This window comes from Danio rerio, chromosome 8 (assembly GCF_049306965.1).
Source record: "Danio rerio strain Tuebingen ecotype United States chromosome 8, GRCz12tu, whole genome shotgun sequence".
NCBI classification, from domain to species: domain Eukaryota; kingdom Metazoa; phylum Chordata; class Actinopteri; order Cypriniformes; family Danionidae; genus Danio; species Danio rerio.
Window position 1 is genome coordinate 26,729,934 of NC_133183.1, and position 72,089 is coordinate 26,802,022.

Genomic DNA, 72,089 nt, shown 5'->3' on the forward strand with positions numbered 1-72,089 from the left:
ACGCAAACTCCACACAGAAATGCCAACTGACCCAGCTGGGGGTCGAACCAGCGACCTTCTTGCTGTGAGGCGATTGTCAAAGTCAAAGTCAAAGTCAGCTTTATAGTCAATTCAACCACATGTACAGGACATATAGAGAATTGAAATTACGTTACTCTCAAAGCCTAGGTGCCTAAAATATAATGTTTATACAAAAAGTAGAGTTTTAAGAAAGACCCACTGCGCCACCGTGCTGCTCCAAATTATGAAACACTATAATGACATTGTAATAATACATCCTAATAGAAGCTACATACGTTCTACAAAATATTTACACCATTTATAGTTTTTTTTTTTTAATATTATAAATAAAGCCTACATACAAAAAATTATAAAGATGTATTTACTCTTGCACCAGGATGATTACATCAGGGGGCTTTATGAGTCAGTACATTATATCACCACAGTGAGCCAATTCTGTTAGATAATGTTTTGTAAAGAGGATTAGACAAAAATGACAGTATACAATTATTTTATTTTCAGAATAAATGTTTCCCTTTAAGTCAAGATACATTTAATTCTCATAAAGGTCTGTTTATGTTCATTGATAAAAATATGAGTTATGGCCATGACATTGCTAAAGATAAAAATGCCAATTTCAACTAAAATAATAACAATAAGTGGCAATCAAATTTCTTTCAGCTGATATTGCATAAAAACTTTTACGGCCAATCAGATTTCATCTTGCTTTAATAAGCTCCAGCCTTTAAAGCTGCAGAAACTTAGTTGTGTGATTATTAATAATATTAATAATAATAATATTAATAATAATAATAATAATAGACCTCTATTTTATGGTGTGAATGGGCCAGGGGTCTATTTGTCTGTCTTGTGGACATTAATACTTCATCCTGAATTCGAATTTACGTGTGTGTGCGTGTGTGTGATCAGCGAAGAGCCTGAAGAGAGCGGTGGGTTCTTTAGTCTTCAAAAGGTGACCTTTACAGTGCCTGAGTAAATCTGTTCTCACACATTCACACAGCCCTCACCCGCACTTACACTGTATCGTCTGTGTCCGGAGTAATAAAACATGCTTTTTGATGTTCTCTGAAGGGTCTATGATTTCAGTTTCTTCCTAGTGAAGAATAAGTATTGAAGCCTAGCTCATTTGATTGCAGGTTGTCTAATGTACTGTATAATCTTTTCATTTAACAGACTAGTGTTTTTTAACATTTATTTTAATTGTAACAAACAAAGCTACTGTTCATTCCAGGTTGGATAGGAGAGGAAAGGAACCAGGAGGACACAAAAAGTTGAGGTCCAGTGTTCTAGAATAGAGACTGTATTTATAGTCCCTCATTTATATTTGTTTGCTGTAACTTCTCTCTAATTACGCTGGGTGTCAAACTCTTGAATGATTTCAGAATCGTTTTACCTGACTTGAAGCCACAAGAGGGAGCTGAACATCCACATGGAATGAGCTCTGTTTCACTGTTGCTCCTATACTGATGCATGATGGGTATGAAATATTTTGCAGCTTAATCCATGAACATTGGCATTACACTTAATATTGTCTTTCTATTCAAGGTAATATGTGCCTTCCTTAATGCATGCTCATTTAAATTCATGAAGGTCTTTATATAAATGCATATGCATATTCTTTAGGGAATAATACATACAAAAATTAGTGCTTTTAACTTAAACGCCTTTGAGCCATCCAATATTCTTTCTTTTCTTCATTAGAAAATTAAATATCCATATTATGTGTATGGCAAATCGCCCATATTGCCCATGCACAAACCCAACACAGAAAATATAATATAGCCCTTATGTCTGTCTTTAACATAAATAAATCAATAAAAATGGTTATTTGTTAATTTAAAGTGCAAATAAATTAAATTGAAAGATAAAGTTTTTTAATTTTCTCATACAGACAATATGACCAAACAGCATTATAAGCAACATTGTGAGTCACATTGTTAAAATAACACCACAATTGTCAGACACAAGACAAATGACAGCAATTGCTTTTTATTTATATGTGTTATTTTGTTTGATGATCCTGGGTTAATTAAATGCTGTAACACATTTATCTCACTAGTGTTTTAAGAGTTGATGTCAATGTTTTTTGATGTTGTGAGGAGGTTCGTCGTCAGTACTGTTTTAATAATGTGATAATGACTCATTATAATGATAATGGAGATGTATATTTCTAGGGAATATTAGTTCTGCTTGCTAAAGTAAAACCTCCCAGCCATTTGCTGTCTTTATGCAAATGAGATTTCTGAAGCATACAGGCAATTATCTGTCCTACCTGCAGCATATGTCTTGTTCCTGACTGGTTAAACAGGAGACGTGGGGCTGAAATAACGTCAGCAACAAAGTTTGCTCAATCCAGATCACTGTAGGATAATTATTATTTTGCTCTTTTTCTACTCTTTATTTATGTATTTATTTACTGTGTGTGTGACAGGCCTAAAGTAAAAATTATACCTCAGCGCATATACAGTAAAGTCAGAATTATTAAAAGCTGTTTAGAAGTGTCTTGAAAAATATCTAGTCAAATATTATTTACTGTCATCATGGCAAAGATAAAATGAATCAGTTATTAGAAATGAGTTATTAAAACTATCGTGTTTAAAAATGTGTTGAAAAAAAATCTTCTCTCCGTTAAACAGAAATTGGGCAAAAAAATAAACAGGGGGCTAATAATTCTGACTGTAATTCTCAACTGTACATGCACAGTTAAAAACACAATACAAAATGTACAATATACAAACGCATGATACAAATGTAGAGCTTGTGAACACAGGCGCTCATCATAAGCACAGTAAAATCACTGATCCATATACAGTGCCTGTGCTTTGATTTTATGAGCTACAAACATGGGATTGCATTTAAAATTTAAATATACTTCATTTAAAATATACTTTTTATAGCTATATTTCTTTAACTGTCAACCAGAACTGATAATTGTGCATGTAAAGGCCAGTGTGCAATTACAATATCCTATCGATGTCAAGAATAAACATGACATCTGATGTTCAAATATGCAGCTCAACACAACATGCATGGCATCAAATATGTAAATAAATATAGTCATAAATAAAGCAATTTCAATATTAGCTGTTGTGCTCATGGGCATGTTACATAATTCAAGTATTCAGCATGCTTTTTTCAAGAATTTTACATAAAAATGAAGTATGGTTTGAAGTACCTGGGTTTAATTGCTTAGTATTTTCAAACAAAAGAAGTCACTGCCTAGCTTCTTTATGTTCAGGTTGACATTTTTTTATCATTTCAAGGCAACAAATAAAGATTGGAGAAACACACACACATAGAGAAAACATACAGCATGCATGCACACACACATCTGGGGCCTGTACTATGATACTGGCTGAACAAACTCAGGATAAGTTTTGAGTTCAGTCAAAGACACTGATCATCAGCTTTCTCTGTTTACAGGCTTTGATCCTAAGTTCAGAGTTTATGGAGCATGTGCACTTTAAAGCAGGACTTAATAAGCGAAAAGTCAATCATATGATTTGAACAAACGATACAGAGAGTCAGCGCAATTCAAAACCAAAGATTTAAAAAAAATGAAACTAAACACTTTTATACAGCAAGATGAAAAGAGCTGTCTATGAAAGAGAAGAGCTAAAAGAAAACAGGTTGCTAAGTTGGTTTGATTAAATAAAGAGACTCAAATGTCTGAGCTCATATGTAATCTTTTTCAAACCTTATCTACTGATTTAAAATAAATAAATTAATAAATAAATAAATAAAGCTTTAAATTGCAGCTGTATATACAGTTGATGTCAGAATTATCAGCCCGCCTGTTTATTTTTTTTCCCCAATTTCTGTTTAACGGAGAGATTTTTTTCAACACATTTCTAAACACGATAGTTTTAATAACTCATCTCTAATAACTGATTTCTTTTATCTTTGCCATGATGACAGTAAATAATATTTGTCTAGATATTTTTCAAGACACTTCTATACAGCTTAAAGTGAAATTTAAATACTTAATTAGGGTTATTAGGCAAGTTGTTGTACAACGAAATACGTTTTTATACTAGCCAAAATAAAACAAATAAGACTTTCTCCAAAAGAAAAATGTTATCAGACATACAGTGAAAAGTTTCTTGCTCTGTTAAACATCATTTGGGAAATATAAAAAAAGTATGTAAAAAAAGGTTTGGCGGTTTATTCCGCTGTGGCGACCCCAGATTAATAAAGGGACTAAGTCGAAAAGAAAATGAATGAATGAATGAATGAAAAAGGATATTAAACTAAAATTGCTTATGTGTAATGGATTGCATGTATAATAATTATAAAAATAATCTAAAATAATTATAATAAAGGTATCACTTTATTGTGATGGTCCCAATTGCACATTTTGTTGACTATAAATTACCAAATAAAAAACTTGTTGAAAAAGAAATCTTGTTAAAAACATATAAAATAAAAGAGAGAATATTTTATCTTTAAAAGTGTTTTACTATTTAGTGACCTTTAATTGTAAAAAAAAAGTGAAACCGTGTTGCTTTCCTTACAGTTGATTGGTGGGGTCTCGATTTGAAATCCCTAATCCAGAACGTAACCTGTCCCGGAGCAGGTTAGCTGTGCATGTAAGATACCATGGCAACAAAGAACGATTTAAAGTGCACCTATTATGCATTATAGGTCTTCTTTTGGTTTTAGGGGTCTCCAACAACAGGCGGATATGTCAAAAAAACACTTTCATTTCTCATAATATGCATTTATTTACAAATAATTATCCCAACGACTCCCATATGTTTTGTTTAGAGATTCATTTGTTTCCAAACCCCTCCTTAGTGTGATTAGTTGCAATTGGTCGACTGCGTTCAGCGTGAGAGAATCGCCCACCACGGCTTATCAACATTGTTGTAGTAATCAGAGTGCTGAGTGTATGTGTGAGCCCAAGGCAGAAGTGCATTAAAGCAATGCAGTTTAACACAAGCATATTGCTCTATTCTTTTGCCATAGCAATGATAAACAAATTTAAATCCGTAAACAAATATAATGCTGAGGTATTTTTACAAAAATAAACTTTAACAACTGACTCTTCACAACCTCATCTTTGGGAAGGGAAAGTAACACAAACTTTCCCTCACACTTCAGAGCACAGTGTCTTCGTGACATGATTTAACCAAGATCTGCTAGTGTTTGTCTTTCTCTTTTTCTTTCTAAAGTGTTTGTGGGCAGGGGTTTCAATTTTCCTGGGTCTGCGTGGACAACAAATGGGTGGGGCTTGAGTTCTGTATCGACGTCACGCTGCCTAAAGCCTTAGCTGGATATTTCACTTCACTTAGAGCTGTGTTAAACACTGCATGGGAGGTCATGTTGAAAACCCCATAATAGGGGCTCTTTAAGTTGAGCTACTTTCATGGTACTTAAAACCAAGATATGGTGCAAACTAAACTCAAACTTAGCTTACTATCCAGCTACTCTGGCTTAATGGTACAGACCCTTGACATCCCAAATCAATCCAAAACATAACAAAACAAATCCCCCCCAAAAACTAAAAAAAAAAAAAAAAACAAAGCAAAACAAAAACAAACAAACACACAAAGAAAATAAATAAAACAAAACCCAGGAGATTTCCAGGCAAATTCTTCTCTATTAAAAGGCCTCTCAGTGTGTAAAGAACTCCTACTCATTAAGCTGATGGACGACCACGTGGGGCTTTATGTTGCAGATTATGAGCGAACTGTGCTGAAGTGTTTTCTCTCTAATGGAAATTGCAGTCGTGATGTGCACTTACACCAGCAGAATTTCAACAGATATACTATTTTTGCATGTCTTGCTCTAGTTTCTGTGACATCAATATTACGATAATCTATGTAGACCTATCCAAAAATAAAAATAGCTCTTGAATCAGGCTTTATAGCTTGACATGTGACATTAATAATTTTTTGTGCTATTCATGCACATTTGAAGAATCCTTATCCGACTAATCGCACAATTGGTCAGTAGACACAATTTAAAAATTCAGCATCTCACTCATGTTGATGTTCCTTTCCTTATGATGATAATAATAATAGAGCTGCATTTCATACTATGTAGATATATTACATAAGGGGCACTCACTCACTCACTATCTGATCACTATCTGGCATCTCGCAGACTCCAGGTCCATCTGTTAGGTCCTCACACCTCCTTCTATTTCTGTAATGAGGGCTTAGCAGTGGCTTAACCCTCTCCATTCACTGCCCATATAGTGTCTTATATAACAGAGAGACATATTAAAAAATGACTAAAGCAGAGATGGCTGGCTGGCCATTAATGCGCGTTAGGATTATTATGTGCGCTTATTCTGGACACTTAGCTCCGCAAGGGCATGGGGAACTGGTTTGGGGCAGGATTTGATGGTGCGCATGTAGCCATTAATCAAATCGGTTATTATGACCATCCACTATTATTATCATCATCACAGTATAAATGTTATGATGGGATATTTCCATGATTATGTGTAAAGCAAAAACGGATGTGATGTATTTTTGTTTGAGGTTAAGATTTTATCCCATTTTAATAATCTCATCTGACCAAGATGGATTATTATATTAGCCAGCCCTAAAAATATTACTGAGCTGTTGGATTCATTTTTTTAAAAACAAGATTGAGCAAGAATAGTGAATTTCTATCTAGCTGTGCTCAAAATGATCCCAAAGCACAAAAAAATTAAGACTTTGGGAAACTTTGAATACAAATGAATGACCAATAATTCCCAACTGAACAGTAGTAAGAAATTCTGTATTTGATTCCATTAAATATTTAGTGTTTTTAATGTAACTCATAATGTAATATCATTTAATTAATATTTCTGTTAATTCCAGCTTCTTTATGGATAATATTCAGGCCAATTTTTACTTCATGAATGTACAAAAATCTCCATTCAAGTTCTATGAGGTGCTCTGTAAAGCATATTTAAGTTAGTAACAGTAAACAATGTAGGCGGAGCAAATGGTTGAGTATTTTTGGTAGAACAGAATTAGTACACTTTTCATATTATTTAATTCTTCAGCAAATAATAGTATATCATAACATTGAATAGTATCATAGGACTAAATACCAAAAATATATGAAACCAGTTCTATAATCCATACAGAAAGGCACCTTATTGAAGGTTTAATACAATGTGAGTTGGAGTCAGAAACCATGAAGAATAACAAGGCCATTTAGTTCAAAATCAAAATGACATGCTGTTCTGGATTCTGCCTTTATGGATTAAGTGTTGCTGAAGGATGCATTAAAAATCCTGGCAGCAGAAAGCTTGCAGTTTCTGTTAACACTGCTGAGGGAATGTCTAATTCCTGCAGCCTTCAAAGTACAAATGAAAGATATATTCAGTGTTTTATCTTTCACATATTCACGTTCTTATCTTGCTTGACAAATGATGAATCCTTTCATGTTATATCTGTGATTCAAAATGCACTCAGTGCTCATTTTATTATGCAATGTGTGGGTTTTCAGTGAGAATGATTGTTTTGAATATGAAGTCATTAGGCTTCAGCTCTGGGATTTGATGAGTAACAACTTCATCACTATACATTTCCTTATTTAATACAAAAGCGCAATGCACCAGTGGATTATATTGTGGGAAAATAATCACATACTTATATAAAATATTTTAAAAAGTAAATAAGACTTTTTAGTTTTTGTAATATGCTATGATATACTGCCATATTGTGCTGCTACTTATGTGATCTGCAACTGATGGTCAGAGCAGCCGAAACCATTGCTTGTGATTTTGCTCAGATTTTAAGATTATGGAATGCCATAAATCTACAGAGATTTCCCGGTATTTCTCTGTTGCAATCGGGTGATCACAATAAATATCCCTGAAAAAGCCAAATCAAAGCAAACACTACCGGATTACTATGGTTAAATACAGAACTACAACATACAAAAAAGAGAAAGATCGACTTAGAATGTCAATTACCTGTTTAATGATGATTTTATCAGCTACAGTTTGAAATTTATGCTGAGTTTTTCTCCCCTAAGGGCTTATTATGTAGTCTCTTTTGCCATCTTGTGGCACAACCATCTTTGCTCTACTCAGTATGACAGGCTGATGGTTACTGACGTGCTGAAAATAGGCACTATCCTTAAAAATAAACTGCATAGTTGCAATCTAAATCTAAAACCACATTCTCAACTAAAAAAGCCTCAAAAGTACATTATGTTGTCCGAGAGCTGCTATATTTGTCAAACTGTAGTGAGTTTATTGATCTGTTGTCAGTCTATGTGGGTCAAGTAATACACAAGGGTAAAGAGGCTGTACAAGTGATGTTATTGCACAATGTCACATGGCTATTAGCCAATCAGACTCAAGAATCAGACAGAATTGTTGTGTATATGTATATGAATGTTGAAACCAAAAGTTTACATACACAGTATAAAAAGGCATATAACCATTAAAAAAGTCAGATGTTAATGTGACTAAACTTTTTCTCTTTTAGGCAAGTTAGGATTATCAAATTTGTTTCTGTTATGCTTAATAGCAGAATAATAAGAGATATTTTTTTGAGAAATTGTTATAACTTTTCTTAGAAGTCAAGTTTACATAGCCTACAATAAGATTATTATGTCTCTGAAAAAGCTCAGATGATTGTGTCAAGGTTTTGACAACATTTGTGTTATTTGGAGGCACAACTGTAGAATAGTATTTAAGGAAAACCTCAAACACACTGCTTCTTTGTGTGACAACATTGGAAAATCAACAGGCCAGAATAAAAAAAAGTCAGATTACAATTTGCTAAACTACACTGGGAAAAAGAATAATTTTTGGAGACTTGTCCTGTGGTCTGATGAAACTAAGATTGAACTGTTTGGCCAAAATGACCAGTGTTACATTTGGAGGGCAAAGGGGACAGCTTACAAGCCTAGGAACACCATCCCAACTGTGAAGTATTCTAAAACTTCCAAACAGTCCATGACACTAAGCAAACTGCCAAATTAGTTACAATGTGCTTAAGGGACAACAGAGTGAATGTTTTGCAGTGACCATCACAAAGCCCTGACCCTAATCCTATAGAAAATTTGAGGGCAGAGTTGAAAAAGCTTGTGCGAGCAAGACAAACGACAAATCTGACTCAATTACACTATTTCTGTCAGGAGGCATGGGCCAATATTCTCCTACGTGAGAAGCTTGTAGAAGGATACACAAAACATTTGACCAAAGTTATACAGTTTAAAAGCAAAGCTAAAAAAATACCAAGGAAATGTATTTAAACTTTTGACTGACTAGAAATGAATAAAAATTATATATATATATATATATATATATATATATATATATATATATATATATATATATATATATATATATATATATATATATATATATATATATATATATATATATATATATATATATATATATATGTGTGTGTGTGTGTGTTGAGTTATACTTGTAGGAACAGCCAAAAACATATTATGAGTCAAAAATATAGATTTTTATTTCATGCCAAAAATCATTATAATATTATAATATAAAAAAAACATGTTTTTAGTTAGTAATGTGTGTTGTTAAGAACTCAATCTTGATTGATTTTCTCAATAATCAATTTTCTTAGAATTTAGATTTCTTTTGAAACCTTAGATTCCAGATTTTTAAATAGTTTCATTTCTAACATTTAAGTAAACATATTTTTTGCATTTAATAACATTTTTTGTGAATAAAATTATTTGCTTTGGCCACAGTTAAGCATACATTATCAGTGTACCTTCTATGTGCGTGGTAAAATTTAAATCAAACTGAAGTTTAATATGAAAACGGGACTGACAGTTTTAATTTACCAGAACTTCTAAGCTGCTTTGACACAATCTACATTGTAAAATCGCTATAGAAATAAAGATTAAATGAATTGCTGAGTTGACAGGTTGTGATACAGATGGTGTTGTTCATCCCATTATGCACTTCATATCCCTACCAATTTTAATTACTTTCCAATAAAATACCAACTTCATCAACATTAATCCACACACATAATTCTATTTAATAATTTTATAGGACTTCTAAAAAAAATGCCCTCTTTTAATAATAGTTTCTCTGATTACATTCTATAATGACACATATCTAACCGGAATCCAGCCTAAACCAAAAGCATCCCTACAGCTTCACCTTTGCCAACGGCGAATTCTGCATCTCCATTCTGTTTCTGATACGTAATGCTGCAGCAGGAGATTATGACGTAAGCGGCCCTTAACAGAAGGCTGTTTCTAGTGCTCAGATCAGCATCGGCCTGAAATGTGCCCTGTTGGTGTAACACAAACCCTGATTCACGACAGCTGTATCTCAGCCATGTTCCCTGTCATCTTCTCAGTGATTAAGGGCATTAGTTGTCAGTTACGCAGCGATTGGTTGCTTTTCTGCTCCTGCAGGGATTGAACATGCATCATTAATGATTCCATTCATGTAAACGTATAAGTCTGACTTCACTACGAGAGAAAAAGGATGAGGTTTGCATACACAATCAGTCTCTGACAGACTGGGCAAAAGGTACAGGTTGCTTGTCAGGTACCAGGCTTGAGGAAGTAGGGTTTGTCGAAGGCAGTTAAAAGGCACAGAAAGTAAGATAAGACACTACGGGCTATTAAATTCGAGTCCAGGTTAAGTAGTGAGTAGTGTTTTGAAGAAATAAGAAAGCATACAGAATTGAGCACCAAAACCTATAGTATCTATCCCTATATATTCAACACATGCTTAATACTGCTGCGGAAATACTTGACTCATCATTTTTGAGATATTCATTGTTTGTTGAAAGTTAATTGTTGACTCCAATAGGTTTTCCTTTAATATCTTGTAGATAATTTAAAATACTTCACTGACTGTTTATAGTTTAATAGAAGTCATCGCCATCATTCAAGCAAAGCATCTTGGGATGTATAGGAAGAAAAAGGCTTATATCTTTCTCTGCTACTCTCTCGGGCTTCGTAATGTTTACAAGTGAACCACGTGAGGACAGAAAAGCAAAAGCACATCTTTGGATTCAACTAGTGCTGACAAACACACAGCAGACTGGCAGCTCTACAAAATCTCACCCTTACCGCTGAGCTCTTGGCGAGAGATTTAGAAGCTTACATTTGCCATTGCGCAAGTTTGTTTAGAGGCTTTTCATTAGAAATCATTATTCTGATTTATTATCTACGGTGGCCAAGAGGATTCAAACAAGTAGCATTTTAAGAGACACATCCAAATAGAAACCTTTGACAAATTGAGAAAACAATTCAGTTCGACAACACATACACACACACACACACACACACACACACACACACACACACACACACACACACACACACACACACACACACACACACACACACACACACACACACACACACACACGCACGTAAATATAGAAACATGCTGTAAATAGTACAGACCACAACAGAAATGTGTTGTGGACCCCAAAAAGTGACTAAGCAAGCGTTTTCCCGTTTAAAGTCAGCTGTGTCATCAGAGATCTAGATGGTGAGTTTTTTGTTTATTTTAATGGTCTGGTCACATGGTTCCTTGTTGTGTGTATATCGATCACTGACTTTGGTAATGGCTGCTCCTTTCCAAACTTTTTAATACACCTTTTTTTGTGTTTAACAGAAGAAAGAACTCAAATGGGTTTGAAATAAGTGTAAGGGCAAGCATATTATGACACAATTTTCATTTTTGGGTGAACTATCCCTTTAATGACTAATGATGTTTATTTGGATTTGGACTTTATTCTGACTTTGCCCTATTGGACTTGAATCAGAAAGACACTGAACTACCAAATTACCTGATATCAATGACATAGAAAAAAATACTATATGCATTTTATATATGATATATATTTAAAAAAATAATGGCTGTACTGTAAGTAAAATAACTTTTATTAATGGTTGAATAGGGACTTTATACTGCACACACAACTATACTCTAGAATATTTTTTGAGCTGTATTATCCCAACCATGGGTCAAATAATCAACAAACAAAACAGTTGGGAAAAATTGTCATTAAAATCTAATGTAAAAAAATGATCCGACATTGGGTTTGGCTATATTTGATCCTACTGGGGCTGCACAATATATTTTGATTTGGCATCATATCGCAATGTGCACATCAGCAATGATCACATCACTTAATCTGCAATATCAGTTTAGTTTTAGTTTATTAATTCATTATAAAATATAGTTGACCAGGAACCACATTGTGAAGGTTAACCTTAATAAAGCGAAAGGTTTTCAGTTGATTGCTTCATTTTTAAGCATTTTTTGTAAGACTTCAATTGAATTTAAATCATTTGTCCATAAGAAACATAAGAACATTTGTAGATTTAACAAAGATTAATTATATAAATTTTTATACAATGAAGACTATGCATTAGTTATTTATTTTTATTTATTTATCCTTTATTTTACCATTGAGATATGCATCTCTACCAGGGGGTCCTGACCAAAATGGCTGCATAAAAAGTTTCAGATACAAAATTAGACAGACATAAAATATCACATATTAAAATTTACACAAAACATTCACATGAATCTTCCTGGTAAGACTTCAAACAAAAAATTACATTTGTTTTTTTACATTTAATTATTAAATTTCTGTCTCCAATACACAGAATCCAGAAAACCATAAAAAGTGGCCTGGTGGATTTCACTCATTAAATGTAAATCAATATACAGATAAATTAATATAAAATGTAAATCAATCAATATAAATATGATAAGGGCGACTTTCTGCATGTTCTCATCGTGTTCGCATAAGTTTCCGCAGGTTTTCCCCACAAGTCCAAGGACATACGCTATAGGTGAATTGGGTAACCTAAAATTGCCCATAGTGTATATGTGTGATTGAGTGTATATGGGTGTTTCCCAGTGATGGGTTGCAGTTGGAAGGGCATATATATATATATATATATATATATATATATATATATATATATGTGTGTGTGTGTGTGTGTGTGTGTGTGTGTGTGTGTGTGTGTGTGTGTGTGTATAAAAAACATTGCAATGACACTTTCCTCCAAATAACCCAGCATTTTTTTCTATGGCATAGTTAACTGTACTTTCCCTGTCTCTCTTCCTCTCCTCGATCCCAGCCGTGTCATAATTTCCCCAGATAAAATGCCCCGTGCAGCCATGTTGTAAATTCAAGCCTTGCTGCATGGCCCATTAGGCCGTTGATAAATATCCCCTCCGCCAGCGTCCTGAAGTCTGTGTGCGTGCAAATGAGCCTGTGAACACACTGTGAAGTCTTATCAACTCAGAGGCGGGATGCAGACTTCATGGACGTCTGAGTGACAGACACCGGTTGCAGTTTTTAGAAGACTCGTTAAAAGCATTTAAAAATACCCCTTTTGGCTGCCTTCTGTTCTTTCTGGAACTGAATGTGGTTTTCTGCACTGGTGAAGTCTGGTGTGATGCATGAAACTAGCATGTGTGTGTTAGTGAAGAGCATCCACACAAATGCACTCCGCTCAAGGTCACAGTGACGCCAGCAAGTTCTCAATAATTAAAGACTCTCTCTGGGACACTGATGCAGCCGCACAGCATGAAGAACAGCAGAGGAAATATGTTTATACTGATGCTATAATGCACACACACTATATATATTGCACAGTTTTAGTTTAGTATCGTTTGTAAATAATACAAATTTTGTTTTACATTAGTAGTTTTAATTATTATTTTTTATTAATTTATATACAGTTGAAGTCAGAATTATTAGGCCCCTTGAATTATCAGCCCCCGTTTATTTATTTACTTTACAGCTTTAAGTGACATTTAAAGGCCTTAATAGATTAATTAGGTTAACTAGGCAGGATAGGGTAATTAGTCAAATCTATAAATCAATGTTTTGTTCTGTAGACTATAGAAAAAAATGAGCTAAAAGGGGCTAATCATTGTGAGCTTAAAATGTTTATTAAAAAAATTTAAAACTGCTTTTAATCTAGCCGAAATTAAACTAATAAGACTTTCTCCAAAAGAAAAAAAATATTATTAGACATACTGTGAAAATAACCTTGCTCTGTTAAACATAGTTTGGGAAATATTTAAAAAAGCGGGAAAAAAATCAAAGAGGGGATAATTATTCTGACTTCAACTGTGTGTATTTATTTATTTTTATTTTTTGTAAAGCATGCCTTTTTATGTCTAGAGAATGTAAAGCTCTAAAATATGGTAAAATAAGCACTATATCATAATCATAAGTAGTGGAAGAGCATGACAATCAACAAAAATACATTTAAAATAAAGTGTATTTTAAAGAAATATTACAGGAAATGCTTTGTAATGTTAAGCTTTTTATCATTTTATGTTAATTTATGTTTATTTATTTAAATATAATTTGCCTTTTGGTTTTGGAATTTATCTTTGTTTATTTTTTTTTTCAACTTCAACTTTGTTAGTTGCCAAAGCAACATTTGGAACCTAAAACTTCTCTCTTTTTTTCCTCATTTATTGTTGTAGTTTATAATAGCAGCAAAAATGATTTGAGATTTAAGATGCAGAAACTCAAATGGCATTTAAATGGCCTATCCATATCAGATGCACTGCAACTGAGGGTAATTATGTTGCTATTTCCCCCATACATGCTTATTTTCTTCTATGTTGACAAGATCTAAGCACATATACTGCATTCAAAAACTGTGTTCGTAGCAATTAGGGCTTGTAGCTTGTAATGCCAGTTATTTACCCAGTGTCATTAGGGATTTGACTGTTATGAGCGAATAAGATGCTGGGGCTAATGATGTGTGCTGTTTTTGTGAAGTAAAAGTCTTTAGTTGTCCCTAAACATGAGCAAAAAATAGCTTTGCTGTTTCACCTTTTGTTCAAAATATTAACAAAAAACTTTGCTCTCATTAAGAACGAACAATTGCAAACACAGCACAGTTTTACAAAAAAAAAAATACCCTTATTAAAAATATAAGTGCTACAATTAATGGCACCTCTATGCATTCACATTAATTCTAAATATATTTGAAGAGTAATTTCATTGACATTTCACACAAACATATTTACACCTTGGGTGACGAGGAACAGCAAATTGTTTTAAACCACGAGTACCTGTTTCACAGGGAAACATAAAGGGCAATCTCATTTAGTCATTCGTCCCAGTGGCTAACTTCAAAGAACAGGATGTGATTTGTGGCAAAAGGTAACTGAGATTCATAAAAGTGCACATCCAACTTTTTCCTACACGCCATGATGCTTTAACTGAATTATAGAATTAAATTCTGTTAAACTGGACACAATCAGTCATTTGTTTTTCAAAACGAGGTATCATAATTCACAGTTCATTCACTGAATATTAAAATAAATTAGTAGAACTAACAAATTACTTTCAGCACAATCAGCAGACCATGAATAACCCCCAAAACTCTTGCGCAGCAAATTGAACAGACGTGTTAACTATTACTGCATTTTAGTTAATGAAAAAAAAAATGATCTGAAACAACAAAATACAACAAACTCAAAAGAGCTTTTGCCAAAGATGCACTGTAAAAAAGTGCTTAGTTACTTTACTTTAAAAATAGAATTTAGCAAACCCAATGTAACTTGGAACTATAAGGTTATCTTTTAAATTATGCACATAATTCATTTACTTTAATTTTAACGCAACAGATTAACTCACATTTTTAGTAACTGCTTTTTATTACAGCGTATAATTGTGATTGATGTCAAGTTAAAATACCAAACATAATGTTATTTTAAATATTTATTAAAACAAATAAAGCACATTCATTCATTCATTTTCCTTTGGCTTAGTCCATTTATTCATCAGGAGTCATCAACATGCAAGCAAATGTTTTACAAGCGGATGCCCTTCCAGCTGCAACCCAGTACTGGGAAACATCCATACACATTCATGCACACACATACACTACACTCAAAAAAAAAAACTCACTGGATAAACTTGATTTAATTGAGGGAGGGATTTTCATCCAAATAAAATTGTTTAGCACCAACAACAAAACAACCATTTACATAATTAAATGCAACTAAGGTGGTCCAACATGATTTTGTCAAATAAAAAAATAAATACATTTGTATTATTATTTAACTTAATAATATCATGTATGTCTATTATGTGTCATACATTTCAAAATCTCTCAGTATTATTTGAAGTTAAGTAACTAATAGAGACATTTTTAAGTATTTTATGAGTTACATATGCAGTTGACAGACTGATCTCACAACTAATTTTAGGACAGTTTTTGCTCACTGAGCAAAGCAACAAACTGCAGTTTTACTAATTTAGCTGCCAACATCCAAAGCATGGGTGTTTCTGCAAGGTGGTAACCTCAAAACTTAAAGCGTTACATGAAAATCTTCTAAATCTTCAAACTAAAGTGAAGATTAAACTCTAACTAGTCTTTCTGTTAACTTTAAACACCTAAGATTAGTTTTAGGTCAACATTTCACTCTCTTAATTCAATACTATGCAAAGCATGCTGGCAACTACAAATCCCCTAACCAGGTAGTTGGACCAATACAATTCCTTCATGTTGTCCCAACACAAAACGCTTAAGTTAACTTAATTATTTACAAATTTAAGTGGACTGAACATAAAACAAATAAATTGGCCAAAGAAATTATGAGAATTGTGTTGTTTTGTCTCATTTTAAATGGGTAGTTTGAACAAGCAGCAGTAATCTCTTTTTTTTTTGAGTGCACGGTCAATTTAGCTTATTCAATTCACCTGTACCACATGTCTTTGAACTGTAGGGAAAACCGGAGCACCCGGAGAAAACCCATGCAAACACGAAGAGAACATGCAAACTCCACACAGAAATGCCAACTGACCCAGCCGGGACTAGAACCAGCGATTTTCTTGCTGTGAGGTGATCCACTGAGCCACCGTGTCACCGCAAATAAAGCACAGAATATTTTAAATATTTCTCACTCAGTTTCACTATGTATGTCCATTATGTGTAGTCCAACTTCCATTCTTTTGAATGGATGTTTTCTAAACCAGAAGTGCGACCCTTAACATGAAACATAATGGAGAAAATAGTGGATAACAATATGCAAAGACATCGTAAATATTCATTTCCATCATCAATACAATAACTAAAAGTGTTATGAATCAGCCTGGAAGAGAATCTCGTCCAAATGCACTGTTAGGAGGAAGTGGACAAAAAAATCTACAAAAGTCATAACTGGAGAACCGCAAACCTTAGTTTAGCATTGGAGTCAGAAAGTCTCCAAAACTATAATCTGACACCAACAACTTCACAAAAACCGTCAATTGTTTTAAAGATTTCTGAGGGGGAAAAAGTCGATACTCTCATCCAGAATCTCATGCATCTTTAGTCTTTTAAATATTTTGAGCAAAAGGTTTATTTTATTTTTCATAGCTTTACTTATTCTATATACTTTATATTTAGCAGGGATGCTGATATTAATGGAGGGCTCTGTAGGTGACGGGTGCGGTGTGTGATTTCAGATGCCAAGCAGGCAGGCATCACTTTCACCATGATCTGACGTGCGTGTGTCACCGCGACTCATTCATGCCACCAGAATATAAGTACACACAAACACACACACAGAGCGAATGAGTCAGAATCATATGATCTGCAGTTGCCATAGCAACAGATCCCAGCAGTGGCCCTGGCGAGGTGAGTCACATGAGAAGGGTGAGGAGCTCTGTGTGCTCCATCAGAGAGAGCCAGAGCCTCGTGATTCACACACACACACACATACAAACTCGCTCACTGCAGGGTTGAGGATGCTCCAGTGTGCTCAGAGCTACAGGCTTCGGCACAGAGAGGGAATTGCTGGAGACTACAGGGCTATTTTTAGCTGTGTTTGTTCACGTCTGTATGCAGCATCCTGGTGTCTAAGACATCTGTGGAAGGAGAGATGCTCAAATCCTCACCGAGCGTTTACCTATGAGTACGTCTGAAGGCCACGTGGGGTATGACGAGGCCCACAGCGAATCTACGCCCATCTGTAGATTTCCACAGAGCAGGAATGTCGTGTTTATTAACCCTTTGATGTTCAATCCTCAAAGGCAGCCAATTAAATATGCATTTTCTTTAAGTTCTTATTGTACACATCTAAAAATAACCTCAGGCATTATTTCTACATTTATGTTGCTATCTTGCATATAAAACTACCATACATTTGGCAAAATGTTTGTTTATATTTTTTTAAACAATATAGCTGTAAACCAGTAAGCATTTTTTTTTTTGTATTTAAACAATGTCTGATAGACATCTAAAAATAGTTGTCTTGGCTAAAACAAGGCTATTTGACGACTAGTCTAGTTTTGGCCTATTCTTAGGTGTCTATTAGATTTTCACTGACAGCCGAAGTTTAGCCTTGTTTTAGAAGAGCTGTCTTTGTTTAGATGTCTATTAGACATCTATTAAACACAAAATTGCTTGCTGGAAACTTTGTTAATAGTACTTGGAAGCATGTCATAATCATCAAGGTACACACGAGTAATATGTATTTACATATAAATAATGTGCTTCCGTATATTGGTATTTTGTGGTCAATGTAATATCCAGGTCATTGTCAGTGATTTTAATTAATAAAATACTTTTCAAGAAATGCATCATATTTCAGAAAACTGTATTTAAAAATTTTAAAACAGAAAGATTTAGTTGTGCAAACATTTCAAAGATTTAATGCTTCACTTCTAAATAGTTGCAAATTTTCAGTAGTTTTGTAACTATAGAACGTTGAAAATACAAGTAGGGCATTCTGCTTAAATGAGTGCATGTTAAATTCAGCCACTTCTTTGCATTTATTTGTCAAATGTAAACTCTTATACTGAACTGATGTTATACTGGTATACTGATGTTTCTAAAACAATTTATATTATACAGTTGAAAAAATTATTAGCCCCTGTTTATTTTTTTCCCAATTTCTGTTTAACTGAGAAAAGATTTTTCCAACACATTTCTAAACATAATAGTTTTAATGACTCATTTCTAATAACTGATTTATTTAATCTTTGCCATGTTGACAGTAAATCATTATTTACTAGATATTTTTAAGACACTTCTATACAGCTTAAAGTGACATTTAAAGGCTTACCTAGGTAAATTAGGGTAACTAGGCAGGTTAGGGTAATTAGGCAAGATATTAAATAAGTATGGTTTGTTCTGTAGACTATCAAAAAATATATAGCTTAAAGGGGCTAATAAATAATGTTTTTTTTTCTAGCTGAAATAAAACAAATAAGACTTTCTCCAGAAGTAAAAATATTATCATACATACTGTAAAAATTTCCTGAACCTGTTAAACATCATTTGGGAAATATAAAAGAAAATAAAGACATACTCTGACTTCAACTGTATATAAAGTAGCAAGTTTTGATGATCAATTCCAAATATTTTCTAATAAAACACAAATTACCATTAGTGCAATATATATATATATATATATATATATATATATATATATATATATATATATATATATATATATATATATATACACACATACATATATATATATAAATAATTCCATTTTTTTATAATTGTAAAAAATACAATTCTATAAATTAATTTAAAGATTCTAATAATGTTTATCAGCAAAAACAAAATAACAAAACACAAATAATACCATGGCCTATTAAAAATAAATAGTTGGTCTGTGCAAGAAAATTTATATTAATTTCTACAATTTTACTTTTAATACACAACTTCAACAAACAATCCAGCGCACATTTATGAATATTTGGAGCATGACACTGCTGTCACATGAAATTAGAAGTATCCCATTAATTATGCTTCCAGCAACTAATAAGAGCAGTTTTTTTTATAATAATGACTTCTACAGATTTAACATTAGTATAGTGCATGTGGAAAAACACATCAATACTGGACATTTGGCACTATGAAAATCCAGGTGGTGTTTCTGAAAGTTCATCTGGCTCCCTTTAAAGTCTCTCTTTGGTGTCAGACACCCGGTTGCTTCTCTGGGCCACATCTGCTGATGTGAGTCGAACACACACTCACACATAAACAAACACACATCCGGCTTATGTGCTACCTGTTTGTTTTCCCAGGCTCAAAAGCGGTAGCCGCAGATGAACAGCTCTGTCTGGGCAATGATCTCCCACCCACAGGACTAAACATTCAGAGTCGAGAATTGAGCCATTACCCTTCAGGATTGTGCCTTTTTAAATAGTTTTTTGATCACAAGAATCGTTGGACTCAAAAAAATCTTAAAGAACTGATTTACTTTATTATTGGTAAAAACAAATAAATAAAGTATTTTACACTTTAAGGGATGCTTTCTAAATCTTTAGAGGCCTGCAGACGTGTGACTAATGGGATGCCTTTATAAAACATCTGCTGAAGACATTAATCAGCCATCTGCGATATCCATCTCAATTCACACAGCAAAATTGAAAAGAAACTCAATTGAGCCAGACCAGCCAGAACCAAGGACAATATAAATCCTCCAATGTCAAGAAGAAGAATGAGCTAGACACAATCAGACTCATCCGCATGTGAGAAGAAATAGCCTTTCTGATGGTGCACACTGACATTTCTGGAAGGAGAAAAAGCATCAATAGAGCTCTAGATTTTAACCAGTGTCATTTCTCACCACTTTGACGGGTTTATAATGGAGTTTATTGATCTGATGGGAAACAAGCTTATGTCGAACTAAATAAGACATAATCATACACCCCTGGACACTTCAGGACAGCTTTTCAAAGACAGGACGTTGAGAATTTACTTTGCAGTCGCCAAAAGGTATTTCATCAGAATTTGGACGGGATGGGATGCGCACATTACGCGCTTGCTGACGTACGAACGCGTTCGTGACTCATGCGCACACCTATAGTAATTCACTCTCTGCTGCCAATCGCGTAAAGGAGACATAAGTTGCGCTTTGAATTTTAACCGCTGGAGGACAAATCAAAGAGTGGGTTGGTTAGAAGCCTTATCGCGGACAACGCCCACGGATGTGTCAGCGTGACCCCAAAGTTACTATTTTGGGCTGACGGAGAACACACAATAGTGCCTGGTGGGCTTTGCGTCAGGCGGCGCGCTCACTCACTCTGCGCATTTCTGGACAGGTTCAGTCGTGAGCGCGGAAACGGCACATCAACTGTCTCAACCAGGAATCATTCTATGGGAGCCGTCAAACTGATTCTACGTGTTAATAACAGTCCTCGAGATCTGTATGAGCACATCTGTATTTGAATCCGATCAGTTAGGTGAGTGATTTTGGTTTCTCTTCTTCTAGCATCCGTGATGATGGAAGACGCGATACATTTTTCATCGATGATTGCGTTGTGCCAACTTGCTTGGTATTCCAGTCATGTTTAGAGCGTTTTGTCACGCTGCGCGAGGTTTGTGTCGATAATTCACACCAGCAATTACTAGTCAGTTGTTTGTCATTTACAAGGTTTGTCGTGTTATCAGACGCGCGTCAGTTTTAGCTCAGCGTGACACAAATATTTGACCTTGAGGATGCTGCTCGACGCGTGGTACCCTTTACATACCTGACAACATGAAGCCCCGCGGGGTCCACGTGTTTGTGTTTTTAAACTATCGTAAGCGTTTTGCTCGTGTCCATTTGTGTTGAAATATTAGTGAATGAGGGAGGGTACAGGTGAATGCTATCTCAATGTCCGTGACTGCAGCAGGCGCATCCTCAGGTGATGCTGGCTGGAGCCGTTACTCCAACTTGACGAACATCACGTGATTTAATTACGCTACTCGTTTTCATTTGTGTGCGGTAAAGAATTAGGTTTTAAAAGTAATTATATAAAGGTATTCATTTGGTATAGCATAACATAAGGCAATACAGTAGAAGTTTGCATCAAGACGTAGTTGATTTGTGGGTTCTGGATGTCTGAAGGCATTAATACTGACTCAAATGTTGACTTTTTACTCAATACATGAAATGGCTAATCCACGACGCTTCATTTTTATTGGACTGTATTTGCACAGTAAAGCGCTTTTTAATCAACAGCATTTTTATTATCGTTTACTCATTTAACAAATGGCTTTGGGATTGTCGACTTGGTTAAACACAGCAACAAAATGAATTTGAATATATTTCTAAAACTAACGATATTGTACCATAGCCCTTTTACTGTTCAACACCCCATCTGTTTGTGCCAATGTCTGTCTTGGCTTCCATGTCAACAGATTGCTTTGCTTCTCATGAAAAAATTCTACAGCCAAAAACAAAAAACAAAAAAAACAAATGCAATCTTAAGATGGATTTAATCAGTCAGAATTGTGTTGAAGCTTGACTCATAAAAACTTAAAAGTCAACAGAACACTCATAAGGAAAAGCTAATCTCTTCTGGCCTAACTTCTTATTTGCATTTTGATGTTTTTGTTCTGTAAAGCAACTTTTGACATTACACAAACATTTGAAAACTCTGTTATACTAAAAATACTAAAACACAGTATTCATATAATAAAGTATATATGTAAAATGAATACATAATTAACACAGTTTTATTTATTAAAGTCCTCAAAATTTACAGTGTCTGTTTTACTAGAGCACATTGTTATTATTTAAGTAAACAATTAATCTGTGTACTTTAATCCACTGAATAAAAATGTTTGTTTTGGTAATCTTCAATCAAAGTCTGACCATTTGCTTCCCCGTTTGGAGTGGTGATCCTTCTCTGCTGACATCAGTTTGACAGCTTCAGTCACAATATTCTTAACCCCGCCCCTCTTACTGTTAGTTTGCTATGAGGGAATGATGCGAAAAAAGTAAGCCCCATCCCTTATTCAGTATTCTGTTTCAGTTGGAAGTACATCAACATACTAAAATAAAGGTTTTAACAACTTCTGACCTTAAAATAGGATCCATTTCCTTCCCATTCTGAGGCTGACCAAAACGTGATGTAGGAGTGCGGTTTCCTCGTCTTACCAAAATGATTGTCAGCCGCATATTAATATGTCTCCGTAGTGTGTGAATGATTATATCAACAAGACAGGGCGTGCACAAAGCAACTAGGATTAAAAGATCTGTTCAGCTCTCTGTGATCATCAATCATTATCAAATGTGATCAAAAATTAGTTTTAAAAGTTTAAAATGTTTTTAAATCAGTGCATGTTTTTTAATGAAATACAGACATTTCACCGTCTTTACTTCATCACCACAGCACTGTGTCAGTACAATTATAAAAGAAAATGATTCGATGCCGGTTTATGGATGTTAAATCAGGTTTATTTAGTACATTAACATAGCAGATATTCATACAGCAGTGGATATTAATGTGTATCCTGTCATATTTACCGTGCCAAAACAGTGCAAAGTTAAACATGCACTTTGTAACGACATTGTGTGTGACTCTTTGTTGCAACCCCACAACATGTACATCAAAAAATCATTGGGAAAGTTCTTACTGTAGTAATTCTCACAAACGTTATGTGAGATCTGCTTCCTTCATGTCGGTCACTGTGCTGTTTATCTGACGCAGCCAAGGCGGATATTGAGGCACACTCTGACAGGCACATTGGAATGGTGGGTGGGGAGAATCAGCATTAAAGACACAGGCAACAAAAACAGCTACAATGTGTTCAGAGCAGAAAATTCCAATGTGATGGGTGTTTAGAGCTGAAACTTTACAGACACATTCTGGAGACACAAAAAAACGCATCTTAAATCCTGTTAAAGGGGTAAAATAGGTGCTCTTTAAATAAAACAGTAATATATACTATGAATAGTAGGTTGTTTTAAAGCAAATTTAAGAAAAAATGGACAAACTAAATCATCGGATTAAGTTTTTAATAAAAAAATGTTAACCCAGTTTTTGTTTTGGGTTGAATCAACCCAGTATTTTTAGAAAGCATACTATTCATTTTAAGTTTTACTAAAAATCAAATAATAAAATGCACTGAAGAACATCTAGTTAATTTCCCAAATGTCTTTTTTTTTGTGTCAACCACCCAGAGAGGCTTATATAATCTCTGACACCAGTTTGTTTTTCTTTATTTTGTTCTGGCAATGTGTGGGCAAATTTTTTCTTCACAGTATATGCTCACTTAAGCAATTATCGTAGTGAAAAAATTACAGTAATGTAAAAATAAACAATGACACACATACAGAGAGAGAGAGAGAGAGAGAGAGAGAGAGAGAGTGTGAGAGAGAGAGACAGAAAGAGTACTATTCATATTCTTCTTCAAATTAAAATATTCTAAAAGATGAGAGATTGTCTGTCCGCATAATTCCCATGATTATCTTTGCAACAGTCCAAAATCGAGTTCACATCATCACCATGTCATTTTAGCCATTTTCTGAATAGTAAATATGGTATGGAGAGACTGCTTGCTAAATTTGAACTGTGATTCTCATGATCCGTCTTGTGTATTTTAAAATTTGGAGTAGTGAACAGACGAGCTGCCACTCACTGTTCTCATATAGTGAGCATGCAGGTTCACAGGAAGCAGAGATGTGAGAATTTCATCAAGCACCATTGCCTAGCAACCCGGACAGATAAAATATGTGCATTTCACATTATAATGTGCCGTTGGCTCACCAGGATATTTATCTATATGGACTATTACTAATAAAGAAATGATCTGATCTGCATTATATATTATAATCATGGCTAAAATGGTGAAAATGTAACCACCAGCAGAGAGGCTCGTATTTGCTTGTGTTTGTTGAATTCCTCGGCATCAGCTGACTGAGCACGTTCACTGCATTATGAGTGATCAGCGCCCTTGTGCTTAATACACAGCAAATTGGGACTGACTGAGCACAGGGTGAGCAGCATTCTTCAGGTCTAGTTTGCTCCCTACTGAAATATAATCCTCTTCATAATAATGACGTTGAACTGACTGGCCTGCCGCCCGGACAAGCTGTTTGGGACTTCAACACTGCAAAATTTCACAGTGGGTGTAAAAGTTCAGACTCAGCTTGTGATGGTCCTTTGATGGTCTGTAATCACCAACAATGTCACAAACATTCAACACAAGTGCTAATTGTGGGTTTGTCTGATTTTAACCCTCATAAAGGATTAAGCTGCATCACAAGTCTGTTTAGACCGAATGAACCATTATTTATAAAATTGCCATGTTGGACAGAGAACTTGGAGCGCAGAATTACGGCTTTGATTGGGATTTAATTTGGGAAAAATATTTCAGTTTCATCTAAAAATCCTGCCCAACAATTGATAAATTTCAATGTAGTTCATAGATTTTATTATACACCTCTAAAACCTTTTAGAATAAAACTTATTTCTTCACCTGTTTGTGTAAAATTTTAGCTTTTTTCATGTTTTCCCAATCTACAATTTTTGGGTTAATGTCTTCACTATCTTGGTCGCAAATTCTGGAAATAACCATTGATCCTGAACCTTGCCTTTTTCTATTAAATGATGATTCTTCAAAAACCCTGACTTTGAAACAACGAAACAAACTAACTTTTTCTCAGGATTAACTGCTGCTAATAAAACAATAATCAGTTCCTGGTTCCCTCCTAATCTCTGGTCACTTTAGCAATGGTTATTGCTATTTTATAGACATTTTTCGACTAGACCAATTCACTGCCTTAATTACCAGAGCAAAGCTTTCAGCAATTCTTCATGAACAAATACATGATAATTTGATCTCCATTATTAAAACTTATGTTTTATGACGTATACGAGAAATAATTAAGATGTCTTTTAAGATATAGGTCAAAACAAACTATTTTATTTCCTGTTGGACTGTTTTACAATAATTTTATTAGACACTTTTTTCATTTATGTACTTCTCTGACATTATGTATACAGTTTTTTCCTTTTATACTTACAGAATTCTGTATGTAGATGTATATATTCATATATGTGCTTGTTTGTGTGTACATACAGTACATATCATTTTTAATTTTGTTTCATATTGTTATTAACCATGCTATACACATTGAAAAAGTCAATGTTGGGGAATTCTGCCATTACCATGTTTACTAAAAACACAAAGTCAAAACACAAAAAACACAATAAAGTAAAAAAATTGCAATATTTTGTCATAAAAACTATCTTTGATCTAGGTCACTGAAGGCAACCAAGACAAAACCTAAACTAAAATGAAATGTCTTTGTGCCATATTAAATGCATATTTGAATTAAAAATTATAACTACAGTGATTTAGGAGAGGCAAACGTTTCTTTATGTATGGTTGAATTTATGTTGTGTAATGTGAATGTTCTTTGTGGCAGTGCATGTAATGCAAGGCTAAAAAAAAATGTTTATTTTCAAGGTCTTAGTGATTCATGCTAAAGTGATTTGTCAATAGGCATACATCCATTTAGCAACAAAACAAATTCTGCATTAAAGTCATGTTGGATAAATCGTATTTCCAAGAATGCATGAACAAAAGTACAACGCCATCTTGTATCCCCAAAAGTTTCTTAAATGTACCTGTCATTGCTATTATGCCTTGTCATATCATAAGTAGGAACGTCCTAGGGAGTGTAACAATTTTAAAAAAAGTCTATTTCTTTAAAATAATGTGTTGTCTTCAAATGTTTCATTTCCTTACAAAAGCTAATCCATTTTATATATATTCTTAAGTATTTTAAATTGTTCTCTTTAGGGTCAAAATGGACCTGAGTGCATTATGAGTCTTTCTGCACTGCAGTTTGTATGTTTGTGATGGGCAGTGGGTGGGCATCGCCTAGCAACCTGCAGCATTTTTACCCTCTTGTTATTTGAGATAAGCTGTATAGATTTTTCAGCGCCTCAGGCTGCTTCTCATTACCAAAGATAAACAAAGATGGCAAGAGCAAAGATGGCGGCTTTGTTGCCACATTCCCTAGTCACTCCAGAGATAAAAATCTCAGCTCATGCATCACCTCTCCCATATTATCATGAAAAAGCAGCCCTGTGGTCTTGATTAAAAGCTAGGCAGTGGCTGCCTCTTTTTTTAATCTTCAGTCTGTGGTTTGCTCAGATTTCATCTATTAGTTTACACTAAACCAATACCGCTTTCGATGGGCTCCTTGATAATTATAATTTAAGACTAATAATAAAAAAACAAAAAAATGTACACTTTAGTTAATTGTTTTTATTTAATTGTGTATAGTCAGTGTTGCTTTGCTAGACCTAGCAGAAAATGTTGGCTTTAATATACTGTAACAGCATCTTGGAACCTTAAGCAACAGCCTTGGGCAATGGAGAGAGTGGGATTCATGCTTTTTGAAAATGTACTGTAGTGTTAATGTTTAGTTCCTTGGTAAAGGAAGAATAAAATACTGTTTGGTTCATAAGTTAGTTTGGATGACACATGTAGTAGAATAATGTGTAGGAGGTTGACTTCAGCAGCAGTGCCCACACATATTTCTCAAAGTGCACAACGAATACAAAACCGCAACTCAGTGCAAATCTGCAACAACTTTCTTGACACTGTACTTGCATTTGAAACAAAAATGCTTTTTGCTGCTAAGATACTTTTGAAGAAATTACTTTTATGATATATTCAAATAAAAAAGTTGTTTTATATTTTGTAAATTACTGTTTTGACTGCATGAATCTAACAGTAGGATTTCAAAAAAAGAATTAAATTAATATTAGGACATGAGTTCCAAATAACATTTGCCAGAAATGATTTTGTGTAATGTAGCACATCATTTGGATGATGACTTGGTCTATATAATGATCCTGCTAGTCAGCTCTTGGTGGCCTGATTTCTCATGTTTTCATTTCTCATGTTTTTGTTTTTTTTCACAGGAGCACAAACCTTCATTCTCCACACCTGCTTCAAGCCAAAGGGCGAGCTATTGTGACCTCCATTCTCTTCTGTTTTCCGTTAACACTGTTAATTGTCGGGATAACCACAATAACGGCAAAGCCATGCCCAAAAGCAGTAAAGTGACTCAGCGCGAGCACAGTAATGAGCCTGTCACGGAGTCTGTGGCCGACCTCCTGGCGCTGGAGGCCCCCATGGACTACAAGAGCAGCCAGATGAGCATGAACATGACAGGAGGAAGCGCTCCACCCATAGGCAAACCAGACATCTCTCCTGATCTGGAGGACGGTCGTCCTGCGTGGAACAGTAAACTGCAGTATATCCTCGCCCAGGTGGGCTTCTCTGTGGGCCTGGGTAACGTGTGGCGCTTTCCTTATCTTTGCCAGAAGAATGGAGGAGGTGAGTAACTTATTGATGATGTGGATTTGTAATTGTTTTGAAACTAAAAGCATAGTTCATTCGAAAGAATTGATATAGTAAGATTGGTCTTGAGACCACGCAGATCTGAAACCAATTTTTTTTTTTAAATGCCATAGAATGCATTGATACATTGTTGAATTTGTTTTTGAACTTAAAGCTGATCTATTTTTTAAAATAGGTTTTCTACAATATATAAAACCTAACAGCTTTTTCTTTAGAAAACAAGCAGAAATAAATGATCATTGTTGTAATCTCACTAGGAAACATTGTGGCCAATCAAACAGTGCTGGGACTGTGCATATTAATGAATCAGTGTCTCTGTGTTTTGTTCCAATTGGCCTGTTTTTACCATGTACTAAACTCTTATAAATCACCTATGCTACACTGTAAAACCCAATAAGCTAAGGTAACTCAAACCATTTGAGGAAACCAAGTTCAAACTTAATTCTAATGAGTACTGTGAACTTAATCCAATAAGTAAACAAAGCAGTTTGTACACATTAAAACTCGATAAATGAAAAGAACTCAAACCAACTGAGTACTGTAAAACCCGATTAAATTAAGGAAACTCAAACCGTTTGAGGAAATCGATTGCCGCAAACCATTTGAGTTAAAAAAACGAGGTATTTAATTAACTCATTACATTCACTGTGTTCAAAACTCTTTTCAATTGAGTAGAATTAACTTAGTAAATTTTGAGTTAACTACACTCATTTTATTTAATAAAGTTGACTGTTTGGTTTTACAGTGTATACTAATGCTAATTATTTAAATATACACATTTTCTATTTGAAATATTGATCTCATAACATTTTGTGCAGTATGGTGCTACTTCTGTGTCACCTTTGCAGAAATAGGCTCTCCATAGGGTCTTATTCCAATTTTATCAACTAATTCTAACCCATTTCTTAGGCAGTAAATATGGATCTTTCAGAAATATTTGGAAAGTATAGTTTGGTCTTGGTCCCAACACATAAAAGACTTGGTTTTGTATTGATCTCAACTTCTCAGAGTCTTGGTCTTGTCTTGGTCTCAACCCCTCAAGAATTTGATTATATCTTGGTCTCAGCACATTCTAGTCCTGATATGTTTCAGTATAAATGGTCTTGCCTGCAACTCTACCCTAAAAGGAACATTTCTGTCATAATTACAAAATATCCCAAAATAATTTGTTAATGCATTGGTCATATATTTACACACAATACCAACAAATGTGCACAAGAGCTTTTAACTGTCAAAACTGCATAAATGTTTTCAGTACAACCTTTTTTGTGGTCAAGTAGTGTTTTGTAAGGATTTCATCTGCTGGTTGAGCAGTAAAAGAACATTCCTTCTACGGGGCTGCTAAAATCACTATGATCCCCAAGCACTAATTAAATCTTTAGAGCAATTTGTTAAATCTATCAGTAAATATGTGCTTTAGAATGACTCCAGCATCTAGAACTTTTAATTGATAAACCCATTTGAATCCTTAAGCAATAAACAAACAGCCAAACATGACTAAGTGAGTGAAATTTAGGCAAGATGCAAAAAAAAAAAATTGTAGTTGCATTAATAGAAAACACTGTGGAAAATTCTAGTCCTGAAGTTCATTTGGATGACACATGCTGCAAAATAATGTGCATATCTTAAAACAAACAAGAGATTGATTTCAGCAGCAGTGCCCACACACATTGTGTATTCCTCAAACTACATGAAAACCTTGAACTTGTTCCAAATCTGCAAAAAATAATTTTCTCTACACTTAACTTGCATATCAGCGGTGCAGAAAAGAACCATATAAAGCATCCCAAATGTTTTCAGTACAGCATGTTAGCTAAATTTCAACTAGATTTCAACCATATGTATTTGGAAGACAATGGCTTTGTGTGACTCTGCTATTCTTTGATAATCTTCTCCAGTCAGTTAACCATTCCCTGTGTCCCAATATGCCGAATTCGTAGAAGACGAACAACAGAATGCTAAGTGTTGTGTCCAAATTCATAATATTCATTAAAAGTAATCAAAAAGTGGCCAAAATTGAGTGTCAAATTAAATGTACAACCTTCCTGACTTTCATTGATTTTAGAAACAAAAATAATGATAGGATCATTTAGTCAGTTTTCAAGAACTGGATCATTCAGTTTGGTTTGTGAATGGATCAATCAGACTGGATTTGAGAAATGTTTGTGGCATAACTGCTACTATAATACAGACAACTGGTTCTGAAAATGTATGCACATGTAATATTGTATGTATGTGTTATTTATTTTTTTATATTTTAGCAGTGACCTGACAAAGAGACTGTGGATGAAAAGTTCCTTTTGGTTAAATCTAAAGTGCATTAAATGGAAACATTTATTTAAAAATATCAATATAAAGGTATACATTTTTTATATGGCACTTCTTTTTGAAAAGACTTGCAAGCACACAAGTCTAATCTTTTTTGATATTGTACAAAACTTCACATTTTGTTCCATGAATACAAAAAAATTGTGCTAATTTGGAATGACATGAGAGCAAGTAAATTATTATCATAACATTTAGTTTTCATTTGTAATTATGTGTGATCTTTAATATTTTTACTTTTTTATTATTCTCTTAAGCTCTGTAAAATTTCCACTGAGACAGTTTTTTTGGGGTCAGTTGAGAGCCTTGTGTGCTGTGGTTCCTCTAAATTTATTAAGCAGACGGTAGCAGTGTGTGTTATTTAGGGCAGCCAATGTTATACGAGCTGTTTGAAAATGGGAAATTCAAGGCTGGTGCGGTCTTAAATTGTGAATCTACGTCATAATTTTACTGCCGTCATTGTTCCTAGGTTGCTTAGACTATTTTTCATGGTTCATATACTCTTTTTATCTGAAATGTGCTATTTTATGTTGTTTTACACACATAAAATATGGTGTAGAATAAATTCAAGTAACTGAAATGTATGATTTAATGTTAACTGAATCCACATACTCACTTCACAAATAAATATATCTACAAAATGTAATGAATTAAGGTAATCACATTAACAAACATTGGCTTAATGGAACATTGCTCTTTTTTTGAAAAAGAAAACAACTTTAGAGTTGTACAGTTGAGTAATATCTAACAGTTAATTCTATCCACTTGTGAAGTGTGATGTCACACCAAGTGGTTTCCGGGTCCAAGCTCTTTATCAAACTGTAAATGTTTACAAAACGATGTAATACTTTCGAAAATCACAATCACAGTATACAGTTGAAATCAGAGTTATTAAACTCCCTTTGAATTTTTTTCTTTATTAAATATTTCCCAAATGATGTTTAACAGAGAAAGAAATTTTCACAGTATGTCTGATAATATTTATTCTTCTGAAGAGAGTCTTATTAGTTTAATTTCGGCTAGAATAAAAGCAGTTTTTAAATTTTTTAAAAACAATAAAAAAAAAATTTTAAACCATCATTATATTTTTTGTATAGTCTACTGAACAAACCACTGTAATACAATAACTTGCCTAATTACCCTAACCTGCCTAGTTAACCTAATTAACCTAGTTAAGCCTTTAAATGTCACTTTAAGCTGTAAAGAAGTGTCTTAAATATATCTAGTCAAATATTATTTATTGTCATCATGGCAAAGATGAAACAAATCAGTTATAAGAAATGAGTTAAAAAAACTATTATGTTTATAAATGTGTTGAAAAAAAATCTTCTCTCCATTAAACAGAAATTTGGGAAAAAATAAACAGGGGGGTTAATATTTCTGACTTCAACTGTATATATATAAATGCCTAATATCAGATGGGCAGAAAGTGATTAATTTTTTATAAATTGGTAAAATATTGGTGTCTGTGCAGACACTGATGTGTACACCATGATTTTATATAAAATTTATTCTAACGTGTGATTTGAGTGAAAAGTGCTCATAAACGAATATTTTCTCAATTCAAATGAGAAGCAGCTTGGACCCTAAAACAGTTTTTCATACGTCACGACTTAGCAAGCAGTTTTCAGAAGATCTCCAGGTCTGGCTGGAGCACTTTTACTGCAGCTTAGCTTAGATCATCAAATTTGATTAGACCATTGGAATCAAAAATCAAACAGTTTTGATAAGTAAAAAATTCCTATTTAACGCTAAACTTGTACTAATAACAACAGAACATTTAATAATCTATGCTAAGCTAAAAGTGCTCCTGTCAGACAGAGATTGGCTAAATGGATTCTAAAATGGTACAACTCAACTGTTTAACTATCTGCTTGTTAAGTGTGACGTCAAGCGAAGCAACAACCAGTTCCAAGCGCTCTATCAAACTGTATGGGAAGACTCATCAAATGGTAGTAATAAACGTTTACAAAGTGCTGTAATACTTCCAGAAATCACCATCACAATATATACATCCATGCCTAATATCTGATGGCCAGAAAGTGCAGAATTTTTTAAAAATTGTTAAAATTTTGTTATTTGTGATGCAGCAAATCCAGAGATCGACATGCACGCTATGATGTTATATAAAATTCACTTTAAAGTGTGAAATGATGACTAAAAAGTGGCCATAAATGAATATTTTCTCAATTTAAATGAGTATCGGCTTGAACCCACAAACAGTTTTCCATATGTCACGACTTAACAAGCAGAAAGGGGAGTTGTAAAATGAGCCTATTTTCAAAACAAAAGTGGTGTTCTTCATCAAGTTTTTAATAAAATAATTAAATTCTGAACAAAAGTCTTTTTAAAGCTACCAACGATTAAGATATTGAAGGCACAGTTTACCTGAAAATTAACATTTGCTAGAAATCAACTAGAGCCTCAGGCCGCCAAAAAATAGGTGATATTACAGATGATAAAACAATCATCCTTGGTGATTCATAATACGGTTAGTGGCTTCTTTGAGGGTTCAAACTTACACAAGCAAAATAAAATGCAGCTCCTGACAACACATCGAGGTCTTGAGAACTAAAACAATCCATCTGAGAATAAAATTAATATTCTTGACAGCCTTATTCATCATTTCCAGGCATTTGTAAATGCCTCAGAGATGTTGTTTGATGAAAATACTGTTTAGCTGTTTGCACAAACTAATTGGTTAAAATTAAGACCTTTGTGTTTTGCCTGGTGCCACAGGTATTAATTTTGTTTTGCCTGTATGTGTTTTTTTGCCTCTCAGTGCCAGCTAAACAATCATCTTTAATGCTCTACTGAAGACAACAAGCACATTTATTTATATGAAGTCTATTCATATGATCATATCATTATACAGTAAAAAAAAAGCTCCAAAACAGGACACGATAATCTTATTGAAAGTGAAACCTGACTCCTTAATTAGCTCATCCTATCTTGTCTTTGCTTGTCTAGCGATTATAAATGTTTCCCAGAAGGCCTTGTTTCCGTTACGCTCTCATACTCTCTCCATCTTCTCTCCTCCATCTGTCCGTCCATTCCTTTCTCTTCCCTCCAATCTCCTCTTTTCCAAGCAAGACCCGCTGTTCCTTTTCATTAGTCGTATGCATAAATAAAGCGCAGACAAAAAGCACCACAGAACACAAAAGAAAAGCTATAATCAAACTGATAACAAGCAGTCATTCTTCATAAACAGAGGCCAAGGAAAGGCTGTTCTGTGATCATCCCTGGCTCTAATTACACTTGTATGCTCCCGAGAGGATGAATTTATGGTCATCTGCCAGCAATGTGCACTCGGAGTCTACAAAAGAGGTTATTTCAGGATTGTTCTTTGACTTCAAACAGACGCTGCTTTTGCTCAGACCAAACTCTTCGTCACCATGGAGCTGCTTTGACGTCAACGGCGTGACTTGCTGTTTTATTCTGTTGTCTGTCCGTTCATTCATTCATGTCTGCCGAGGCTCAGGCTTTCATTAGCCTATAGCAGAAACCATCTGCTGCATATGGGTGGTTGAAATTTAGCATGCACATTTAGGCAAAACAAAACAACGATGACTGAGGGATGAAACTAATACAGCATTGCTCTTGTACTTGGAAAAGTCTATGATTCATTTATTTCAGCCTAAATCATGTTGTTTTCAATTAAGCTGAATGTTTTAAATGATGGTTTGACAAGTTCATAAGAACTAAATGTATTGTCAGGAGCTGTATTTTATTTTGCACGAATGCATTTTTTTCAAGGAAAAAGTTGTATTATCAATGGTGAATTTAAGCTTTTTAAATAAGATCGAAACAGAAATATAAACGGCTAGTGAACCTATAAATATATATCTTTCACACCTACTGCACTATTTTTTGCAATTTTTGTCCTAAAATAATGTTCTGTTCTATTTATTTTTTACATTTTTAAAAACATCAATCTTTTTCAGAGAAAAACAGATTGATTTGAAAATTAGAAATTATATCTGCATGTGTTAATATCACAAGGCGAATGAAATAAGGTGTTTTAAAAACAAGTTAAGGTTAGTAAATTTAAAAACAGTAAAAAAAAAAACGGTTAATTAATTATATTTGAAAATTTATTTAAATTATTTAAAATTATTTAAAGTGTGGGTCAATAACAAGTGTCTACATCATAGATGCCCAAAGTAGGGTCCGCAGGCCAAAGTTGGCCCATTGTAACATTTGATTTGGCCCACCATTCCATCTAAGAAGAGAGTGAGAAGGATGGAGAGGGTTAGTGGTCATTTATAATTTGAGGTAGCCTTTTTTGTTTGTTTGTTTGTCTATTGCTGAGCTACAAAAATGCTAACTGAGATAAAATGTTTCAATAGACCCTTTTTACATTTCTGGGTTTCTCAGTAGCGGAAGTCGTCATAGTTCGGAAAACTTTGAAAACAGTGAATGGGAGACTAAAACAAATATTTCTTTACAATCTCACTTGCTCAAATAATAAAAGAAAAACTTTACAGTGATGTTATAAAGACATTTACAACAAGAAAAGAAATTGTGTGAGATTGATGACGGCAGCCAGAGGGAAAATAATGTCAAATTTACTGTCTGTCACATAGATGCTGCATTAGAAACACCTCACACAAGCTGTAATTCATTTTTTTGTAATTTGAAGCAAAGATGATATAATACATACATAAATAAATAAATGTTCATACGTTTTTTGAAAATAAAAATCTTAAAAACTTTCAAGGATTTAAGATGCTGAAGACCTGTAAACGCGTCATAACAGGCTTGTGAAAAGGGTCCATTAAATGAAGGTGATTTTGTTAAATGTAAATAATGTCAATCGACGGATAGAGGCATATGCATAAGACTAGGGTGAACAAATCAAGGCAAAAACTAGAGTAAATCCATTCTGTCAAAAATGAGATTGTTTTTGTAATAGTGTATTAGTTAATAAAAAGTTTTCTAGTTGTTTTTAAATAATAATTAAACTAGCAAATGACCCATGGCAGTCATATTTACCTTCAGCCCACTAGCCTCAATCAAATTTTGTTTGCAGCCCTTCATTAGAAAAAGTTTGGGCACCCCTGATCTACATCAAATTAAATTTACAAATAATTATATATGTAAAAAAAATCATATTAAATCAAAGCAAAGTAAAAATAACCAGCAGAAATGAAAATGTCAAAATATTGATAGAATAATGTATGTTCATTTAGCATAACTAGCAAATTTATATAAACATACTTATTCTGATCTCTAATTATTCACATATATAAATATAAGAATAAAGGATATGATGCATTTTATTATATATTACATTTTTACAAACCTTTTGATGACAAAACCTAGAGGTTTGAATTAAGCATAAAGATTTACTATGACATTTAGTATGTCATTTAGTTTATTAAATAATAATTTAATATGTATTAAATGCATTATGCATTAAAATTCTTCTAAATGCAACTGAGGGCATTGGCACACTGGGAAACACCCATACACTCTCATTTACACTCATACACTACGGACAATTTAGCTTACCCAATTCACCTATAGCGCATGTCTTTGAACTTGTAGGGGAAACCGGAGCACCTAGAGGAAACCCACACGAACATGGGGAGAACATGCAAACTACACACAAAAATGCCAACTGACTTAACCGAGGCTCGAACCAGTGACCTTCTTGCTATGAGGCGACAGCGCTTCCCACTGCACCGCCTAGTTACTCTGATCTCTAATTATTAAAATGTGTAAATATGAGAATAAACGATCATGCATTTTATTATATATTACATTTTTACAAACCTTTTGCTGACAAAACGTTGCTGACAAAACGATGACCTTTAATTAGTCATTTGGTTCTGCACTATGATCTTTAAATATAACCATTTAATATGTATATCAGCATTAATCATCTTTTAAATGCAACTGAGATTTATTTATTTTTTTTGGTATATAAAGTGTTACACCGAATGACGTTTTAGAAAGTATCTGTATCTTCTGTAAATCTTGATAGAAACACTACTACACTATTTTTGATCTATACAAAAATGTAGTTTTAGCTTGACAGATTTATCACTATTGGTCTGAGCATATTATTTAATGTTTACAACATTATATACATGCAGTTAGGGCAATTTATGATGTAAAACACTTTACTGTATATTGCATACTTTAGAAGCAATAGTATTGCTAAAGCAACATGTTTATGTAGTCTATATGCTTATTGCTTTTATTTTGTATGTAAAAAGCATAAAAATAGAAAAAGGTGTGTTTTTTGTCATTTCAGTGAGCAGTATAGCTTGATTGATCGTGGCTGTGTTGGTCATTAAAGATACTGCTGTAAAGCACATTACTCTCTGTGTTTACAAGTGCCGTTGTGTCTCTCAACAGGTGCCTACCTTGTCCCATACTTCATTCTTCTTATCCTTATTGGCATCCCACTCTTCTTCCTGGAGCTGGCGGTCGGCCAGAGGATCCGTCGAGGAAGCATCGGCGTGTGGAATTATGTTTGTCCTCGACTTGGTGGCATTGGAGCGTCCAGCCTGATGGTGAGTAAAAGAAGTTCACTGAAACAAGACACAAATGAGCCATCACTCATTTAAATTACTTTACTGAATTACTTTAAGAGTGTTTATGTGGGCAAAGGTTTTGTTTTTGGATGCACGAAATTTGCTGGTTTAAGGTAGAAGTAGAACTAAATCTAAAACACAGGAAAAAGGGACAAGGTATATAGGAAATAGTTACTGGTAATTGTATGTTCTCTGTGTTACTAGTACTTATTTTTTAGAGAATAATATTGCAAATTGTTTTATTATGCTTACAGTATTTAGAGTGTGTGCTTACCTAAGAAAGTACTGAGTTATTGTATATACTGTATAAAATGTTAGGTTAAGTGGTACATATTATAATTAGTAAGTACATATAAGTAGTAGTAAGTGGTTAGTACATTTAATATTATTTACATGCCAATTAGGACTGTAAAATAAAGATCTACCTTAATATAAATTCTGTTAAGTACTAGCACGTTTTTGAAGGCTATTATAACATATTTGGGTACTAGTGCCTTTCTATACTGATGAGATACCACTTAAATAGACACTAGTACTTGTTCATTATATATTAGTACTTGTTCAGTTCATAGTGCCTAATATAATAGTGACTAGTAGCCATTATATTGTTTCCAGGTAAAACACTTTTGCCACTGACTCTAATGGAGATCCATTACTGAGATATCTCTATTCAGTTTTGGTTAATATTTATTCCAACTGTGACTATGTTTTTCAATAACAAGTAGTCATATTCATATGATACTAATAGCATTTATATTTAAAATACTATTATGTATTATTAAAAACCAGGACTTAATCATTAGATCTTAAATTAGTACTTAAATACTTATTGAATTGATTTTTGTTTACATTTTCTTTAGAAAGTAGTTCATATTTATTATATACTAGTACTTGTATGTATTTAGATATGTCTATCTATAAAATAGATACTAGTGCTTATTGATTAGCAACTAGAACTTTAGTAGATATTAATACAAGTTTATTATATTCCATATATCACTGGTAAGCTTAACTAAATTTCTCATTGAACTTTACTGTGGTTTTTCTGACTATAAATGAAAAAAGACAAGTTATTTATATAACATACAAAATGCATACAAAATAACATACATAATGCATAATAAATAAGTGCTACTATCTCATAAATAACTATAATACAAGTATTTGTTGAATTGCTACTAGTAGCTAAACAATAAGTACTAATATCTATTTAATAGGCAGATGTGTCTAATTAATTAGCATTAGTATGTATTAAATCAATAAGTTACATGTTTTAAAAAGGTAATAATCCCTTAAGAATAAGCAATAGTAGCTAATATATAATGGAGAAATTATAAGAATGGAAAAGATGCTATAAAACAAAAAAACTAAATACGAGTTCCATGAAAATAGATACACAATGTGCAGTATGTTGTATGAAAGTATGTTCATAGTTTGTAACTATTTAATAGTTCATGTTGTAAGAAAGTATGCCAAAACAATGTATTCATAATGCATATTTTATACTCAGTTTGGTCATTTGAATGCATGTTAATACTAGGCCGAAATAAGGCCTAAACTGATTACAAATGTAACATCTGGATTAAAAAACTCCAGACATCAAATCAGGAGTGTCTGTGCACATCAGCTTGCAATTCCAGACCAACAATTATTTTACTATCTTCCTATATTTTGTTGTCACGACTTTAATAAAAGCATTTATTTTTGATGAGTCACTATCATAAAAGTTCCCATTCACCAGAAACTGTGCTAAGACATCCATTACTCAATGCTGTTCTCTGATTAGACTATCACAAGCAGAGTCACACAACCAATCAAATAGGCTTCGATCTCAAAATATCACTTTGTGGGAACATTTCATACATTTGATTTCAGTCCCGACTGCACCTGCTCTTTCTGGTGTCTTTTTCCTAGAATAAGCAGAGCTGCGCTTTGGAGATACTTTAGCAAGTCAGCAAGTATATAAGGCCTTTTGGGAGATGTTGCTTATATTCCATAAGTCGATGCACCGGTGGTGAAATCTGCTATTGTGTAAATGCTGTGTCATCAGCAGTTTCCTGGGACTGGCTTTCACAATAATAAGAGAATGACCTGAATACATATTATATTCAAATATATATAAAATGCAATGAGGTCCACAGGGTCTTGCAGTCTTTAATCAATGCAAATTATGTAATAATTTGTAAAATTGTGAAATGTTTTTAGTATTCGATTCTAATTCAAGAATTAACTACATTTAGGTATAAAGTTATCACTACAGTATATACACTGAATATCCTTTGTATTTTATTTATTGTATATATGTGGATTGAGGGATATAGCTGAATCCATTAACTTTAGATTAGCAAACAACCTTGGTTGTGTTAAAATGATGCTTCACCCAGATTTAATTCACTTACATTAGAAGATTTTTAACGGAAATTGCTGCTCTTTGTCAATCATAAAAACACAAGCGCCAACTGTTACTGGCAATTTAACCTATTACACAGTTCTGTGGCAACAGTCTGTGAATATAACAGCTTCTAATGGTAAAAAAATATATATATATTCATTCTATTTTTTATAAAGACAGTTTATTACAACACTGATTCTCCCATTGTATATGCAATCAGAGGGGCAAAGTCCTGCCCATTAGTGTCAATCTCTGCCTCATTAGCATAGGAGGATAGTCTTGTAATCTGCCACTATGCTGACACACAGGCATTTGTAATTCCAATCACTATTTGAAAAGAGGGCTGAGAGCACAATCTCCTTCAAATTGAATGCAGTAGTCACCAAAATGGCACAATTAGGATCAAAGCCTAAAAAGGGCAGTTTTAAAGAGTTATAAACATTATTTGTGGGTTATTTTGAGCTGAAACTTCACATAGACACTCTAGAGACATCAGAGACTTAATTTACACCTTGTAAAAGAGACAAAAGTAAACTTTAGAAGTCAAAGAAGACAAAACATAAATAATTTGTGTGGCTCCAAATGATGCACTGATGCCTTATGAGAGGAAATGGGAAAATGAACATTATTTGCAACATTACTGCCTTTAATACACACCTCTGTAAACTGTTATGAAGATGCTTTCATAGAGCAACTGTTTTGCTTCATTCAAAACCTCATTAGCTTCCTTCAAATGGACTGAAATAATCAGTTTGCATCTAGACAATAGTCCATGTCAGATAGAAATAATATTACTAATGAATTAGAAGAGGTCACTTAAAGGTTTTCTAATGTGACAGGTTATGACATGTAAACACTAGATTGGATTGAGAGGTCTAACACTGAAAAAGTTCTTTGATGTGCTTTGACAAAAAAATGGCGTAATGATGTACTGTATGGCTGCTATGTCTTTTCAAATTCCTTTCCACTGTCTGTCATGCGGTGCAGGACAGTGTTGCGGACTGATTTTTCAGCCTGATAAAAATAGCCAATGCAGCACAAAGCTTGATATACCAACTGTTCCCTGAAAACAAATAGACAATACTTTGTAAAACAATGTAAATAGGAAGGAGGATTGGCTTAAAATGCACATCCTAAAATAGTGGGAATCTATTTGTCTAATAAGCGCAAGTCTGACTTGCATTTTAAGATATGGCTTCAGCTAAAAATCCTTTTATATTCCGCTGAAAAACAAAATCTGGAATAGCCTGAAGTTGAATAAATGAACAGCAAATGTTCATTCATGTGTGAGCTAAACTTCTAACCACACTCAAAGACAATAAAAAACATGTACATTTAGATACTACAGACCTCTAAATAAAACTAAATAAAAAGAGAGCGTGGCAAAACACCCGAAGACTATATGTAGCTTTTCTGCAGCAGCCTCAGCTATTAATACCCATGAAGCCAAAGCAGAAAGAATGTGCTTCAATTATTCACCAACTCAGTGTGCGGTGGACTTGTGACGTTGCAAAGAGCCATTTCTGCGCCCTGCTATAGACTGCAGAAAAGAAATCAAGGGATAGATTTGCAAGCACAAACAGATGAACCTTGAACATACTTAGTATTTTAGCACATTGTGCATTTGCTTGTGTTCTATTTATATCTATGGACTATATAAATGGAGTAATGGAGTTAAAAGACTTCAGATTTGATCCATTAAGGCATGTATCAGATGAGATTCCGGGAGCCAGACTTCTGACTGTCAGCACATCAGTGCTTTAACAACTGCCAGGAAGAGCTACTCTGACATATCTGTAAACTGATGACTTACACTTTGCTGAATAAACCAGAAATTGATGACATCACAATAATAGGCTGTCATGTAAACTCATTAAGACAGCACCTATGAAATTTGTGGAAAGTATGTTTAGATTATATACTGTAAGAGGCAATCCTCTCTGAGCCAGTAGAAAATCAGAAAACATCACCAGAATAAGACTGCTTGAAGTTGTCAGACTGTTACATTGGATTTTGACAGCTCTTGCTATTTTTAGTATACATAATGTCTGATGTTCAATAAATTGTCTGCAGTCAAACAAAATGAGACTTAGACTCGATAAGACCTTGCCAGGGGCTGTCTTTTTTTTTAAAAGTATTACCACCGTAATTCTTTTAAAGTTGTTAACCAATGCTTTTTGTTCTCGCTTTCTCCAATTCTGCAGGTGTGTGGTTTTGTTGGTCTGTACTACAATGTGATTATCGGCTGGAGCATCTTCTACTTCTTCCAGTCCTTTCAGTATCCTCTACCCTGGAGCGACTGTCCCATCAGGAAGAACGGCAGCCAAGCCAGTGAGTGCTCTTCAGTTTCTCACATAATGACCATAAAGACTGGAGATGAGTCATTTAATGCAAGACATTTCTTTTGGTACAACACTTTAAATAATGAAATGAAATGTGGCTTCCTGCTTGTTTGCCAGTCAAAACTGTAGTAAAGTGACACTGTAAGTAGAGTAGTTATATGTAGTTATGTATGTATATATGTAGTTAGCTATATAGACCAAAATTGTTTTTAGTACCACCTTTTTTCTGCTGTGAAGTTGGCCATTTTAACATTTGGGTCAATAGAAATGTGCTCTATTTTTGCCTAGCGAAATTTTGATGATATGCAGTCTCAGTTACTTCAGTATTACCTTCATGAGAGAGAGCGGGATGTTGTCGCTTGATTCTGCCCTATTCACACCTTGTCACATTTCCTATAGATGCTGTTTATGAGCATCGCTCTCAAGGCCATGTTGTGTGTTTAAGGCTTCACAGAATGCCATGCAGTACTGTCCCCAGGTCAATGAGCAGAGGATGAACTAGACAGAAGCTTTGACCTGCAGTCAGTGTCGATATCTAGCTCTCTTACACTAGATGCATGTAGACGTGCAGGTTAAGTGGTCACAACAAACCACAAATATTCTTATATAACCCAGAACTGTTATGTGCTAGTGTTTTTAAACTTTATGTGGATGTTCTTTATGTTTCTAATCTGAATAGGCCCTGTTTCCACATAGTATTAGCATGCATTCAAATGACCAATTGAGTTTGGATTGCTTAGTCAAAACTCTAATATCTTATTCAAACAGAAATTTTGAATACTTTGTTTTGGTACATACAACATGTCCCTTAATTCTTACTTGTTTGTCATTTGCCTGTACAAGAAGAGTGAGTTTTCCACTGAATTCATCCACATTAGGGCAGCATGATATTGGAAAAATCTGACATTGTAATTTCCTGCGATATATACTGCATTATGGTCACACTTTATGTTAAGGTTCAATTCTCGCTATTAGGAAACCATTAACTATGCCTTTTTTAACTATTAACTATGAATTTGGTCCTTTATTAATATAGTTTAGGTACTGGATGTTAGAAATGTAGAATAAGATCATGCAGAATATGTAGTTTATAAGTACTAATAAGCAGTCAATATCTCAATAACATGCATGCTAATAAGAATAATAATCAGAATTGGTCCCTAAATAGTTATCAAATGTAATATTATATTTTTGTTTGATTGGGATGATTCTGTAGGTCAATTAATTATGCATAAAATGTAATAAACTGTAAATGTAAATGTAATGTAAAAATTACACTGCAAAGTCAACTCAACATTGCATACTTATGTGATGCGACTATTGTGGATGCACACATTGTGATTTTGATGCTGAAACGATATATTGTGCAGCTCTAATCCACATGAGTTTAAACTATTTCTAAAGAAAACAAGCTTAAAATGTTTTTGACCCTGTTCACACCTGTATTCAGCACTAGATTGGCACAAATGCATCTTAATATCAGGTGTAAACAGGACGATGTATTACAAACTTTAAAGCTACTATATAGGTCAAACTATAATGATTCAACCCCAAATTCTGTTGGTTTGTGCAGTGTTTCATCAACAAGTAATGATTCTGTTTCTGTTATTCATTTCCAAGACACTCTACTATGCTGTTAGAAGCAAAGTTTAAAGATTCCCAAAGCGCTGGCAGAACTGGAAATAGCAGCAAGTCACCAAAATATGTAGGGGTTTTGGATGATGGGCTCCCAAAAAGCGTATTGAATTTTTTCAGTTAAAAAGGCTTGAGAAAATAATTGTTAATGATATCCCCAAGTAGATCCTATTTCCGGGATAAACATGTTTTATTGATCCTGGAACAACTTTCCAATCAAGTTAGATTTGAGTATAGGTTTATAAGAAATGTCAATGTAGGATTACAACAAGGTCTGGGCTATCGTCATTATTTTTGTTAACTTTTTATCCTCACTCTTATTCAGTTTAGTCTGGGGTCGCCACAGCGGAATGAACCGCTAATTATTTTGGCATATGTTTTATGTAGCAGATTCCAGCCCTTCCAGCAACCTGAAAGTATATTAACTCATGAACCCCCCAGAGTTGGGAAACACCCATACACGATACACCTTTTATTTCACACTAATTTTAGTTATTATTTGGGGTTAGGCTTAAGGGCAGGGTTAGAATTACGAATATATTTTTTGGACAGGAATGTTGTTCAAGGATCAACAAAAGATAATGGGTAACACTTTATTTTGATGGTCTATTTGAGTATTAGTAGACTGTGTGCTTAATATATGTTCATATGCTCCTTCAACAGACATTTAACTGACTATAAGAAACTTTGCAAGTACATGTAAACTTACACTAACCCTAACCCCAACCTAACTGTCAACTTATAATCTAATGAGAATTAGTTGGCATGTAGGTGCAATGTAACTTAAATTCAACAAACGGACCATCAAAAGAAAGCATAAAACAGTCTTTACTTTGCAAAATCATGGCAACCAGGGAACATATCATTCCAATTCATCAGTGTTTATGACTGATCATCTGACATCACATAGGTGATACATTTTGCTAATTAAAAATTTTAAGTTTGACAAAATGTCAGATTATTGCTGTAAACAATGAACATGATATCTATCGAGAGCTTTACTCATTTGTTCTATTATTTTACTTTATTATCTGTTCCCTGATGTTACTCTAGGATTCAACTGTGGTTCTAGAGCTATACTGCTCTTTTTAAAAAGATATATAATTCTATGAGTGTTGGAAAAATTATTTTATCCATTTATAGAATTGAAAATATAAATTGTACTGCAACTTATAGCTTGCTTATTTGGCTACAAACGTCATCTTGTAAAATCCATGATGTATGTCAAATTAGGAAGTAACTATTCTTCTAAGCACAGAGCAAGACCTGTAATTCCAACCAAAAAGGTTTGCAATGTTCCAGGTGAATATATTTCTGGGAAGCATGGTTCAGGAAAAACATTATTTTTGACCATAGTTGGCTAATTTGCTTTTGGGAAATGCACCCCTAAAGAGTTTTGCTCCAAACTTAAACTTATCAAACTTTTTAGGATAACTAGAAACTATAGGCAAGTTTGTTTGTCTATAATCAAGATATTGACTTATTGCACAACACATGGACATTACCTTAATTATTTTTGCTGATGCAATATACAGCTGAAGTCAGAATTATTAGCCCCCCTGAATTATTAGTGCCCCTGTTTATTTTTTCCCCCAATTCCTGTGTAACAGAGGTAAGATCGTTTCAACACATTACTAAACAATAGTTTTAATAACTCATTTCTAAAAACTGATTTATATTATCTTTGCCTTGATGACAGTAAACAATATTTTACTAGATATTTTTCAAGACACTTTTATACAGCTTAAAGTGACATTTAAAAGCTTAACTAGGTTAATTAGGTTAACTAGGCAGGTAAGGGTAATTAGGCAAGTTATTGTATAACGATGGTTTGTTCTGTAGACTATGGAGAACAAATGAGCTTAAAGGGGCTAATAATTTAGTCCCAATAATTAAAAAAAACATTTAAAACTGCTTTTATTCTAGCCGAAATAAAACAAATAAGACTTTCTCCAGAAGAAAAAATATTATCAGACACTGTGAAAATTTCCTTGCTCTGTTAAACATAATTTGGAAAATATTAAAACAAGAAAAAACTATTTAAATGGGGGCTAATAATTTTGACTTCAACTGTATATCGCTCATACATAAATACAATTCTAGCAGCATTTTAGCTGATTGTGCAACATCTCTATCTATATTAGAGGTGTCAGTGTCAGTATGGTTTAAAAAGTATTTACTATTAATTACTTTAGTGTATTTTCATGTGACAACTGAAATAGATCTGGTGCAGATATCGCAGCTTCTGTTACTTTTTACCTTGCACTTTTTTTCGTTAACATTTATTATTATTTGTTTAGGATATGCATTTTCATATTCTGATTACAATGCCTAATTAATAAATCATTTAAATGACTATAATTAGATTAAATATTCTTAAGAATAAAATATTATGTGTTCTTTTGAAGAGTTTACTTGCATTGTGATTAGGCATGGGTCAGTATATGATTCTGACGGTATGATAACCTTGTATAAAATATCATGGTATAAAGGTCTCAAAGTGTTGTGCTCACTGCTTTAAATGTGATCGTCATTGTGATCGGCCGATACAATATACCGATTCTGATGCTTCAAGCTTTATAATGGATAAAGCACATTTTTTCTCGAAGTATGGTCCTTACCTAAGAGAATAAATTAAGGATGCAGCATATAATCCCATAAACACATATAACCATTTAGGTGTGAACATAAAATTCATAAATTATACACTGTAAACAAAGGCTGCTGCAAATCGGTATATATTACAGCTGCAATCGCTCACACTTGTAAACTCATAACCAAACACTTGAGATCGGTTCATGAGATCAGCCAGATTGGCGAGTACCGATTGAGTCAATAAATGTGATTATCGGCCAATACCGATCTCCTGCCGATCGATCAGAGCATCCTTAATGACTTCTGCTGTCTTCATTAAAGCACAGATTTCTTTACAATTTGAATATCTTTTCTGCTGGAGATACTGTTGTCTTAAAAACAAAAAAAAAATAATAAAACTTAAAAATAGAATCACATACCACATAAATCTTAGGAACAGAAAATGTTGACAGTTTTATAACCTTGCCTTTTCGAAACCGCGGTATACCTTAAAAACTGTTATCGTCCCATGCCTAATTGTGATTATATTATATTGTCAATATAGCATTATATAATGAGTGTCATAAAATGGTCTTAAAATGACAATAATATCATTTATCGCAATATATTTTGGTGCAATATATATCAAACAAAAAAAAAACAAAAACAAAAATATTATGACAGGCCTAATTAGATTTGAAACTAGATGGAATTTGAGTGGTGAAATTGAGCCTGATTTAATATAAATCTTTTTTCTGATTAGTTGTGGAGCCAGAGTGTGAGAAAAGCTCAGCAACTACATACTTCTGGTACCGGGAGACCCTGAACATCACCAGCACAATCGCAGACAGCGGGGGTCTGAACTGGAGGATGACTCTGTCACTGCTGGCTGCCTGGATAATTGTCTGCCTGGCTGTAATAAAGGGCATTCAGTCTTCTGGGAAGGTGAGGCACACTTCTCACTGCATGAAATAATGAAACGAGAATCAACCAAGATGAGAAACACACCAATTTTCAGATATAGCTCGAAGGAACAATCTGGATTATCAAGCACTTCTGAACAATTATACAACCGCTGCATGCAATTATGATTATTTTCTCAGAGCAGAACGATTGAATTATCCTTCAAGCTACTGTAATTCAAGGTGTGATAGCGCTGATGGTTTGGCAAACACAGATTATATAGAAAAATACACATTTACTAGAACAGTGTCTAGACAACAGGGACACATAGTTCTTGATTTCGGTTAATCTCATCAGGCCAGATTTACCTCTGTTTTAGGTCATACAACTAGAAAAGCCTGTAATACTGAATGTAATTTTTCTTTCTTTTATTCAGATTTTTATTAAAACATATTTGTCATCGTCATAAGTTTAAAAAAAAAAACAGATTGAAGATTTTATAAATCAACAACAATAAAATAATAAATATCTAATTGGGAAAGGTAGCTGCTTACAAAAAGTATGAATAAAAAAGCTTTTATGAATTAAACTAATTTGTAATGTGATGATTTAGATTTATTACACTATTTACTAGAAAGACTTGTTATTATATGAGTTAATACACTTGTAGATTTTGATAAATGTGTCCACAAACCATTCTAAAACATTTAAATACAAACCCAATTGTAATTGTCATGCTGTATTTGTGCAGGTGATGTATTTCAGCTCTCTGTTTCCTTACGTGGTGCTCTTCTGCTTCCTGGTGAGAGGACTGTTTCTTAAAGGAGCTGTAGACGGCATCGCTCACATGTTCACACCCAAGGTAACTGTACGCACAAAACACACTCTTCTAAACACACATGTCATATTTATGCGATTCAGATGTCTTCAGATTTATTATTTTAGTCACTAGCTAGCAAATTTCATGCAGTGCGAGCAAAGCTTTAGATGGAAAGTCAGCACTGTAAAAAAATAAAAAAATAAATTGTAATGCTTTGTCACATGGTTGAACTCCCTCTTGTGGTGTAGTTGGGGTATGTAATTAGATTTAACTTGAGGAAAAAAAAAGATTGTAATACTCAAACACATACTTGACCCAAAAACGAAAATAGCCTTTTAAGATCTTCAAGGCTTTTTCTTCAGCCCCCCCCAAAATTTGTTTTTTAAAGAGGGAAACATTCTAGGATTTTTCTCTATCTACTGCAAGTGAATGGGGCTCAGCATAAAATAGGGGTGCTAAATCCTGTTCCAGCAGATGTAAACTTCCAACAAAGTGCAACTCCTGCCCTGTTTATGACCTCTCATTCCTGTTGAGATGTCCACATCAGTTGCAAGAACTGACTTAATGTTTATAAGCAGAACAAGCAAAGACTACATGTCAAGCAGCATTTACAAAAATTCAAATTGGATGATTTTGAGTTTTCTTTTCATACAACCCTACCTATTTAAACTCAAGTACATAGACAAAGTAAACAACAAGACAAAGATTAATTAAGATGTGGTGGTGCATGCCAAAAAAGAAAAAAAAAATACTACAACAACTATTCAACTAGTCAAGCAAGAACTAAACTCTCACAGAGCAGGGTCAAATATTTGTAGTTTATGCTCTAAAAATAAAAAAATTACATTTTCACCAGAGAAGACACTTGTTTGTCAGCTAAGGGTGTGTTTTTCTTTTTTCATTTAAAGCTGCTTAGACATACAGTTGAAATCCGAATTATTAGCCCAAAAAAAATCTTCTCTCCGTTAAACAGAAATTGGGGGGGGAAATGAACAAGGGGGCTAATAATTCAGGGGCTAAAAATTCTGACCTCAACTGTATGTAACTTATGAATTATAAAGAATTCTGATTTGAATGTGAATTTTGAAACATCAATAATGGTCAATGTTGAAGCTCTATACACAGCAAAAAGTTAAATTAATCGTTTTTACAAATTTAAGTGGATTGAACATAAAACAATTATGTTTGCTTAAGAATTGTGTTGGTTCAGCTCTTATTAAATAAGTAGTTTGAACAAACAGCTAACAAATTTTTTGAGTGTTTGAGTATGCACTAGTCAAAAAAACTAACTAACAAAATCTTTTTGGTTCACCAAAAAACATTTTTATAATTTTTTAAAAATTAATTTAAATACATTTTTGAAACTACACAACTATTTTCTGGAATAAAAGAGTCTATAGACATTAAAGGTTCTTCATGAAGCCATAAACACCAACAAAAAAAATCTATATTTTTTAAGCATGTTCATCTTAGATTATCTGGGGGGGAGTAACTAACTAAGAAGTTTTCATTTTGGGGAAACTAACGCGATTATAAATATGTAAATATTTTTAGGCCTTCACTTATTGATCACCTCTCATTTACTTTAATATTTATTTTGAATTGAAATCAAATAAGGAACGGCACAGTGGTGCAGTCGCCACACTGCATGAAGGCTGGGTCAGTTGGCATTTCTGTGTGGAGTTTGCATGTTCTCCCCTTGTTTATATGGGTTTCATCCGGGTGCAAAGTCCAAAGACAAGCTTTAAAGACCTTATTCTTCAGTGCAGAAGTGCGCTCGTTTTTACAATTGTTTTTTAAATTCAGTTGTCTATGGGAGATATGGCGAGGAATAATAAATCGCAGAAAACGGTCAAACTACTTGCTCTACGAATAAGTATTTCCATGACCACAGACAAAGCAGAATCATATAATAAGAAAATATCAGTTTGCAACATCAAGCAGCAGAACGAGGAGTTTTTAACTAATATGAAGAGGAGTTTTTATCTAAAAATGACTGGAAGTGAATGAGAGCAGAAGTCTCGAGTCAAAAAGATTCAATTGGCTGTGCCCACTCATACGTGAAGAACAAGGGGAATAGGTAAATTGGGTAAGCTAAATTGTGTTTAACTGTGTTAACCAGTGATGGGTTGCAGCTGGAAGGACATCCGCAGTGTAAAACATGTGTTGGTTAAGTTGGTGGGTTATTCCACTGTGGCGACCCCTGATGAATAAAGGGAATAAGCCGAAAAGAGAATGAATGAATGAATAAAATTAAATAAACATAATAATTGATTTAATGAATGTCGTTTTAGCTGGAGATCATGCTGGAGCCGCAGGTGTGGCGTGAAGCGGCCACTCAAGTCTTCTTTGCACTTGGTCTGGGTTTTGGAGGAGTCATCGCTTTTTCCAGCTACAATAAGAGAGACAACAACTGCCATTTTGATGCCGTCCTGGTCTCCGTCATCAACTTCCTGACCTCTATACTGGCCACGCTCGTGGTGTTCGCCGTGCTGGGCTTCAAAGCCAACATCATGAACGAGAAATGTGTGGTGGAGTACGTATGACCTACTATTACACCTTTATTTCAGTTCTCTCATAAAAGGATCCATTTGTTTGTGATTGGATTACTCACATGCGCAATACTTTAAATCTAAATGTGAATGCTAGGTTTTGAGGTCATGTTTCAGCCTCATGTCTGCGTTTTCCCCCTTGTAGGAATGCTGAAAAGATTCTGGGTTACTTAAACTCAAATGTGCTGAGTCACGATCTCATCCCTCCTCATGTCAACTTCTCGCACCTGACCACGTCAGACTACGCTGAGATGTACGGCGTAATAAAAATTGTGAAGGAGGACAGTTTTGCCCAGCTGGGACTAGAGCAGTGTTTGCTGGAGGATGAGCTCAATAAGGCAGGTGTTCAGCCCATGAACTATCTGCTTTCATTCACAAGTTTCAGCGATTATTATTTAAGATGGAGAACACTTTTTTTTTCTCATCAACTCAATAGACTTGTCAAATGGTACCATTAAAAATGTGCCCTACAAGTAATTGCATGCTTAAACACAAATTTTGAAGCCGACTAAATGATAAGTCTTACACAGTCCCAGATAGTATTGTCCCTTGTGATGTATTTTTTATTTAGTGCCATGTCAGCAACCAAGGCTATCTTCATGGCAGGAATCTTTCAACAATAAATATACAATTTAAAAATTAACAAATAAAATAAAACATAAATTAAATAAGATTTTTTGTGTTAATACATGATAAAAATTCTAAAATCTTTTCTTGTTTCACTTTGTCAAAAATGTCCTTAAAAGAGTTCATTTCATAAAAAGTGCTTCTGGAATCAGTAAAAGCAGGACAGTCCAGTAAAATATGTTTTACAGTAAGATGAGTTTTGCAGCACAAACACTGAGTAGGGTTTTCACCTTGGAGCAAAAAACCATGTGTAATTATCGTATGCCCAATACGACATCTGGTAAAAACTACTTGATCAAATCGATTCTTAAAATGTCTTAAAATTCTGTGTGAAACTTCAGGTTGGATTACATGTAGTTTTTTGTTTTCTAATGCATGTATTGTCCCTTAACACAGGTATTAAAACAAACCTGGAGTGTAAACAAAGCTCAATTATTATAGGAAAATATGACAATGTACAGCAGGGAAAATAAGTATTGAACATGTCATGTATTTTCCCTTGGTATATTATATCTTAAGAAGCTGTTGATGTGGGATTAAACCAAATTTTAATTTGAAGTTTTTTTTAAACAAAAACTCAACATAAAAATAAAACTAAACATTTTTTTTTAATTAGTTCTATTTAATAACAATGAAATGACACAAGGAGAAAGTTCTGAACTACTGAAAAGTGTTTTATACTTTATACAAAAAGCTTTTTTGTAATGGCAGCTTAAAGACGACTCTCTTATGGAGAATTAAGTCACATTAATTACTCAGTATAAAAATGTTGATGATTCTGTAGGTCTTGTCTATCAAATCTGATCTTTAATTTTTATTTTCTATTGGATTCAAATGAGGTGAGCTTGATTTCTCTGTGTTTTTGATCATAGTCTTGCTAAAATGTCTACTCTGGTTTTATCTTTATTCTACTGATAATGTAGATGTTGGACTGAAACTGCTAATATTAATCTTCAATGACTTTTTTCATGATGTAATTTTACATTTATTTGGGAAATTTTATCAGAATTTTTATATTTAGCCATATTATATATTTTCCATTGAGTTTTAGTTATAGTTTAGTCATTGTTTCACTTTTTTATTTTAGTACTCGTGTTTAGATAATAAAATTATAAATGACCAACATTCAGTTTATCTGAGCCCTCATGGTGCATTGGATGCAATGGCAGTTTCATTTATGAAAGCAGCTTATACATATTAAACTCATTACAATATATTCTAGATCAGAAAATAAAATTAAAATACAATTTTTAATACAGTAGTCAACTCTTGAAGTGGATCACGTTTTTAAAATTTGTCCTAAGAAAATAATGGGTGTCGTTGAATTTTTTGAGCACAATTTTTATTAAAGGTTATGAACCACTTCAAATGTTGACTACTGTATATTGCAAGAATAAAATATAAGCAATCATTTTTATTTCATTTTATTAAGATTTGGAGTTATTGCTATTTATTTTTGTTTAATAGATGTTAGTTGTTTCTATTTTCCAAAACAAAAACACTTTTTTCATGACAGTTTTTTTATCTTTTCTTTCTCCTGTCAGGCTGTTCAAGGCACTGGTTTGGCTTTTATTGCCTTCACAGAGGCCATGACCCATTTCCCAGCTTCTCCTTTCTGGTCCGTCATGTTTTTCTTCATGTTGATTAACCTGGGTTTGGGCAGCATGATTGGCACCATGACTGGCATCACCACTCCCATTCTGGATACCTTCAAAATTCGCAAAGAGTACCTTACAGGTTAGAGTCCATCATTTATGCCCCTCTAAATATTGTTCTTAGTCATATTGTTCCAAGAGACATTATATCTGACCACTTTTAAAACCCACAAAGTAACGATCATGTGTGTACCTATTTAGTGGGCTGCTGTATTGTGGCCTTTCTGTGCGGCCTTCTGTTTGTCCAGCGTTCAGGGAACTACTTTGTCACCATGTTCGATGACTATTCTGCTGGTTTACCCCTCACTATTGTGGTGATCCTGGAGAATGTATCTGTGGCCTGGATCTATGGCACCAAGAGGTGAGCAGATGCACTGTTTACTGCTTATAAAGATCTTCAAAGTGCGCCTTGAAATAGGACTGCATCTCTGAAATCAGATCTCATCATCATCTATTCTTCTTTTTTCCAAATATAGTCTCAGCAATTCAGTTTGTTTGTTTTTTTGCCATGTGCCTGATATCGAACTATAATGCTGGTTGTTTTTTTGGCGTCCATCAGGTTCATGCAGGATCTGGAGGACATGCTGGGCTTTAGACCATACAGTGTTTACTTTTACTTGTGGAAGTATGTGTCTCCAGTGTGTCTGATCATACTGATTTCTGCCAGTGTTGTTGAGATGGCCATCAGCCCTCTTGGATACAATGCATGGGTGCAAGACCTGGTTAGTAATTCAACAGTCTGCTTTTTTGTCCCAATTCTATTCCTGTTTACAAATGATACCATGGTATTAACCTTATTCAGCAATGTGGAAGTGCTTTCATTTTTCTGATTCAGCTGCCTATTTGAAAAATGACTAGGAAAAAAAAACGGCAGAAAACAGTGAAACTTACTTGCTCTACAAACATGACTATACAAAAAGCAGATTAATATAATAAGAAAATGTCTGTTTGCAAGATCAAGAATCCAAAACGAGCAGTTTTTAATGTCTAAAAATCAAAGGGACGGGAAGTCTCGAGCCAAAGAGATTTTAATAGCTGCAGCCACTCTTATGTAAATAAATAAGATTAATATATGTAAAAAAAAATAATAAATTGGGCAGTAATATAATAGGGATGAAACCTGATAATGTTATTTTATTGCAGTATCTGGTGGTGCAACCAATTATTAATAAGTAAATATTATTTCATTAACAATATTACAGTTCATGTGAATATTTTGTTGCTTCAACCACTACTGAAATTGTCTGAAGAAAAAATAGATATAAAGAATAATATTACTATAAATATATACTGAATAGACATCCATTGTTTAGTACTGGGATTTTGTTCCTTATTTTACATGTTTCTTAGTTCTTTATATTTCATACTTATCTTGCGTTGTTATATATTGTTGTTATATACTTCAATATATACATATATATATATATATATATATATATATATATATATATACACACACACATACACACACACACACACACACACACACACACACACACATATATATATATATATATATATATATATATACATATATATGTATGTATATATACATACATACATAAATACATATACATATGCACACACACACACACACACACACACACACACACACACACACACACACACACAAGTTCAATACTTTATTTTTATTTCAAAACTACACAGTATTTGGTAGTTTGTATTAATTAGTTTATGGTACTGATCTTTTTTTCTCTTACTGTTAATGTACAGTTATATTAAGGTGATGTTAAACATGTTCATAATTAGTAATTTACACTGTGGTTCAAAGGTTTATGCTTGGAAAGTAGGGCTGGGTGATTTGGCCTAAAATCAAAATCTCAATTAATTGAAGATTTCAACTCGATTAAAATTAATGAAAAATGATTTTTTTTTTCCCCCTTATAGTTCCCTGACAGTTTTTGTACAGTAAATATGCTCATATTACACATGATAGATTTCTGAATGCATTACTTGATTTTAACTAGTTGAAGGAAACACACACTACCTACTTTCTATGACTATTTATTGAAGTTGAACAACTAAAATTAAAACACACATTGCCTACTTTTTCAGTCACTTTTGTTCTTATAAAAAAGTGAAAATAAATAACTTGCACTTCGATTTTGAAAGCAAAATAAATTATTCTCAATGTTTTTCATTAAAAGTAAAAAACAAGCAGTATCTCTTCTAAATAAAACAACTCTTGTATATACTGTAACTAATATTTTAAACAATGCATTTCCTGCATTTTTTGTAAACAAATATTTTAATGTAAATAACAATTTTGATGTAATAAAAAATATGCCTTATCACTGGCGCAGCGTCCAATCATCATCAATGTAGTGCAAAGTAAGGCTCTAAAATGAGCCCATCTTCCAACTTGACCAGATATCAGAAGTGGCTGCAAAGTGGCCACAGAGGCATAAATCAGCCTCTGCTTTTAACATAGTGGAATCACGTGACTCCACACACGGTAGGGAAAGTAACTGAAAAAAATCGTAGTGAAAAAATTTGATTGATTATAAATTATGAATGTCGATTTTGACTACTTTTTAATTAATCACCCAGCCCTATCGAGAGGCTGTGGTTATTTGAATTAAAATACAGTGAAAGAGCACTTTTGATGGAAAAGAAACACTAAAATGGCACCACAAATAACCTTTTTCTAAATATATTTTTAATATCATTTATTCCAGTGATTGTGAAGCTGAATATTCAGTATCACTATACATACAGAATCTGTATCGTACAGAAATGATTCAATTATTCTTATTATAAATTAAATTGTGAAAACATGTTTTTAGGATTCTTTGATGAATACAAAGTTTGAAAGAACATATTTAAAAAAAAACTAATATTTTGCATAATTTTAAATTACTCCTACTTATAATCAATTTAACAGTTTTATTTCCTGTAAAATTATATTTCTAACTTTAAAGATTTGAATGTCATCACTATGAAAATATTATTGAAAGACTTTCCATTTCACCATTCCTTTCTGTCCTTCTCTCTATAAACAGGCTATGGAGCGCTTTCAGAGTTACCCTCCTTGGGCAATAGTCATGTGCTTTGCTCTGATCATTGTGGCCATGCTTCCTCTCCCACTGGTCTTTATTGCCCGCCACTTCAACTGGCTCCCAGATGGCTCCAACAAGCTGTCCGTCTCCTACCGCAAGAGCCTGGCAAAAGAGGCTTCCACCCTGGAAGACGAGACGCGGTTCATCCTCGGCAAGAACCCGAGTGAAGCCCCCTCTCCCATGCCAAGCCACCGGGCGTATCTGGGCCCTGGCAGCACCTCTCCGGTGGAGCTCATCACAAACTCCACCTCCATCAGCGGCTACGGCAGCGGCTACCAGACCAACCCCGCTCCTCCCAAATCTGAGTCATGATCCTTTAAACCACCAACCAGAGACTGAGACGGAAAGACGAGAAGGTCCTAGTGTTGCTCACACCTTAACCCAAAGACAAGAGAAGACACTGAGATCCTGCCGTATTCCCTGACTGGACAGCTTCCAATGGGCCCAATAATTCATACGGACTACAGATGCTGGTCTGAAGGTGAAAAAAAAAAAAAAAAAAAAAAAAAGAGTCTGGAGCTTTCAGATCAGGGTTTAAGGTGACGTATTTGGCAAGTTATTTATGCGTATAGATTTAAAAAAAATGTAAACACTAAGAAAGTCATGATAACATTCAAGCGAATGTTACCGGTCAGTCGCTCAGGTTAAGGTGTTACCAATGCTGCTGAACTCCAGACATCTTACAAATTGTGCAGGATAAAAGAGGCCATGCAAGGAATTCCATTCAAACCCACCTTTACAGTTCATAAAGGGAGACGGCTAGTTATAATGAGCCTACTAGAGGATACAATGCAAGCATCACTGTTAAATACAGACCACGTGACAGTAGAGAGAGAACTGATAGCTTGATTTTGGTTACAGACTGAAGTACATGTTCAAAGTGTTTCTTGGTTTATAGACTTTGCACATCAACGGTCTGTCACGTCCACATCTCACCACAGGAGGGCGATGTACATGTATTCATAAACCACACACGTACTGTAGTCTCAGTGCAGTATATCAAGTATATACAGTATCAGTGTCAGGCTGTTGTTGAATTTATGGATCATTTTTGGAAGGTTTTATCTAGATGTTTTTATTTTTGTAATCTACTAAAATGTCACTGCCTGACAAAAGGTGAAACAGCACAAGAAAAAAACTACGAGTTTAGGATGCAATAAGGGTTATTGTTTGAGCAGGGAAAACTCCACCAGGCACAATAACTTAATAAATACCACACGAAATAAACATTTAAAAATATTAGTTAATTTCCATTTCTGCACTGGCAATAATAGTGATGAAATGAGTGGCATTAGCTGCTATTATAAGCTTGTTATTGCACCCCAGATCTTGTGCGAGACTACAGTAGCATATATGATAAAATTACATACAATTATTTTAAGAAAAACATAAAGATTGCAAACAGGGAATCATATTTATAAACTTAAAGCCACAAAACATTTAAACAACTATTAGGTGGTGTTTGCTTGTGATTTACAATATAAAAGCCAATGATTATTTTGATATAGAGCACAATAGAAGCATTTGACCCTTGTTCAACACTGCTTGCTTTCAAACTCGCTGTAAAATTACAGACACAGATAAGATATCAATGAAAATTGAATGTATAAAGAATATATAAAGTGGTAATCTGTGTGAATTTCACTGAGGTATTGTAAGGATTTGCTGAAAAAACACATTTCGACCACTTATATAGCATACATATGGCCTCATAATTTTAAACACTACTGTTCAAAAGTTTGGAGTCACTTTTTAAAAAAGAAACAAATACTTTATTCTGCATGTATCCATTCAGTTGATCAAAAGTAAAGGTATGAAAATAAAGCACACCTGGTTTAATTAAATTACAAGCAATATCACACGAGTAGCATTGTGATATTACTGTACTGTATATTAGCACTGCTACTTGTGTGATATTGCGTTTATAAAACAGTTCGACAGCATAATTGTGTTAAAAAAGAAAATCAAATACGGAGAGTCTCAAAAACTCTTTTGTGGGAGAAACTACTTTCTTCCGCCATTCATTCACATCTGCAGCTGACGTTAGAACAGCAGAAACCGTTGCTAATTCACCAACGTCACTTTGGTGTTTAAACTAGTATTTGAATGATTCTCTAACGTAATGTCTAAAGTGATGACAAAACAAGTGATTTTGCTCACATTTTAGGTTTATAAAACTACTGCATGAAACGGCATGAAAAAACGGCATGAAGTGCCATCAGTCTAAAAAGGTTTCCCAGTATTTCTCTGTAGCAATCAGAATATCACAATAATTAACCTACAGTAGAAAAAGCCAAAGCAAAGCACACACCACCAGTTTCTGTGGTATAAATACAGCGCCACAACATACAAAAGAGAATCAGAATGTCTATTACACAATTTATAATGATTTGTTCAGCTGTAGTTTGAAACTTGCGCTGAGAAAATGCTGTTTTTCTCCTCTGAGGACTTATTATGCAGTCTCTGCCGCCATCTTGTGGCAGTACATCAACCGTCACTTTCTTTGGTTTGCTCAGACAGGCTGATGGCGGCCGATGCACTGAATCTAATGCTCCTAAATTATAAATATTTTAAAATAGTCACTATGCTTATAAATAAACTGCATAGTTGCAATCTAAATAACTACATTCTCGGCAAAAAGCCTCAAAAGTACATTATGTTGTCCAACAGCACCAATATTTGTCAAACTGTAGAGTGTTCTCAGCTTGTCGCTGTATGTGGGCGGAGTAATACACAAAGGTGACGGGTGAAGAGGCTATACGAGTGCTGTTATTTGCAGAAAAATCGCACAGCTATCTGCCAATCAGATTCATGAGCCAGACAGAACTGTTGTAAATACACACACACACACACACACACACACACACACTTATTTTGAAATATAGTAGTTTTACTGTTTTCTTGTCAAATGTATAAAACAATTTATTGCCAAAAATGACCCAAACTTTTTAACAGTAGCATGTTTTTTTTTTCTTCTGCCAAATGAAATGTCATGATATTTGTGCATTCTCTCTAAAAAGCTGCAATACATATAAAAGAAATGGAGTATAAAAAGTTAAATCGTAAAATTAGTTTAAAAATAGAACGAAAAACAACCTTGTATGGAAAAAGCAGATGCATGTACTTATAAATTACTATGTTGAGCTGGAAGACAAGGACCATTTTCTTTGAGGAACCAAAGTATAGTCTTGGTTTGTGTAATGTGTAGTCCCTTTATGTGTACTGTCGAGTGAATACTATGAAGACTGCCTGACGTGATTGAGATCTGCTCACTGCCCAATAATGTGCAATCTTAAACGTGATTTATCTTTTATTCTGTTTTATTTGCTCTTAACAGACACTCTGAACCTAATGAAAGAGGCTCGCTTACAGTATTTATTCGAGTAAGAATAGATTCAGGGAGTAGAAGAGGGCTGGAGAGCAGAGGAAAGTGTGGAACAAGAGTTGTGGGTCTTATTGAGTGCAACGGCAATGCTTTTGATCATCCAGCTGCTTGTAGCTTTTGCATCCATCACAAAGACTGCTGAGGTAAAAATAGATACGGACTAGGCTGGTTACCCAGGGGAACCTGTGTCAGAAACAGCACGGCTGCATGTTAATGAATTCTCCGTTTGTGAGTGTGTGTGAGTGTGTGTTGGGAGGAGACTTCGAAATGTTCCTATAAGGGCCTTGTAGTATCCTTAGCAACCGCTGCATTTTACAACAAGGGGAAAATAATTTAAAGGGACCATTCACATTTAATCTAACATTCTGCTGCATTTAAATGCAACCAAATACTCCATTAAATGACGTATGAACAAGATGCCTCGTTTTGTTCAGGGTGTAGGGCATTATTATTGCTACACTGAAAATAAATGATTCAAAGATGATTCCTTGGATGTTTAAGTTAAGTGGTTGTAAACAATTTGTTTGTTTAAATTTAGCCCAAAAAAATTAAGTTGAACATTACCAAATTTAATTTGTTTAAACTCAACACACAAAATGTTTGCAACTATAATTTTTTCCCAGTGTAGATAGCTACATAGGCAGCACTGCACAAAGCTTTATATAGCCTACCTGTCATTTGCTGGAACAAATATTAAAGGCCTAGTTCATCCAAAAATGAATATTCTGACACTGACATTTACTCACCCTTCACTTGTGCAAAACCTATTTGTGTTTTTCCTTCTTCTGTTGAACACAAAAGAAGATGTTTTGAAGTAGCTGGCATTCCTTGACTTCCATAGGTAACTTTTGTCGGTGGATGACAGCAACCAGCATTCTTCAAAATATCTCTTATTGTGTTCAACAGAAAAATTCAAAAAGGGTGATAACCACCTGAGGGAGAATAAATGATGAGGTACTTTATTTATTTTTGGGTGAACTATTCCTTTAAGAAGGAGGAGTATTCTCCAGAAGCTTCAGAAACATTGGAAAAGTCTGTATTCATGTCAAGCGCGCATATCAAAGGATCAAATTCAATTTGAAAACTTAAAACACTATGTTTGGATTCATCAATCAGGATGAATTTATACCAACCGAAACAAAAAAATGTTCATGTACACATAGCCACTCATGTCACTCCACACCGCTATGACTCTATTGCTTCTATGGGACATAAAATATGAATTCATTTAGGAATATACTGGGTGCTGTTTTCTGTCCATTGAAAATGAGGATTGGAACTGTAAGCTTAAAAGTAGACCAAAAATTATCAGAAAAGCAGTGCAAGTTCCTTTAATATTCTTGAAAGAACAGACATACGTTTGAGAGAAGCCAATAGTAATGCTTGTGTGATGTTTCGGAACTTGATGACCATTTCCATTCACATTCATTGTTAAAACTAATGTCTTAAACACATTTCCTTATGTGTTAATATTCGAAATTAAGTTACAATTGGTTAATGATTTTAAAGTAACCCAAAGGTAACTGTGTGCTGCCATTCAAGACCTAGGAGACATTTTTAAAGCCAGGCTAAACTAATGTGATGTGCATTGAGTCTGCCTTCATCACAGTCAGATGAGAATGTCAAAAGAGCACATTTACTCGCGTCAGCACAAATGCACCGTTTTGTTTGTTGTAGTTGGGTAGTTGTCCAACGTGTGGTAAAAGTACAATAATTTAAGTGTTGCTCCTTGCAATAGCACAAGATTGTCCACAAGATGTCGACGTTTGCTGTTGATTAGTGTGTTGAAGGTGTGTCTCTGTCTCTGAGTTGAACATGCTCTCTCTTTCTCTCACACACACACACCCCTCCTCTGAGCACAGCTGGTGCCTCTCATTATGGCGTACACTCTGATGATTAATGTGAAACATATATTGTTTGTTTTGTTGTTTGCTTGTGGCACTTTTGTTTTTGTGCACTTTACCTTCTCTCCGCAAGGGGCCCCAGAGCTGCACCTCAAGCACAATCACTAGGAGTTTTTATTTTTAAATAAGCCATTTAAAGTTATATCTGTTTTTAGTTAAAATAATCTAAAAGCTATATTTAAATGTGAGCAAAACAAACAAACTAAAAATCTTTTGGCTTTCACAAATTATGAACAATGAGACACGTAGAAAAGAGAAGACAGCATGGCTACCCAATTAAAAATTCCACTGTGGCAGCAGGAATATTAAATTCAACATCAGAGATCTCGTTTCTGACCCCTAGGATGTCCGTAATGGTAGTGCAGGCCAATTATTTCACAAAACTAATTTTGTGTAAATACATGGATACACAAAGCACAAATCCAATATAAAGTTAACTTTAAAGCTAAGAAGCTTAATTATTTTTTTATCTTTTTAAATGTACATATATTAAAAAAAATAAATGAATTGACATTTTATGACTGTACATTAATTCAGATGACAATTAAATACAAAAACAGGCCATGTTAAGTATTTTACTTTGGCAATCAATCTCAAAAAAGAAATGGCTCTAGCTGAATTGCTGTAAAGTTTTACATCAATGTTTTCCTTAACAATATCATAAAAACGTCAACAATATGTAATGTATTTTTTATTTAATGCCATGTCAGCAACTATGGCTATTTTCATGGCAAGAACATTTCAATAATAAATATACAATTAAAAAAAATCAACAAGCAAACGAATACAAGATTAAATAAGATTTTTAGCATTAAAAAATTCTAAAAATTCTACAACTTGGTGTCATTTTGCTAAAAATGTCCTTAAGAGAGTTCAATTCATAAAAAGCCTTCTGGAATCATTAAAAGCAGGGCAGTCCAGTACAATGTGTTTTACTGTAAGCAGAACTGTACAAACATTGGGTAGGATCTTCACCTTTGAGCAAAAAACCATGGGTTATTCTTGTATGTACAATACAAGAAAAAAAATATGTACAATTATGTACAATCTGTTAAAAATCCCTTGATCAAATCTAGCCTTAAAATGTCTTAAAATTCTGCTTTCAACAATATATCTACAATAAAATATACAGTAAATTAATTAACAGAGAAAAAAGCACAAAAATAACCTCTTGTAGGGCTATCACTTAAAACATTTTAGGGCATACATTCTTCAGTTCAGTTTATGTTTAATGCCTCATTCACACTCGCTCTGCGTGGCTAACTGCTGTAAATGCAGGTCTGTGTAGGTTCACAGAATGGGAAATACAACCAGCCTCTGAGCGAGCTGGGAGGATCACGTGAGCTCTATTGGTGCCCCTTATTGGCTGTTGCTCAAGAAAGTCGCTCACTCTCTATTGAAATGAACAGTCACTTGTCACTTTGCCGCTGCGAGTCACTCGTAGTGTGAATGAGGCTTAACACAACAATTTAAATAAAATTACTATTCTTATTTTAGTTTACAGGAATCGTTTTGACGACGTTATCTACAAAGGTATAACTTAAGTTTTTTTTTTAACATACCCTAAAACTTTTATCAGATGCATTAGCACAAAGCCAAGCACAACGTTCAGTCGTAGATTAACATAGCATTATCTGAACATGCATTAACAAACATAATACAAGCATTAAAATGCTATGACTTTTAGACTGGGCGGTAATACTCATTAAGTCACTTTACACTACTCTAATACGATAAGCACATGCCTCTCTGTTTGTGGCAGTAATAGATCACAGTTGTACATCCTGCTGTGATGACATGCAGCAGTAACTCATCAATAGATAATTACAAATGCTTCACTACAATCTTTATAGCTATAGCTCAGACTGAAGCGGAGGTTAATCCGCTAAAAGTGTCGAAGCAGACAATCTGGAACCATGTGGCACATCTTTTTAAAGCACTAGCAACTGTACTTTTACTTTGCCCTGAAAACTGCAGCTCTGAGACCTCTTCAAATGTTGATTTTAGCATAAACGTTGAGCCATATTTTAGTCGATTGCAACTATTGAAATGTACAACAAGCATCTCTTCCTTTTTCTAAGAGGTGCCGGAGGCCATAATGTTTGTGAGCAAAATGCTATAACTGTATATTTATGTACAATGTGATTGGGAATATTATATCTGTAAATATCGATGTACATTTTGTTAAACAGGTGGTAAGAAATTTATGAAAGGCAAACAGGTGAATTCTTGTAACACTGATGTGTATGATATTGTTGTACAGTTAAAGCGTAGAATATTGAACTATTTTGTACATTGTGTAATAGTGTACGTGTTGTGTATGGGGGTAGTGTCTGTTGTAACAAGTGTGTGTGTGCGTGTGTATGTAAAAAAAAGCTGTTTTATTTTTGCTATTTTGATGTTGTGAGTCCCTGACCTCCTCCGATTCACCTCCAGCTGTGAGTTTTGGTTCCTCTGTGAACACGGCTCACTTATTTGTGTGTTCACGCCGCAAAGATTGTTGATTAGCGCACTGAACTGAAGTTTTCTTTCACGCTTTTAATGTAAACGTCGGTTTCAATTTGATGTAAACGTCAGCTTACCATACAGACCGCACCTTCTGTACGCTCCTCTGGCCTTAGTATCTGCAATATTATTGTTTGCTGCTTCTGAGTTTCGTCTAAAGTCAAAACGTTCACTTTTCATGTTTGATTTGCCTATATTCAGCGCAATCATTTTTAGTAGTGTTAACTGACTGTAACGCACACACTTAGCTGGGACATTTCCACTCTTTGTGTCTCTATTGTATACGAGCACCGAGGAGGAAAAGTCAAAAATAGAGTACTTTGCACTCTGGAAGTGCTATTTTAATCATTAGAAATATACTTGATGTGAATGTAAATGTATTTTTAACCCCCCAAAGTACTGTAACGATCATCTGCAAGTAATTTAGTAAGAAGGACACTGATGAAACGTGGACTATTACTACCCCCCCTACTACACTTGTGTGCTGTACTAGTCTTAGATTTATAAGCAATATTTCTGCAGGCTTTTCGTTTGAACGCTGGTCAGACAGTCCGTGAGGCCACAGGAACCGCTGTTACTCTGAGAGTAGTGGCGCCGGAGGGCTTCACTGCTCAAGAAGAGCAATGCTCTTGAAACTTTAGTCAAACCCTATTCTGTTGGGTGATAGCACATTCAGATCACTAGCCACAGTATGCTGTTAGCTATACATGGACTATCTTAATGTCTCTTAGTCAATGTCATTGATATTGTACAGTATTTCCAATTCACTTGGGAAATCGCAAAGTTATGAATATTGAATATGGACCATCACAAAGCTGAACAATAAAATGTTGGTTCTCACGCTCATATGTGTGTCTGATTTGTTCTTTGACTTAAATTACCTACATTTAAAATGATTATGAGAGGGTAGAACATGCCTGAGCCAACCTGACTTCACCAAGTAGGACATGTTTCTGAATTAACATCTATGTTGAACCTGGAACAACATTCCAATTAGCCAATTATTATTTAAGGAATTAAGGGATACATTTATGGTTTATGTTAAGGTTAGGTTTACAGTTTTATGCACTTCTACACGATTGTTATCCAACTATTATTCCCCTCTGATTTTGAGAATAATTTATAGTTATAGTTGGGTTTAGGAGTAGGGAATAGGTATGGATAATATTTTTGAACAAAAATGATGTTCCAGGATCAACATAGATGTCAATCCAGGATTGTATCATACTTGGCAAAATCATGACATGTGTGTTGAACAGTGGCCAGATCCACTCACAGACTGAGAAGGTTTCTACCACAATTTGGAGAAGCAATAAAGAAAGAGCCTTTCAAATATAATTTAAGAATGAAACTGATACACTGACAATATGAACAGTACATGAAAGCTGAAAACACAAACTAAATTAGTTTACACACTAAAATATCATAGTGTTGGAGTGCTCAAACCACACAGCTCAACTGTTTTACTTAAAAGAAAAAGGTTTGAGCTTTAGGGGGACATTGTCTTTTCTTTTTTTAAAGGATTTTTATACAAAGATACTACATGTATACTTAATGTTACTAGAGATTTCTATTTAAAATAAATATTCCCTTTCTAACCTTAAAGTCAAAGAAACTTTAAAGAGAAAGATGTTTTGAGGCAAATCTGCAATTATAAATGTTTAAAAGCTGCTGTTAGTACATAAAAAACAAATATGTAATATTATTTTTAAAATTACACTATTAAAATATTTTTCTTGATGTTAGTGTACGCAGTTTATATATTTTTAACAATACATAATTATAAGTAGTAGCTAATATGAGTTAAACAATACATAATTTGTTAAACAAAACACAAATTCACTAGATGAACAGGCATTTTAAAGAAATTAATCGAGTGATGGTATAATGCAGGGGTGTCCAAACTCGGTCCTGGGGGGCTGGTGTCCCGGAGAGTTTAGCTCCAACCCTAATCAAACATATCTGAAGCAGCTAATCAAGCTCTAATTAGATATACTGGAAACTTCCAGCAGGTGTGTTGAAGCTAAATTCAGCAGGACACTGGCCCTACAGGACCAAGTTTAGACACCATTGGTATAATGCATAATTTTATTTGACAAAAATGACTATATACTGCATTTCCAGAAGAGGTCCAAACAATATTTAATTAAAAATGTCAATTTTGGCAGCAGTAGTATTTTAGTCATGATTCCACTTATTTACTTACTGTACTTACAAACTTACTAACTGAATAATGTCAATTTTGGCAACAGTAGTATTTTAGTCATGATTCCACCTACTTATTTACTGTACTAGCAACCTTACTAACTGAATAATGTCAATTTTGGCAGCAGTAGTATTTTAGTCACGATTACAAAAAGCATCCATGACATTAAAGATCAGGAATACTCAAACAGCAGACAGTCCAAATGAACCACAAGACATACTGACAGAGGCAGCACCATCAATCTCACTATTTCTATTATTTACAATAAGCACCATTTAAAAAAAATGCAGAAGTACTAGCCAGGATCTGGAATTGGCTGATCTATGATGCATGATCTAACAGGGTTCCTACTCTAAACCAAATGTGAAATTCCCTGACTTTCACTCACAAAAAGAGCAGAATTTCCATGACCCATAATGATTGAATATTTGTTATTTACAATATATAATATTAGTTGTGTCAATCACAAAAATTTGAAATTGTAACATGGTTTTTCTAGTGCTATTTTTTGGGAGAGATTTTAACCGATTTGTTAATAATTACAGAGACCAATGCCTCTTGAGGTTAGGATTAAATTGGAACTGTTTAAATTCATATATATTTTCACAGCAGAACAACAAAGACATGCCAGAAATAATGTTGTTATTTGATTAAAGTTCACCACTGAAATTATCAGAAAAAAATCCTTGATATTCTGTGACTAGGACAAGAAAATAGATAAACAAATTTCCTGACTTTTAGTGTCTTGAACAGACCTTTTAAATTCTATGATATTCCAGAAAATCCCTGACCTGTGGGAACCCTAGAGTTCTAGAGTTACAATAACTGTCTTATCATTAGATCCATTAAGAAGCATCTATTATCAACTGCTAATGTTTTTTCACATAAGAATTAAATGTGCAAATGTTACGATGAGACTGGAACACAAAAGCATCTCGTACTGAAAGCTCAGACCACATCCTGCCCCTTAAGTGAATCTCCGTCCAGCTGAGCGTGTGAAGCCTAAAGTCCTTCCCCTAGCAGGAAGTCATGCGGCTGTTGAATTGGAATTGACAGGTCATCGGATACGTTGAAAGAAGCAGACCATCCTGTGGCTCGAACAGCTGACTAGAAACAATTAATCCCTACAAACCAATTAGGTGAAAGCTCTCACATCCCTCTAAGGTTTTTTTAGCAAAGACCATGTGGAAAGATTGCCAAGCATCATTCAAACAAAAAAATATATAAACAGCATTTTTAAAATATAGGAGTTGTCCAATGTTTTGCTTGCCTTAATATACTGTTCTTTGTAGGACTAGTATTATATAGTTCAGTGGTTCTCAAACCTTTTACATCAAGTACCACCTCAGAAAAAATTGTCTTTCCAAGTACCACCACAATGAGCAGTATTGAAATACAGTAGCGTAGTATTGAAATATAGCAGCTACAACTCTGCAAAGTAAAAAAAAAACATGGCAGATTACCTCAGAAATATAGGCTATATGGCATATTATATACATCATTTTTGATCAATTTTAAAATGTGTATAGCATATACATGACATATTTCATTCCTCCGCGTACCACTAGAAGGAAGCCTGCGTACCACTAGTGGTACACGTACCACAGTTTGAGAACCACTGATATAGTTCTTAAAAGAAGTCAGGTCAGTTGAATGGTTGTAGCCATAAATATGTACAGTACTGTGCACAACTCTTAGGCCACTTGACAGGAACTTTACAGTACACAGTTCATGGATCAGTTCATTCTTCCTCCATTTTACAAGTGTGAGTAAGTGCGATTAAAATGGTTGCCTCCTTGTTTTCTCTAGCTTGCAAATTATGTACTTGATTGTGTTTTGTTACTTGTAACCACTTGTACTGTATCTGGTTAACTCTTTATATTCTCATATCGCATCTAAAGCCACGTTAAAAACGCAACATGTGCCACTATCTTTATAGATTTAAACGCGTTTGTGAGCTCGCTCCACTGTTGTTGCTATGGCCACCGTCAACTGTTCCAACACACGTGTGGCAGTCAAGTTTCAAAATAGTTCAGCTTTTGCCACTGTGTCGATTAATTCTGAATGAGTGTCACGGTTTAGAATAGAACAATATGCTGGTGTTAACCTGCGTTGCTTTAATGCACTCTTGCATTAGGCTCACACATATACTCTGCACTCTGACTACTTCAACAATGTTGATAAACCGCGGAGGCCGTTTCTCTCTGTCTCATGTTGAACGCAGTCAACTGATTGCAACAGACTGGGTCATCGTAACAAACAGCACTGATTAGCATCGCGCTAAAGGAGGGGTTTGGGAACAAATGAATCACTAACCAAATCATATGGGAGTCATTGGGATAATTAGGTAAGAAATAAATGCATATTATAAGAAAATGAAAGTGTTTTTGGCCTTGCATGCATATCAGCCTGTTGCTGGAGACACCCAAAACCAAAATATCACCTTTTTTAATGCATAATAGGGGCTCTTTAAAAGACTGTAGCTTTGCAGGTAGACTTTGTAAAGTAGAAAATTCCAAAACATAGAAATAACTATATAAATAGATATAAATAGAATAGAATTTATTCATATAAATAGAATAAATTTTGGAGTGAAAAAACTAGCGGTGTATGATTTTTTGTACATCCATTTAAAACCCTTAAAGTTCAGAAAACTCAAAAGTACAGAATGGTGCAGGAATAATATAAAAAATAATGCATAAATTATAATAATTTATATATTATATGTTTTATAATATGTTTTTTTCTTCTTCAGTAAATTAGGGTGGATACAACTATTCAATCTACATCCTACTTTAGACACCTTAATTTTGTATTTCATAAAGTGGACGTTTCTAGACAGTTGTGGAAAAGAACTATTTCTCCTTCCTTTGTCTTACTTTATCACTTTTTATTTGTCTTTGTGTACGCATTACAGTACTTTGAGCCACTGGGAATACATTTTCCTACTGTAGGAGATAGATTTCCCCAAACACCCTTTAGAGCAGCACAATTTAGCCATGTAACTGTTGCATGACACTTGGTTTTAGCACATATTTCAGTATCTTAACACTGGCATAAAATGGGCAGTGTGTGACTACAGTAACTGGGTAGCAAAACCACCACCGCTGCACTCTTTAAAATCCATATTAAATTATAAATCACTGATAATTAGGTGAAAAAAATACCAGTTCATCAAATCTGGTGAAAATATTTTTCTATTTAATTTTTTTTTATTAAATGTAACTGATTAGTCTTAGTTTTAGCATGTATTTTAGTATTTCAACGCTGCCATTAGGCTGTGGGAGTGTGAGAGAGTGGGTAACACTAGCACTATCACCAGCTGAGCCTCTGATTGTGGCTTCTGTTCTGTCAAAGCTGACTGTCTTCAAGAAGGTCACACTCATAAAAATAAAGGTTCCACAGAAGTTTTAAGGCCAGAAAAGGAACCAAAAACTCTCAAAACTTTCCATCTGACTGATTTCATACACTGAAAAAAATGATTTCATGTATTTAATACATTTATTTTAAGTCAAGTGGTTTTATTTTGGTGGAATTAAAATAAACAAATTAAGTTGAACATTACTTAATTTAATTTGTTTGCTTAATTCATACCATATAAATAGTCTTAAACAATTTTGCAAAAATTCATTTTTTAATTGTCTAAAGCTCTATAAACACATTTGTGCACCCCAAAAACAACTTTGTTCTTTTGTTTTATAATTAGAGTTAACATTTATTCTAGGCAATATGAGGTTTGTGTGTTGCTCTGCTAGCTGGTTTATACTTCTGTGCCGAGTAATCAGCGTGACCCATGGCGCATGCCTTGCGCGTTGCAGTGCATTTATTCTTCTGCGCACGGTTTCTGTTGCTCTGCAATAACACTTCCAAAAGACTAGTTGGCAGTGAAGTGTTTATGCTCCTCTGTGTCGAGTTTCTTTGCTGGTGTTTTGTTTTTTCTGAATGCTACCTTAATGTACAAGTGGCTCAAAATTGCGTCGTTGCGACGTGTAGTTACATTTTTTGAGAGATGAGCGTCAGCATCGGCAACGGCCACGGTGAGGGCTATGCGTCCATGCGTAGGCTTCACCGTAGCAAACCCGTGCGCTTGACACAGAAGTATAAATGAGCCTTAACTCTAATGACATATTGCTGGTAGTAAACTTGCACTCTGACCTGATGCAAGAGAGAAGATGTAGGCAAACAGAATCACAGTTTTTCAGCACTCAACAATGTTCTTGGAGCATTCCTAGGATTACAGTAGAATTGTTGCAGTGAGATTTTCTTTTTTGGGGGATTTTTGAACATCTGGAGTTTGACAGTTACCGTCTATAAAGGATGAGAGAGTTCTTGGATTTCATCTAAAATATCTTAATTTGAAAGATGCGTAATTAATTTGTGGGTAAAATATCCCTTTAAAGGCTCTGACATGCCCAAGACCTGTCAAAAAGTTGTCAGATCTTTGCTTGGCTTAAAATTTGTTGTTCTTTGTAGGACTAGTATTTCATTAGTTAAAATAAATACTATATCAGTTTTAAAATAAAACTCAGGTTAGTTGAATGGTTATAACCACTAGCATCTACATGTACATCCATTTAAAACACTTCAGTTGAACTTTGAAAATACAGAATGGTGCAGGAATAATATCCAAAAATAATGCAAGCTTTGCAAGATTTAGTTTTATAATGTATTTTTTCAAGAAATTTGGGGTAATTCAGACACCGTCTCAGGACTGTTGTTGTCTATGAAGGGTGAGTGAGTTCTTAGATTTCATCTTAATTTGACAGCTAAGTAACTAATAACATAATTGTATTCTTATTTTTGGGTGAAATATCCCTTTAAAGGCCCTGACATGCATAAGACCAAACTGACAACAAAAGCCGGTTTAAAATCAGACATCAGCCAACTCAGCAGGTAGTGTATGATCCACATAATGTGTAAGTGGAAAAACACAAAAGCAATCCCCGGACTGCCAACTTAATAAATCCTGCACGATCTTCTGAGAATTTGTAACTATTTTACATTCTGCCAAATTTGTCCAATCTCATTCATTTATTTCTTTATGACCAGTTCAAGCCACGTTTGCATCCTACTACTGTACATTCATTCACATACAATTGTAAAACTGCTCCGTAGTAGCAGTCACATGGAACATCCAAAATATTTGCAGCAGACCATTAACCTCCACTAGTTCACCACCTCATAAGGAATGATTTTGATCAATAAAATGAATGCATGCGAAACAATACAGCTCTTAAAAAAGGGTTGTTGTTTTTTGTCAGCGATGTCATAGAAGAAACATTTTTGGCTCCCCAAAATGTTCAAGGTTATATCAAGAGTCTTATGTGGCATCATCTTCGATTGTCAAATTCTGATTGTACTGTGTGTGATTCCATGTTTTCATCACAATCTGATTGGTATAATGTATGGTTTATTATCAAAGATGATCAAAGACTGCAAGGAAAGACACTCCAAAGTCAGCATGTGTGTGAATACATGTTTCTGTTTTAGGGGGCAGAGAGTGCGTCACACCTGACCTCTCACACTGTCCACTTTACACACTCTTGTTTCATCTGTATCCTGTAAACAGACTCACCGTCCTCAGACACAGCCACTCTCACCATCTCTGTCTGTTTCTCACACCCACTCACACAAACAGAGGTAAATCTAGGAGTGACATCCTTAATTATAGAACAGGACATTGAGGTCCGTCAGCAGATGTTTTCTTGGCTGATATGCAGCTTCCTTTTTTCCCATCACATTCTACCTGATTTAGCATCAGCCCGTCAAACGCACAAAAAATAAATGTAAATGTATGTGCAACAAAAAAAAACACAATTGGAAAGACTTTTTTTTCTTCCTAAGTTTCCAAGCTATATAGGAAATTTGCCAAAACCAGTGAAATAAATATCAAAATTGGAAACCAAAATTTTCCAATAGAAAATTGGAAGATTTCCGCTGCAACATTCGGATAGTAGGGTATTAACGATTCAGGCTGGTGGTGGTGTAATGGTGTGGAGGATATTTTCTTGGCACACTTTGGACCCATTATTAGCAATTGAGCATTGTGTCAACACCACAGCCAAATTCCAGCAGGATAATGCGCCATGTCATCTCAGACTGGTTTCTTGAACATGACAATGAGTTCACTGTACTCAAAAAGCCTCTACAGTTACCAGATCTCAATCCAATACAGCACCTATTAGATGTGGTGGACCGAGATATTCGCATCATGGATGTGCAGCCGACAAATCAGCAGCCACTGCGTGATGTTATCATGTCAATATGGACCAAAATCTCTGAGGAATATTTCTAGTATCTTGTTGAATCTACGCCACGGAGGGTTAAGGCAGTTCTGAAGGCGAAAGGGGGTCCAACCCGATACTAGTAAGGTGTACCTAATAGAGTGGCTAGTTTAACTATGCACCTGAAAAAACTTTCTAGTTCAGAAAGCTTTTTTTAATTTGCTAATTTGCTATTGCATACCTTCTTAAATGATTCCTTTCAACATGATAATACAATGCTTAAAATATCTGTGCTGTTTAAAATTCAGTCACTGACTAACTTTTGCCTTAAT

At 34.3% G+C, this 72,089-nt stretch overlaps 1 protein-coding gene across 1 annotated transcript; it reads left to right on the forward strand.

Annotated features, from left to right (window-relative positions):
* Positions 1-21,100: 21,100 nt before the first annotated feature.
* Positions 21,101-56,029, forward strand: slc6a17 (solute carrier family 6 member 17). The gene is made up of 12 exons (NM_001256724.2): positions 21,101-21,173; positions 27,642-28,059; positions 36,775-36,932; positions 41,550-41,676; positions 46,660-46,841; positions 47,551-47,661; positions 49,914-50,155; positions 50,317-50,509; positions 52,343-52,535; positions 52,655-52,814; positions 53,013-53,175; positions 55,477-56,029. The coding sequence occupies exons 2-12, from the start codon at positions 27,765-27,767 to the stop codon at positions 55,843-55,845; spliced, it is 2,193 nt and encodes a 730-aa protein (NP_001243653.1). The 5' UTR covers positions 21,101-21,173; positions 27,642-27,764; the 3' UTR covers positions 55,846-56,029.
* Positions 56,030-72,089: the final 16,060 nt, after the last annotated feature.

Coding starts and splice junctions, on each gene's coding strand:
- slc6a17 (NM_001256724.2), top strand. CDS start 27,765: ATGCCCAAAAGCAGTAAAGTGACTCAGCGCGAGCACAGTAATGAGCCT. Junction 41,677..46,659: donor GAAGAACGGCAGCCAAGCCA/GTGAGTGCTCTT, acceptor TTTTCTGATTAG/TTGTGGAGCCAGAGTGTGAG. Junction 50,510..52,342: donor TGGAGGATGAGCTCAATAAG/GCAGGTGTTCAG, acceptor TTCTCCTGTCAG/GCTGTTCAAGGCACTGGTTT.